This window comes from Podarcis erhardii (genome assembly GCF_964252035.2).
Source record: "Podarcis erhardii genome assembly, chromosome: 2".
Taxonomy (NCBI): Eukaryota; Metazoa; Chordata; class Lepidosauria; order Squamata; family Lacertidae; genus Podarcis; species Podarcis erhardii.
Genome location: NC_138498.1, coordinates 121,704,264 through 121,771,378, shown reverse-complemented (window position 1 = coordinate 121,771,378; position 67,115 = coordinate 121,704,264). Strand labels below are relative to the sequence as shown.

General features: G+C 43.6%; 1 protein-coding gene across 7 annotated transcripts; it reads left to right on the top strand.

The window, feature by feature from the left end:
* The first annotated feature begins 11,516 nt into the window (after positions 1-11,516).
* On the top strand, positions 11,517-66,368 carry LOC309336841 (vomeronasal type-2 receptor 26-like). Of its 7 annotated transcripts, none has more exons than XM_081853247.1 (5): positions 11,517-11,641; positions 12,725-12,851; positions 24,731-24,958; positions 62,614-62,740; positions 65,259-66,368. In XM_081853247.1, exons 2-5 carry the CDS (start codon positions 12,768-12,770, stop codon positions 66,170-66,172), a joined length of 1,353 nt encoding a protein of 450 aa, XP_081709373.1. In that variant the 5' UTR covers positions 11,517-11,641; positions 12,725-12,767; the 3' UTR covers positions 66,173-66,368. The 7 variants fall into 7 exon arrangements, with proteins under 7 accessions (XP_081709373.1, XP_081709370.1, XP_081709367.1 ...); XM_081853244.1 differs by lacking the exons at positions 11,517-11,641; positions 12,725-12,851; positions 24,731-24,958 and adding exons at positions 14,625-14,901; positions 26,040-26,166; positions 39,745-39,972; XM_081853241.1 differs by lacking the exons at positions 11,517-11,641; positions 12,725-12,851; positions 24,731-24,958 and adding exons at positions 14,625-14,901; positions 22,002-22,272; positions 45,765-45,992.
* Positions 66,369-67,115: the final 747 nt, after the last annotated feature.

Sequence of the window (67,115 nt, the reverse complement as noted above, 5' to 3'; positions counted from 1 at the left end):
ATCAGGAGGGTTGGGCTGGGTGTTCATCAGTTTGAGGAACCAGTTAAGGTTAATGTGTGAGTATCTGGAGGTGGCTGGAGGGAGGATGGTGGCTAACGGACCAAAGTTGAATCCTGACAAGACAGAGGTACTGTTTTTGGGAGATGGGGGCGGACATGGGGGACCCCTGGTCTTGAATGGTCTTGAATGGGGCAACTGTGCCCCTGAAGGACCAGGTGCGCAGGTGAGTCATTTTGGACTCACAGGTGTCCATGGAGGCACAGGTTAACTCTGTCTACCAGCTCCATATGGTATGCCAGCTGCGACCCTACCTGCCCACAAACTGTCTCACCAGAGTGGTGCATGCTCTGGTTATCTCTGCCCGGTCCAAAGAACAGTGATTCTAAAGGAACTTCACTGGCTCCCAGTACGTTTCCGAGCAAAATTCAAAGTGTTGGTGCTGACCTTGAAAGCCCTAATTAAGATCATCGCACCCAGAAGTCCAGACACGGGAAGTCACCTAAATATGTTTCATTTGGCATTTGAATAATTGGCTCCTTTTTATTATTATAATTTGGTTTGTGATGATGTGATTGTCATTGGATTACAGTGGTACCTCGGGTTAAGTACTTAATTCATTCTGGAGGTCTGTTCTTAACCTGAAACTGTTCTTAACCTGAAGCATCACTGTTAGCTAATGGGGCCTCTTCTGGGTTAACGGAGACTGTAACCTGAAGCATGTGTAACCTGAAGTGTATGTAATCTGAGGTATCACTGTATTGTAATTGAAAATTAATAAAAAATATTATATAAAATTAGTTATGCCTCCCAGAATATACACTTCTCTCTCTCTCTCTCTCTCTCTCTCTCTCTCTCTCACACACACACACACACACACACACACACACACACAGCTATTTATGCTTCTGCGTGTATGGAAAAGGACCACTGTCTCCTGTCTGCAGGGAGTGAGAGAATTTATCTCAAGAAGGTCTTTCCCCAGGAGAAATGGGCAATGCAACCTAAAAAAACTTATCATGTTAGATACAGTAAGGCAACAGAAAGGTTTTCACAACATTTTTTTAAAAAGTTTAAAGTAGAGCTTAATCATTATTGGCATTTTAATCCTGCTACACAAGTAAGCTCCCAAGATTGACTCACAAATATCAAGAAGACAGATCCTGCCCTCATGTCACCATTTAGAGACACACCACAAAAGTGGACCGGGAGGGAAAAAGGGAACAACAAGTTCCATTCCATTCCAAGTCTCTCAGGAGAGCCATGTAGTCTCATCTCTCCTTTACCCTGATGAAACAGCTGCTGAATAAGTCCACTTATTAGGAATAACAAGTGCTCATAAACGTAGGTTATTTATGTTTCGAAGACCTGCTGGACTTCGGTGCCTAACAAGTTCATCAGCTGCATATTCCTGCGTTGCAGAAGTTTATACTACATCATCCATAGGTACCCTTCCTACTCTATGATTCATCAGTTCTGTTGCAAGCAGTGACAGTCCCATCAAAAGATCCTTCAGAAATAGAACACCAGGTTCATCCAGCAGGATCATCCGGAACATCTGATGAGCCTTCAGTCTTTTTCAATTTCACATGAGTTGTTTTGTAAGCAGCAAGGACACCTAAAGGAATGTCCTCCCAACCCTTTTTGGCAGCAATCAAATAGCTGTCTACTTGGGCGGAGGCCCCATGAAAATTATAAAGTCATAGAATCATAGAATCATAGAATCATAGAGTTGGAAGAGACCACAAGGGCCATCGAGTCCAACCCCCTGCCAAGCAGGAAACACCATCAGAGCACTCCTGACATATGGTTGTCAAGCCTCTGCTTAAAGACCTCCAAAGAAGGAGACTCCACCACACTCCTTGGCAGCAAATTCCACTGTCGAACAGCTCTTACTGTCAGGAAGTTCTTCCTAATGTTTAGGTGGAATCTTCTTTCTTGTAGTTTGGATCCATTGCTGCGTGTCCGCTTCTCTGGAGCAGCAGAAAACAACCTTTCTCCCTCCTCTATGTGACATCCTTATATATATTTGAACATGGCTATCATATCACCCCTTAATCTCCTCTTCTCCAGGCTAAACATGCCCAGCTCCCTTAGCCGTTCCTCATAAGCCATCGTTTCCAGGCCTTTGACCATTTTGGTTGCCCTCGTCTGGACCCGTTCCAGTTTGTCAGTGTCCTTCTTGAACTGTGGTGCCCAGAACTGGACACAGTACTCCAGGTGTGATCCTGTCCTCTGGGGTGTTAGCCACCCCTCCCAGTTTGGTGTCATCTGCAAATTTGATCAGGATGCCCTTGAGTCCATCATCCAAGTCGTTGATAAAGATGTTGAATAAGACAGAACCCTGTGGCACCCCACTAGTCACTCTTCTCCAGGATGAAGAGGAACCATTGATGAGCACCCTTTGTGTTCGGTTAGTCAGCCAGTTACAAAGCCACTGAGTGGTAGCATAGTCAAGACCGCATTTTACCAGCTTCTTTACAAGAATATCATGGGGCACCTTGTCAAATGCCTTGCTGAAATCAAGGTAGGCTACATCCACTGCATTCCCTTCATCTACCAGGCTTGTAATTCTGTCAAAAAACGAGATCAGGTTAGTCTGACATGACTTATTTTTCAGAAATCCATGCTGACTATTGGTGATCACAGCATTCCTTTCTAGGTGCTCACAGACTGTTTGCTTAATGATCTGCTCCAGAATCCTCCCTGGTATTGATGTCAGACTGACTGGGCGGTAATTATTTGGGTCCTCTCTTTTCCCCTTTTTGAAAATAGGGACAACATTTGCCCTCCTCCAGTCTGCCGGGACTTCGCCTGTTCTCCAGGAATTCTCAAAGATGACTGCCAGTGGTTCTGACATCACATCTGCCAGTTCTTTTAATACTCTTGGATGCAGTTCATCTGGCCCTGGAGACTTGAATACATCTAAACTAGCCAAGTATTCTTGTACTATCTCCTTAGTTATTCTGGGCCGTGTTTCCTCTGCTGAATCATTTGCTCCAAATTCTTCAGGTCGGGCATTGATTTCTTTATCGGAGAAGACTGAGGCAAAGAAGGCATTGAGGAGTTCAGCCCTTTCTGTGTCCCCTGTTTGCATTTCACCAGCTTCTCCTCTGAGTGACCCCACTGTTTCTTTGTTCTTCCTTTTGCTACGAACATACCCATAAAAGCCTTTTTTGTTGCTTTTAACCTCTCTAGCAAGCCTGAGTTCATTCTGTGCTTTAGCTTTTCTGACTTTGTGTCTACACGTGCTGGCTATTTGTTTGAATTCCTCTCTGGTGGTTTCCCCCCTTTTCCATTTTTTGTACACATCCTTTTTTAAGTCAATTAAAGGTTTCTTGCAGTCTTGCTCCTGCCCCAAAGATTTCAGGATGATTTGCAGATGTCAGGAATTGAACCCAGGACCTTCAGCATGTATCTAGTCCATGTTCTGCTGTGCCCCTATATTATTGTTTCAGCCATCTAATTCATTTTTGCTCTCTAGACAACTGTAACCTTTGGTAAAAGATACCATAGCCCCCATGTTTTACCTTTTCATCATCTGCCACGAATACCCACAGCATTAAGCCTGGGTCTGACTGTTAACTGTCTCTCACTTTACTGGTGTTTGAAGCTCATTCTGTCTGTGACATCATACACTGATGTCACAATGATACATCTGCATTCATGCATGGTAACGTCACTGGCCAACGTCACTCCTGCAACTAGGTCACGAGCAGCCTGGCTCTCCAACAAGCTTAATGTTTTCTTTCATAGCCTGAGCATGAAGAAGAATATGGAGATCATCAGGGGGGTCAGGCTGAGTGTTCAGGAGTCTGCTCCACAAGTAAGCTCCCAAGATTGACTCACAAATATCAAGAAGACAGATCCTGCCCTCATGTCACAATTTAGAGACACACCACAAAAGTGGTCTGGGAGGGGAAAAGGGAACAGCAAGTTCAGGAACTCATTCCAAGTCTCTCAGGAGAGCCATGTAGTCTCATCTCTCCTTCACCCTGATAAAACAGCTGCTGAATAAGTCCACTTATTAGGAATAACGAGTGCTCATAAACGTAGGTTATTTATGTTTTGAAGACCTGCTGGACTTCGGTGCCTAACAAGTTCATGAGCTGCATATTCCTGCGTTGCAGAAGTTTATACTACATGATCCTCAGGTACCCTTCCAGCTCTACGATTCATCAGTTCTATTGCAAGCAGTGACAGTCCCATCAGAAGATCCTTCAGAAATAGAACACCAGGTTCATCCAGCAGGATCATCCGGAACATCTGATGAACCTTCAGTCTTTTTCAATTTCACATGAGTTGTTTTGTAAGCAGCAAGTACACTTGAAGGAATGTCCTCCCAACCCTTTTTGGCAGCAATCAAATAGCTGCTTACTTGGGAGGAGGCCCCACTAAACTGAATGGGAATACTGAGTAGAGATGCTAGGATTGCACTGTTGACTTCACAGGAAACTTTTACCCATACACAGATTGACAGGCCCATCAGTGAGTTCTTACAAAAAACTATTTCCCCAGTGGTTCAAAGAGCAATAGAACCTCAACAGCTGAAGGCCTCATTCGCAAGCAGTGAGAGTCACTTCAGAAGGTTCCACATCTTCAAGAATCTGCCCCAAACTCCATTAACACCTGCAATAAAACACACTGTTCTTGAATGTATAATGGATCATTACATACTGGACTCTATAGATAACATTTATGTTAATTGCCTTCCTCAGCCCAACTATGTATGATTGAAATTCTTCCAGGGAAAGGGCAGTCTTCAAGGTCTCTAACAGATTTCTCTGTCCTGATTCTTCCAAAACTCAGCGTCATTGGAAGCTGAATTGAATTAGAATTGTATCTCTAGTTGGCTGTTACTACATACCTGTATATTACTAAGCTAAGGCCAGATATTATGGCTCCTGTATAAAGCCAATGGACCAGTCAGCTGGTTGGGTTGTCTCATGAACCTGAACTTCTATTAGCTCATGTGAGTATCTCATGGCTTAACTCGGTGTTAGAGACCTCCGCTGGATGCCAATGAATCTATAGTTCTGAGGCAGTGTGGTGTAGTGATCAGGGAGTTGGACAGGAGCCTAGGACACAAGGGTTTAAATTCCCGTCTAAAGTCCAAACTTCTAGTATTATTACTGGGAGGGAGGAAAATTTTTGCTATCCATATTATTCACACCATGCAGGACTTTATAAATGTCTAACAAGTCCTGCCTTGCTGGTCTTGGTCCATCATAGCTATTCTATAGTTTCTTGGACTTTACTGAAGTTAACGTTTCCTCAAGTTTAGAGGGCCCAGATTGACAGCCCCATCTTTGAGTTCTCACAAACATGTTTTGCTTTGGCTCTGCAGATGCCCATTGAGTCACACACCAATTCCAGGGATTTGCAGAGCAGGTGGACATTCTTAACTTGATAATTATAAAAATCATGATAATTTACTTACTCCAGGGATTTCGCCAGTGGTGGCCTTGGAGTCCACAAATAACATAAACATCAGAATCACAGGCAGAATGATATGCCTTTTTGTCACAAGCCTGAAAGAAGAACTGGGTCACAAATATCAGAAGCCTGGCCTGAGAGATTTGGGGCTGGCAGGGCTCGTTTCTGTGGGAGGTTGCCTTTTTCTACCTTTGCTTCTGAAGCTACTGTAGGAGTCCAGCTGTGCTTCTAATGTAACTGCTGTCACAAGAGTGTATGACTCTTGCAGGCATAGCCAGGATGATATTAGTGCTGCTGTTATTTGTGCTGCTTATGCCCCATGGAGCCTGTGGGATGCTGAAAGCAAAATGCCCATTGAACCTAAATAAGGAAAGTGATCCGCTGAATTATTTCAGGCCAGGAGACCACCTCATTAGTGGAGTCATATTTCCAATAGCTTATAGAACTTACCCATTCAAGTTCTCCACCCCTCCCAAAAACACTGTTATGATGTAAGTGACTCATTTTGTATTTTTATGGGGAAAGGGTGTTTCTTCCTAGTCAAGTATAAAATGCCTTTAACAGCTTCCCCTATTCCTGTATTCCAAACAGAACCATCTAAATTAAAAGTCCCAGGTGGTCTTGGGTGTGTTTGGATTACATCGTATCTTAAGTAAGTATTAAATCCACTGTGCAATCTTGCATTTGCGGATCAACGAATGTAAAAATCGGAATGTAAGGTGACCACCCCCTTCCCTTCAAACTCTCTGGAACATTCAAATCAGTATAGGAATCTTACTAGGTAGTTCCACCAGACTCAGAAGTTAAGGTGGGTAGCCCAGAAGAGGGCACTTCTCTCTTTCATATCTTCTCATCCTGTAAATAGTTCCTGCCAAGTTTCTAAACTTAAGAGACTTTGAGTGATCATTTCAATCTAATTCACCCCAGTTCAAGCTCTCCTAAATGCTACTCCTTTCTTTGTTGGTGGGTCTGGGCAAGATTCTGCTCCTTCCTACCTGCAGAGTTTGGGCTGTTAGATATAAAACCAGCAGGCACTTCTTATGTTTTTGTACAGCAGGGAGTGTTGCAAGTTGCTTTCATTTAATGGAGAATGGAAGGCTAAAATGATTCTTCGTTTATTTGCTTTTTTATTTTTATTTTTTAAATAATTTTTATTAACAGGTCTATCACATCACATTATTCAAATCACATTAGTTCCAGATTATACAGCCAAATTTTAAATTTTGTTAAGGGTATCCATACATCAAGCTCGGCACGAGTCCAAAATTCCGGATAGCTCCAGGCATCACATATTTTACTGCTTTAAATTAGACAGTTCTATCCAGTTCAATCCGGATAGTACTTTATTACTTTCTTTCTCATCTTGTTGTTATCATATATTCCTTTCTTTGCGATCTCGGATGGTTCTCACAAGCAGACTGGAAACTGGCGTCCCTGTGTGGGTTTTGTACTCTTCAAAAACTATCTCTCTCAGGGACAGCCTCTGTTCGTCTCTTCCATAAACAAAGTTAACCTTTGGTCTGTCCTTTATTTTTCCTCAGGCTAGCCAGATATATCAAACAAATCAGGGGGCTTTGTCAGGTCAAACTTGCATTCCAACACTCCTTCTCTTGCGAACGATCCTGACTCTCCTCCCCCCTGTCCTTCTTTCTCCGGCAAGCCTGTCTTGGCGAGACGGCATTTTTTAACTGCGTCATAAAAATTTTCCTCTTCCTCACCGTTCACCAGTCTTCTCTTCTGTTGTAATCCATCCCCACACGGTTCTTAAAATCCTGCTTATGATTGATAAAAACGCGACGATCTTATTTCTTTCTGGGGTGAAGGGTTATTAATATCACATCGTGTAAAGAAAAAAAGGTTTTTTCCTCCACCCACCCCCTTCGTTCCAAACATACAGTCTCCTAGTGGTGATTCATCAGAAGATTTCCTTATCCGTCCGTCACTCCCGGTCACAGAGATCCATTAATCAGCAGCCTTATCTCGAGCTTTACTTGATGTATGTGCTTCAGCTTCCTTTCCAATCATATATTTCCAATAATAATTCCTTTATTCATTTATTTGCAGTTTTTCAGCAAAGGACACCTCAGCAGTCCTCTCCATCTTGTTTGCAATCCAGGAGATCACCCGACATTTTAAGCATTTAGCCAATGTCACCCTGGGCTATAGCATCTATGAAGCCGCTTTTGATGTCAGGACAACTGCCGATGCCATGCTAGACAGTATTCCAAACCACAGCTGTGGAAGACAGAATAACGTGTTGGCTGTTCTTGAAGCAACTTCTTCTGAAATCCGCAGCCAGATTTCAAGCATGTTGGGCATCTACAAAATGCCCCAGGTAGGAATTGGAAGGGAAGAGATCAATTGTGTTTAATTCCCCTCTGCTGTCTCTCCAGCAGTGGTGAGGAACCCCTTCATGCACCCAGAAGTTTCTAAACTACAAAGACAACCATTCTTTGTCGCCATGTTTGTGCAGACTGATGGGAGATGTACTTCAGCAATATCTTATGGGCGATAATTTTCCAGGGAACACAAAAGAAAAGCGCCCAAAAAGAGAGACCAAAGGGGGTGGGAATCACATTTTAAGCATGTGGAAAGCGATTTAGAAAACCCTCAGCTTCTTCCTGTCTCCCTCCCCAGTTTGTCAATTGGAAGATGTAGTTGACAGTAGCCCCTGGCTCCTAAAGGGTTATTGTTTCTCAGGCAGACCAGTGGCTGTTTGGCAGCTAAATGAACACAGAGGTTTAGGTGCTTGCACTCCTTCAGACTGTGCAGCTGCTTACCTTCTGCCTCTTATTCTGTGTGGCGGCACATTGTGGCTCTAGAAAGAGGTTGATGTGCCATGACCCCTGAGGGCCCCAGATGCCCTGCTCTGCCCCAGTGTCCATTGGAGCCACTTCCTTCTCTGTAACCTCCAGGTACTCTTCTGAACTGGATTACTCCATCAAAGGCATGGCATCTGGTTAGCATCTGGTTAGATGAGCCTTTGGCCTGATCACGTGATGGGACCCTTCGTGTGTATTTCTGAAACCCTGGCACCATTCCTTTTCTTACTAGATCAGTTTTGGCTCTGCTGCTCAGGATCTGAATGACAAAACCCAGTTCCCTTTTATCTACCGGATGATCCCCAAAGAAGAAACCCAGCACATGGGGATTGTCAAGTTGTTGTTGCATTTCGGGTGGACGTGGATCGGTCTCTTTGTTCCAGACAATGACAATGGAGAAAGGTTCCTCAGTGCTTTCACACCTCCGCTGATCCACAGTGGGATTTGTGTTGCTTTCTTGGAAAAAATTCAGGTGTTGACCCTGTCCTCCTCACATTTTAAACTATCTGTTTTGAGACAAGTCAAGGTGTTTGTTTATTATGGGGACTCTGAACACAGAATTTATCCAATCGTACTGTTACAAAGAATTCAGGAAGTGAGGAAATCTCAGGGGATTCTCTGGATCACAACAGATCTTCTGGACATTGATGAGATGTTGTTTGGTGGCAAAGATTACTTCCAGCCTGCCCAAGGTTCTTTGTCCTTTGTAATGAATACAAAAAAACGGACAGAACACGGCTACTATACTCCACTTTCATTTGAAGCTAGAGCTTCAGCTGCACAGTTTTGGAAGAAAGCATTCCATTGTTCATGTTCAAACAATGTGCTGTCCATGGAGGGTTGGACAAGATGCACAGAAAAGGACCAACGGGAGACTTTGTCCCAGAAGGAGATGGAGGCAATCTGGTCTCAAGACCGCTACAGCACTTACTATGGTGTCCAACTTGTGGCTCAGGCCCTAGATGCTGCATATTCATCCAGACCCAAATGGATGTTAATGGCGGATGGAGGAGACAGATTGGAACTTCAAAGGCTGCAGCCATGGCAGGTCTGTCCTCTCCCCTTTTTTGCAAACACGTTGTCCATCTCTGGAATGCTTTTCAGATTCTATATTCTTTGAAATGTATCCAGTTGTAATTGTTAAATATGTTTCGGATTCCTAGGCACTGTCTTTACTTTAGTAGGACATATTAGGAAGTTTTTTTAATTGTTCATCTATTTTTGTGGTTCTACAATATTAATTTGAAAATCATTTGAAAATTAATTAAAATCTTTATTAAAATAGATAATTTAGAAAAAATTAGGGGGGAAATCCTTCAAAACATAAAATAAGGTATGGAAAAAATTGTTAAGGAGCATTCTCTCACATAAAGCTTAATAAATTAATTACTATATTTACTTCATAACATTTATATACTTCTTAGAATCATAGAATCATAGAATCATAGAGTTGGAAGAGACCACAAGGGCCATCGAGTCCAACCCCCTGCCAAGCAGGAAACACCATCAGAGTACTCCTGACATATGGTTGTCAAGCCTCTGCTTAAAGACCTCCAAAGAAGGAGACTCCACCACACTCCTTGGCAGCAAATTCCACTGTCGAACAGCTCTCACTGTCAGGAAGTTCCTCCTAATGTTTAGGTGGAATCTTTTTTCTTGTAGTTTGGAACCATTTCTCCATGTCCGCTTCTCTGGATCAGCAGAAAACAACCTTTCTCCCTCCTCTATGTGACATCCTTTTATATATTTGAACATGTCTATCATATCACCCCTTCACCTCCTCTTCTCCAGGCTAAACAAGCCCAGCTCCCTTAGCCGTTCCTCATAAGGCATCGTTTCCAGGCCTTTGACCATTTTGGTTGCCCTCCTCTGGACACGTTCCAGTTTGTCAGTGTCCTTCTTGAACTGTGGTGCCCAGAACTGGACACAGTACTCCAGGTGAGGTCCGACCAGAGCAGAATACAGTGGCACTATTACTTCTCTTGATCTAGATGCTATACTCCTATTGATGCAGCCCAGAATTGCATTGGCTTTTTTAGCTGCCGCGTCACACTGTTGGCTCATGTCAAGTTTGTGGTCAACCAAGACTCCTAGATCCTTTTCACATGTACTGCTCTCAAGCCAGGTGTCACCCATCTTGTATTTGTGCCTCTCATTTTTTTTGCCCAAGTGCAATACTTTACATTTCTCCCTGTTAAAATTCATCTTGTTTGTTTTGGCCAAGATCTCTAATCTGTCAAGGTCATTTTGAAGTGTGATCCTGTCCTCTGGGGTGTTAGCCACCCCTCCCAGTTTGGTGTCATCTGCAAATTTGATCAGGATGCCCTTGAGTCCATCATCCAAGTCGCTGATAAAGATGTTGAATAAGACCGGGCCCAAGACAGAACCCTGTGGCACCCCACTAGTCACTCTTCTCCAGGATGAAGAGGAACCATTGATGAGCACCCTTTGGGTTCGGTCAGTCAGCCAGTTACAAATCCACTGAGTGGTAGCATAGTCAAGACTGCATTTTACCAGCTTCTTTACAAGAATATTACGGGGCACCTTGTCAAATGCCTTGCTGAAATCAAGGTAGACTACATCCACTGCATTCCCTTCATCTAGTCATCTTCTTGACTGTTAAAAAAACCTCAAAGCACTTTACACAAAAGGTAAAGTAAAAAATTATCACTAAAGAACTTAAAACCCTTATTTGAAATATATAGAAAGTTGAAATCACAGTAGGATAGATTAAAGCCAATTAAAATGCATGCAAGCTTTCTACAGTTCTACATTTAAAGGACATGTCCTCAATATATGTTTATTTGAGTCATATCCCCCAAGGATTTATGACTGATAAAAGGACCTGTTTTAATGACCAAAAGCTCATCACCTATAACTGACACGAGGCATCTGTCTCAATGTCCTCAATTCTCTACAAATTAGTAAGCTGTCTGGAACTTTCCTCAAATATTAAAGGAAAACAATACATCCCACAAAATATCCAACTCGAAAAGCTTTGCTCAATCATATGCCCAGGAAACACCCTGCAATTATTTTGTTTAAACTTAGTTTACTCTCATCTGTTATGTAGTTTTCACACAAGCCTGCAGTTCTCACACACAACCCTGATATCATGTTTTCTAAATACTGCCGTTTTCTAAATACTGCCATTCTAGCTTCACACTTTCTTGAAAGAAATTTGGCTTTCCAATTCATCCATAGGAGGGATGTATTCTGATCAGAAAGGGGAGCTGACTGCCAGCTTTGATATTGTGAACTGGGTCGTATTTCCCAATAAATCTCACAGCAGAAGGAAAGTTGGGTGCATCGAGGGACAGACATCCTCTGACATAAAATTCTCCATTAAACCAGAAGCCATTGTGTGGCCTGGGAACTTCAGCAAGGTCATCACATTTATTCATTTATCTGCTTCTTTATTGCACTTATATCACACTTTTTCTCTATGGAGATCAAAACACTATATATGGTTTTCTGAAGTAGGATAGACTGAGAGGAAGTGATTGGCCTCGGTAACCCAGGAAGCTTCATGGCTACCTGGGAATTTGAACCTTAGTCTCCTCTGTTCTCTTACACCCCTCTAACCACTATGGCACAACTGGCTCTGGTTCCCTTGCTGTGACATCTGTTAAGTTCTGATAATTTGCTGATAGGTGCCATTTTCAATTTAACCCTAAGTGGATCCAGACTGACTGAGACCCTCTCCTGGTTGGGTACACCACTACTGTTTTCCATCTCTGTTTTGCCCTCTCTGTTTTGAATAGCAGTTCAGACGGAGAAGGGCAAAGAGAGGAGAGGTTGCTCTTACGCTTGCATTGCCATCTATCCCTCTGAGTGGATGAACAAGGACATCAATGGGCCAAATTTGGCAGTGTGGCCCTAGCTGCCATGTGGGCTTCATCAGCTACCCAATCATGCCAACTGCTTATAAAAGCTCAACAATAGACACCAGACCTCCTGCCATACCTGCATGTTATCTCAGACACATCCGGGAATATGACTGCAGAAATTCAGGCAGATTTTTGCTGTATCGTCAAAATGTCGGGGAAAACCGGAAATAGGGCATTTTTTTAAAAAAAAAGGTTAAAAATTCAAAGAAAAACCCAAAAACATTTAGGGGGGGGAAATAAAGCTCAACAACTTTGTCTGGAATACGGCAACCCTGTCATAGTAACAAAAAAGAACAATAGACCTCAGTTTAAAAGGCCAAAATTGGTTTAATATTTTGTGTTCAACAATATTTGTGTTCAACAATTAAAAATGAAACTTCATGTCAAAAAGAAGAGGAGTTCTCCACAGTTCTAACAAATCTGGAAGTGCCACAGTCCAATTTTAAAGCTTGCTAACCTGGCCTCAGTATTTTAAAAATGATTTTTATTTGAGCGTTGTTGTTTTTTTTTTTAGTCAAGGCCTTCTGATGATGTAATTCATGCCGATCTCCTTTTGTTGCTCCTTCTCCTGGTTTTTAGGTCGTACCTCGTTCAAGATGCACCGAAAGCTGTCTCCCTGGATATGCCAGAGTGGCTAAAGAAGGGGAGGCCGTTTGCTGCTATGATTGTGTTCCTTGTGCGGAAGGGACCATCTCCATTCAGGAAGGTGGGTGACTGAGTGCTCTATGGGATACAGCTGTGGGCAGCCTGAGGATGCTGCTCATAAAAGAGTAAACCTAGAGTGAAAAAACTGATTATTGCTTAAGTTGTCAGCTGTTGCTTTAGTTTTCTGTGCACCACTTTTCATGTTAAGTAGCCTAGAATTGGAAGGATAAATGAATGAATGAATGAATGAATGAATGAATGAAAATCAAAACATGTGCAAACTTTCCTTATAGAAGGAGAACACTCTGTAATCTGTTCTGTTTCTCCAACATGGAAGCAAATCTGAGGATGCCTACATCAGACTAAAATGTTCAAAAGTGGCTTAAGAATGCCATTTTAATTCTGTGCAGGATATAGTACTATTCAAGCAAATCCTGACATAAGACAGGGAAATGTTGTCCCTCTCTGATTTCCTGACCTCTCCCACTTTGTGGTATTATCCCATTGTATTGGAACACAGACACTTAAGGATGTGTGAGATTTCTTAGTGATACTGAAGTCCTTCTTCTTCTCTTCAGATGCAAAGCATTGCACCAAATGCCCAGAAGAACAGCATGCAAATCAAGCAAGAGACAAATGTGTCCCCAAGATTATAACATTCCTCACTTATGAAGAACCCTTGGGGATCCTCCTGGAGTCCTTTGCTCTCTTCTTGTGCTTAACCGCTTGTGTTGTGCTAGGAATCTTCATTAAATACATGGAAACTCCCATAGTCAAAGCTAACAATCGAGACTTATCCTATATCCTCCTTATCTCCCTCCTGCTTTCCTTTTTGTCCTCCTTCCTCTTCATCGGCCGGCCAAGCAAAGTGACCTGCCTTCTCCGACAAACAGCCTTTAGCATCATCTTCTCAGTTGCCGTCTCTTCTGTTTTGGCAAAAACCATCACTGTGGTGCTGGCCTTCATGGCCACAAAGCCAGGGAAGAGGGCGAGGAGATGGCTGGGGAAGAGTCTGGCCAACTCCATTGTCCTTTCCTGTTCCAGTATGCAGGTTGTCATCTGCACCATCTGGCTAGGAATCTTTCCACCCTTCCCAGACTCCGACATGCAGTCCCAAGCTAGAAAGATCATCCTTCTATGCAATGAGGGATCTGTTGCCATGTTTTACACTGTCCTTGGCTACATGGGCTTCCTGGCTGCCATCTGCTTCACGGTGGCTTTCCTAGCCAGAAAGCTTCCCGGGTCCTTCAATGAAGCCAAGTTGATCAGCTTCAGCATGCTGGCCTTCTGCAGTGTTTGGGTGTCCTTTGTGCCCACCTACCTCAGCACAAAAGGGAAGTTCATGGTAGCTGTGCAGGTCTTCTCTATATTGGCCTCCAGTGCTGGGCTTCTGGGCTGCATCTTCCTCCCGAAGTGCTACATTATCATACTCAGGCCTGATCTGAACACAAAGGCACATCTAACTACAAAAAGTGGAGGCGGTAGTGTCTGATTCTTAGCTTCTTTGATGATTCTTAGCTTCACACCATATACCACGTTGTTCAAGTGGAAGCGAGTCTGGTGTCAGAATGCTGTTAGCGGTTTGGGGCTGGTTGCCTAGGAAAGTATAAAGTCAATTAAAGGTTTCTTGCAGTCTTGCTCCTGCCCCAAAGATTTCAGGATGATTTGCAGATGTCAGGAATTGAACCCAGGACCTTCAGCATGTATCTAGTCCATGTTCTGCTGTGCCCCTATATTATTGTTTCATCCATCTAATTCATTTTTGCTCTCTAGACAACTGTAATCTTTGGTAAAGCCCCCATGTTTCACCTTTTCATCATCTGCCACGAATACCCAAAGCATTAAGCCTGGGTCTGACTGTTAACTGTCTCTCACTTTACTGGTGTTTGAAGCTCATTCTGTCTATGACATCATACACTGATGTCACAATGATACATCTGCATTCATCCATGGTAACGTCACTGGCCAACGTCACTCCTGCAACTAGGTCACAAGCAGCCTGGCACTCCAGCAAGCTTAATATATAGCCTGAGCATGAAGAAGAATATGGAGATCATCAGGAGGGTTGGGCTGGGTGTTCATCAGTTTGAGGAACCAGTTAAGGTTAATGTGTGAGTATCTGGAGGTGGCTGGAGGGAGGATGGTGGCTAACGGACCAAAGTTGAATCCTGATAAGACAGAGGTACTGTTTTTGGGAGATGGGGGCGGACATGGGGGACCCCCTGGTCTTGAATGGGGCAACTGTGCCCCTGAAAGACCTGGTGTGCAGGTGAGTCATTTTGGACTCACAGGTGTCCATGGAGGCACAGGTTAACTCTGTCTACCAGCTCCATATGGTATGCCAGCTGCGACCCTACCTGCCCACAAACTGTCTCACCAGAGTGGTGCATGCTCTGATTATCTCTGCCCGGTCCATAGAACAGTGATTCTAAAGGAACTTCACTGGCTCCCAGTACGTTTCCAAGCACAATTCAAAGTGTTGGTGCTGACCTTTAAAGCCCTAATTAAGATCATCGCACCCAGAAGTCCAGACACGGGAAGTCACCTAAATATGTTTCATTTGGCATTTGAATAATTGGCTCCTTTTTATTAGTATAATTTGGTTTGTGATAATGTGATTGTCATTGGATTATAGTGGTACCTCGGGTTAAGTACTTAATTCATTCTGGAGGTCTGTTCTTAACCTGAAACTGTTCTTAACCTGAAGCATCACTTTAGCTAATGGGGCCTCCTGCTGCCGCCGCGCCGCCAGAGCATGATTTTTGTTCTCATCCTGAAGCCAACTTCTTAACCTGAGGTACTATTTCTGGGTTAACGGACTCTGTAACCTGAAGCGTATGTAATCTGAGGTGCCACTGTATTGTAATTGAAAATTAATAAAAAACATTATATACCATTAGTTACGCCTCCCAGAATATACACTTATCTCTCTCTCTCTCACACACACACACACACAGCTATTTATGCTCCTGCATGTATGGAAAAGGACCACTGTCTCCTGTCTGCACTTAGGGAGTGAGAGAATTTATCTCAAGAAAGTCTTTCCCCAGGAGAAATGGGCAATGCAACCTAAAAACACTTAACATGTTAGATACAGTAAGGCAACAGAAAGGTTTTCACAACATTTAAAAAAAAAAGTTTAAAAGAGAGGTTGAGATATATATATATGCATGCTTAATCGTTATTGGCATTTTAATCCTGCTACACAAGTAAGCTCCCAAGATTGACTCACAAATATCAAGAAGACAGATCCTGCCCTCATGTCACAATTTAGAGACACAACAGAAAAGTGGTCTGGGAGGGAAAAAGGGAACAGCAAGTTCCATTCCATTCCAAGTCTCTCAGGAGAGCCATGTAGTCTCATCTCTCCTTTACCCTGATGAAACAGCTGCTGAATAAGTCCACTTATTAGGAATAACAAGTGCTCATAAACGTAGGTTATTTATGTTTCGAAGACCTGCTGGACTTCGGCGCCTAACAAGTTCATCAGCTGCATATTCCTGCGTTGCAGAAGTTTATACTACATCATCCATAGGTACCCTTCCTACTCTATGATTCATCAGTTCTGTTGCAAGCAGTGACATTCCCATCAAAAGATCCTTCAGAAATAGAACACCAGGTTCATCCAGCAGGATCATCCGGAACATCTGATGAGCCTTCAGTCTTTTTCAATTTCACATGAGTTGTTTTGTAAGCAGCAAGGACACCTGACGGAATGTCCTCCCAACCCTTTTTGGCTGCAATCAAATAGCTGCTTACTTGGGAGGAGGCCCCACTAAACTGAATGGGAACACTGAGTAGAGATGCTAGGATTGCACTGTTGACTTCACAGGAAACTTTTACCCATACACAGATTGACAGGCCCATCAGTGAGTTCTTACAAAAAACAATTTCCCCAGTGGTTCAAAGAGCAATAGAACCTCAACAGCTGAAGGCCTGCGGAGGGAATCGGCTCAGTAGGGATCGGGTTCTGCCGCGCCGGCGACGCGGGGACCCTTAAAAACCACAGGCGCGGATGCCTGTGGACTTGGTAACTCGGTGGGCACCATTAGCGCCCCCCGACCCGCAAAGGAGCCTTTTTAAAGGCTACGGAACGGGGGCGGGGAGTGGCGCGGCGCTGAGAGTCTTCTGCTTTCCCTGCTGAGCGAAGCCACATGCCATGGACGGAGAGCGCTGACTTTTTCCTTTGAACATTCGAACTGAAAGCAACAACCCGTGAGTAATACGGAAATTGGACTTAAAAGGGAAATTTCTTCTTTTAAATTCGGCACGATCGGGGGAGGTGTAAAAAGGAAGTCCGCCCCCCCTGCCTTGTAGATAATCTAAAGCAAGGACTAGACAACTAAAGTTGAGAGAAACATCTTCGTCTTTTTTGAAGAAAAATTATTAATTTCGTGATTGGACAGTACAACTAATTTTGCTGGAGGATAAGAGTCGGTTTGGAAAGTTAAAGTGTAACCCCCCGAGACCCGGGAGTGATCCGTGAGAGAGCCTGTCAAAAAGATACAGAAGACTTTGACAGCTGTCAAATTAGCTGTCAAAGTTGGGGAATAAAAGGAAACTTTGTTTCTGGTGACTCTGCTGGTTAGATTTTCTTTAATTTGGATACAAATTGTTGGGAACAAAGGAAAATAAGTTACACTGGACTTTTGGATTGAAACTGGAAAGATTCTAAGTAAACATAATCCCCCTAGAGGGGATTTTTGAGACATTGCAAGAAATGGCTGCAAGTGGAAAATTACTCACTGAGCTGAATAGGACCTTCTATCTCCTGGGAAAGCTCCAGGAACTCCAGGGAGAGCTCCAGGACCAGAGTGATATTTTGACTACAAGGGTAATAACATTGAATGAAACAGTAAATAATCTTACTGGAACAGGAAGAGACTTGACACAAGTCTTTGTTGTTGAACCAAAAGCCCTTGAAGTTGGAACAGAAGCTGTTGCAGCTGGGAAGAAGAAATCTGATAAATCTGAGAAAGTGGTACAAGAGATATATGAGGATTTGGTGGAAAATGAAGGTGAAGCTACAATGTTGTGGAAGATCAAGCTAGACCAGAGGCCTGGTAGCACAAATTTGATTAAGATGGAAGTTGGAGCTTTTGGGACATATAGATTTAAAAGATTTAAGAAACAAAATTTGAGCTCCACTTTTAAATACAGAGGCCTGCTTGGAAGAAAAATGGACATTATTGGGACAGAGCTTCTTCGAGAGTTGGTGTTGAATATAAAGGACTGTCAAAAAAACCGGCAGAGAGAAATTGAGAGAGGTCCAAGAGCCTCGGAAGTTTGGGATCCAGGTTGAGAATAGATGGACTGATGGACATTGGTTTGGGGATCAAAACCGGGAAAGGGAGGGTGGGATTTGGGAATCCAAAGGGTGTTAAAACATAATTTGTTAAGTTCTTTTTTATATTTTTTGCAACTTTATGGAATGTGGGAAAATCGTGGAAGGGAAATTTGGGTCGACTTTAGGAAAAAGGTTTAAGATTAAGTTAAAATTGGGTTTTTTAAATTAAATAGATATAAGGTTTTTAAAAATAAATTGAGGAACGGAAGAAAGAAGAAAAGGAAAATAACAGCATGATTTAAACAAATTATTAAGTTAAGGTTCAGAAATAAGATAAGAACTTGTTGAGCGGATAATATAAATTGGAATACAAGAAGGGGAGGGGGGAGGAGGTCTGAGAAATAAGGTGAAGGAAAATAAGGTTTTTTAAATATTATGTGTTTTTTAATTGTTTTCTTTTTTGATATTTTTTTTGTTCTTTTAATTTTTGTTTTTTGTCTTTGTACTATTTGGAAAATTTCAATAAATATTAATTAAAAAACAAACAAAGAGCAATACAACCTCAACAGCTGAAGGCCTCATTCGCAAGCAGTGAGAGTCACTTCAGAAGGTTCCACATCTTCAAGAATCTGCCCCAAACTCCATTAACACCTGCAGTAAAACACACTGTTCTTGGATCATTACATACTGGACTCTATAGATAACATTTATGTTAATAGCCTTCCTCAGCCCATCTATGTATGATTGAAATTCTTCCAGGGAAAGGGCAGTCTTCAAGGTCTCTAACAGATTTCTCTGTCCTGACTCTTCCAACACTCAGCGTCATTGGAAGCTGAATTGAATTAGAATTGAATCTCTAGTTGGCTGTTACTACATACCTGTATATTACTAAGCTAAGGCCATATATTATTGCTACTGTATATAGCCAATGGACCAGTCAGCTGGTTGGGTTGTCTCATGAACCTGAACTTCTATTAGCTCGTGTGAGTATCTCATGGCTTAACTCGGTGTTAGAGACCTCCACTGGATGCCAATGAATCTATAGTTCTGAGGCAGTGTGGTGTAGTGATCAGAGAGTTGGACAGGGGCCTAGGACACAAGGGTTTAAATTCCCGTCTAAATTTACTTACTCCAGGGATTTCCCCAATGGTGGCCTTGGAGTCCACAAATAACATAAACATCAGAATCACAAGCAGAATGATATGCCTTTTTGTCACAAGTCTGAAAGAAGAACTGGGTCATAAATATCAGAAGCCTGGCCTGAGAGATTTGGGGCTGGCAGGGCGATCTTTTCTGTGGGATGTTTCCTTTTTCTACCTTTGCTTCTGAAGCTACTGTAGGAGTCCAGCTGTGCTTCTAATGTGACTGCTGTCACAAGAGTGTATGACTCTTGCAGGCATAGCCAGGATGATATTAGTGCTGCTGTTATTTGTGCTGCTTATGCCCCATGGAGCCTGTGGGATGCTGAAAGCAAAATGCCCATTGAACCTAAATGAGGAAAGTGATCCGCTGAATTATTTCAGGCCAGGAGACCACCTCATTAGTGGAGTCATATTTCCAATAGCTTATAGAACTTACCCATTCAAAACAAAATAAAAAAATTCCTTCCAGTAGCACCTTAAAGACCAACTGAGTTAGTTCTAGGTATGAGCTTTCGTGTGCATGCACACTTCTTCAGATACACTGAAACAGAAGTCACCAGACCTTTCTATATAGTGAGAAGGTGGGGAGGGGTATTACTCAGAAGGGTGGTGGGAATGGGTGATTGGCAGATAGCTGCGATGAGCCTGTTGACGACTCTTAACGACTGCAATAGGTCTAACAGGAAAAAGCAAGGGGTGAGAAGGTGAAAAATGGCTTTGTCATGTATAATGAGATAAGAATCCAATGTCTTTGTTCAGACCAGGTCTCTCCATAGTTTTAAGTTTGGTGATAAGTTTGGTGATAAGTTGCAATTTAAGTTTGGTGATAAGTTTGGTGATAAGTTGCAATTCAGCAGCTTCTCTTCACCCCTTGCTTTTTCCTGTTAGACCTATTGCAGTCGTTAAGAGTCGTCAACAGGCTCATCGCAGCTATCTGCCAATCACCCATTCCCACCACCCTTCTGAGTAATACCCCTCCCCACCTTCTCACTATATAGAAAGGTCCGGTGACTTCTGTTTCAGTGTATCTGAAGAAGTGTGCATGCACACGAAAGCTCATACCTAGAACTAACTCAGTTGGTCTTTAAGGTGCTACTGGAAGGAATTTTTTTATTTTGTTTTGACCATGGCAGACCAACACGGCTACCTATCTGTAACTTACCCATTCAAGTTCTCCACCCCTCCCAAAAACACTGTTATGATGTAAGTGACTCATTTTGTATTTTTATGGGGAAAGGGTGTTTCTTCCTAGTCAAGTATAAAATGCCTTTAACAGCTTCCCCTATTCCTGTATTCCAAACAGAACCATCTAAATTAAAAGTCCCAGGTGGTCTTGGGTGTGTTTGGATTACATCGTATCTTAAGTAACTATTAAATCCACTGTGCAATCTTGCATTTGCGGATCAAAGAATGTAAAAATCGGAATGTAAGGTGACCACCCCCTTCCCTTCAAACTCTCTGGAACATTCAAATCAGTATAGGAATCTTACTAGGTAGTTCCACCAGACTCAGAAGTTAAGGTAGGTAGCCCAGAAGAGGGCACTTCTCACTTTCATATCTTCTCATCCTGTAAATAGTTCCTGCCAAGTTTCTAAACTTAAGAGACTTTGAGTGATCATTTCAATCTAATTCACCCCAGTTCAAGCTCTCCTAAATGCTACTCCTTTCTTTGTTGGTGGGTCTGGGCAAGATTCTGCTCCTTCCTACCTGCAGAGTTTGGGCTGTTAGATATAAAACCAGCAGGCACTTCTTATGTTTTTGTAGAGCAGGGAGTGTTGCAAGTTGCTTTCATTTAATGGAGAATGGAAGGCTAAAATGATTCTTCGTTTATTCATTTATTTGCTTTTTTATTTTTATTTTTTAAATAATTTTTATTAACAGGTCTATCACATCACATTATTCAAATCACATTAGTTCCAGATTATACAGCCAAATTTTAAATTTTGTTAAGGGTATCCATACATCAAGCTCGGCACGAGTCCAAAATTCCGGATAGCTCCAGGCATCACATATTTTACTGCTTTAAATTAGACAGTTCTATCCAGTTCAATCCGGATAGTACTTTATTACTTTCTTTCTCATCTTGTTGTTATCATATATTCCTTTCTTTGCGATCTCGGATGGTTCTCACAAGCAGACTGGAAACTGGCGTCTCTGTGTGGGTTTTGTACTCTTCAAAAACTATCTCTCTCAGGGACAGCCTCTGTTCGTCTCTTCCATAAACAAAGTTAACCTTTGGTCTGTCCTTTATTTTTCCTCAGGCTAGCCAGATATATCAAACAAATCAGGGGGCTCTGTCAGGTCAAACTTGCATTCCAACACTCCTTCTCTTGCGAACGATCCTGACTCTCCTCCCCCCTGTCCTTCTTTCTCCGGCAAGCCTGTCTTGGCGAGACGGCATTTTTTAACTGCGTCATAAAAATTTTCCTCTTCCTCACCGTTCACCAGTCTTCTCTTCTATTGTAATCCATCCCCACACGGTTCTTAAAATCCTGCTTATGATTGATAAAAACGCGACGATCTTATTTCTTTCTGGGGTGAAGGGTTATTAATATCACATCGTGTAAAGAAAAAAAGGTTTTTTCCTCCACCCACCCTTCGTTCCAAACATACAGTCTCCTAGTGGTGATTCATCAGAAGATTTCCTTATCCGTCCGTCACTCCCGGTCACAGAGATCCATTAATCAGCAGCCTTATCTCGAGCTTTACTTGATGTATGTGCTTCAGCTTCCTTTCCAATCATATATTTCCAATTATAATTCCTTTATTCATTTATTTGCAGTTTTTCAGCAAAGGACACCTCAGCAGTCCTCTCCATCTTGTTTGCAATCCAGGAGATCACCCGACATTTTAAGCATTTAGCCAATGTCACCCTGGGCTATAGCATCTATGAAGCCGCTTTTGATGTCAGGACAACTGCCGATGCCATGCTAGACAGTATTCCAAACTACAGCTGTGGAAGACAGAATAACGTGTTGGCTGTTTTTGAAGCAACTTCTTCTGAAATCCCCAGCCAGATTTCAAGCATGTTGGGCATCTACAAAATGCCCCAGGTAGGAATTGGAAGGGAAGAGATCAATTGTGTTTAATTCCCCTCTGCTGTCTCTCCAGCAGTGGTGAGGAACCCCTTCATGCACCCAGAAGTTTCTAAACTACAAAGACAACCATTCTTTGTCGCCATGTTTGTGCAGACTGATGGGAGATGTACTTCAGCAATATCTTAAGGGCCAAATTTTCCAGGGAACACAAAAGAAAAGCGCCCAAAAAGAGAGACCAAAGGGGGTGGGAATCACATTTTAAGCATGTGGAAAGCGATTTAGAAAACCCTCAGCTTCTTCCTGTCTCCCTCCCCAGTTTGTCAATTGGAAGATGTAGTTGACAGTAGCCCCTGGCTCCTAAAGGGTTATTGTTTCTCAGGCAGACCAGTGGCTATTTGGCAGCTAAATGAACACAGAGGTTTAGGTGCTTGCACTCCTTCAGACTGTGCAGCTGCTTACCTTCTGCCTCTTATTCTGTGTGGCGGCACATTGTGGCTCTAGAAAGAGGTTGATGTGCCATGACCCCTGAGGGCCCCAGATGCCCTGCTCTGCCCCAGTGTCCATTGGAGCCACTTCCTTCTCTGTAACCTCCAGGTACTCTTCTGAACTGGATTACTCCATCAAAGGCATGGCATCTGGTTAGCATCTGGTTAGATGAGCCTTTGGCCTGATCATGTGATGGGACCCTTCGTGTGTATTTCTGAAACCCTGGCACCAATCTTTTTCTTACTAGATCAGTTTTGGCTCTGCTGCTCAGGATCTGAATGACAAAACCCAGTTCCCTTTTATCTACCGGATGATCCCCAAAGAAGAAACCCAGCACATGGGGATTGTCAAGTTGTTGTTGCATTTCGGGTGGACGTGGATCGGTCTCTTTGTTCCAGACAATGACAATGGAGAAAGGTTCCTGAGTGCCTTCCCCCTTCTGCTGATCCGCAGGGGGATTTGTGTTGCTTTCTTGGAAAAAATTCAGGTGTTGACCCTGTCCTCCTCACATTTTAAACTATCCGTTTTGAGACAAGTCAAGGTGTTTGTTTATTATGGGGACTCTGAACACAGAATTTATCCAATCGTACTGTTACAAAGAATTCAGGAAGTGAGGAAATCTCAGGGGATTCTCTGGATCACAACAGATCTTCTGGACATTGATGAGATGTTGTTTGGTGGCAAAGATTACTTCCAGCCTGCCCAAGGTTCTTTGTCCTTTGTAATGAATACAAAAAAACGGACAGAACATGGCTACTATACTCCACTTTCATTTGAAGCTAGAGCTTCAGCTGCACAATTTTGGAAGAAAGCATTCCATTGTTCATGTTCAAACAATGTGCTTTCCATGGAGGGTTGGACAAGATGCACAGAAAAGGACCAATGGGAGACTTTGTCCCAGAAGGAGATGGAGGCAATCTGGTCTCAAGACCGCTACAGCACTTACTATGGTGTCCAACTTGTGGCTCAGGCCCTAAATGCTGCATATTCATCCAGACCCAAATGGATGTTAATGGCGGATGGAGGAGAACGATTTGAACTTCAAAGGCTGCAGCCGTGGCAGGTCTGTCCTCTCCCCTTTTTTGCAAACACGTTGTCCATCTCTGGAATGCTTTTCAGATTCTATATTCTTTGAAATGTATCCAATTGTAATTGTTAAATATGTTTAGGTTTCCTAGGCACTGTCTTTACTTTAGTAGGACATATTAAGAAGTTTTTTTAATTGTTCATCTATTCTTGTGGTTCTACAATATTAATTTGAAAATCATTTGAAAATTAATTAAAATCTTTATTAAAATAGATAATTTAGAAAAATTAGGGGGGAAAGCCTTCAAAACATAAAATAAGGTATGGAAAAAATTGTTAAGGAGCATTCTCTCACATAAAGCTTAATAAATTAATTACTATATTTACTTCATAACATTTATATACTGCTTGACTGCTAAAAAAAACCTCAAAGCACTTTACACAAAAAGTTAAAATAAAAAATTATCACTAAAGAACTTAAAACCCTTATTTGAAACATATAGAAAGTTGAAATCACAGTAGGATAGATTAAAGCCAATTAAAATGCATGCAAGCTTTCTACAGTTCTACATATAAAGGACATGTCCTCAATATATGTTTATTTGAGTCATATCCCCCAAGGATTTATGACTGATAAAGGACCTGTTGCAATGACCAAAAGCTCATCACCTGTAACTGACACGAGGCATCTGTCTCAATGTCCTCAATTCTCTACAAATTAGTAAGCTGTCTGGAACTTTCCTCAAATATTAAAGGAAAACAATACATCCCACAAAATATCCAACTTGAAAAGCTTTGCTCAATCATATGCCCAGGAAACACCCTGCAATTATTTTGTTATTTTGTAAACTTAGTTTACTCTCATCTGTTATGTAGTTTTCACACAAGCCTGCAGTTCTCACACACAACCCTGATATCATGTTTTCTAAATACTGCCGTTTTCTAAATACTGCCATTCTAGCTTCACACTTTCTTGAAAGAAATTTGGCTTTCCAATTCATCCATAGGAGGGATGTATTCTGATCAGAATGGGGAGCTGACTGCCAGCTTTGATATCGTGAACTGGGTCGTATTTCCCAATAAATCTCACAGCAGAAGGAAAGTTGGGAGCATCGAGGGACAGACATCCTCTGACATAAAATTCTCCATTAAACCAGAAGCCATTGTGTGGCCTGGGAACTTCAGCAAGGTCATCACATTTATTCATTTATCTGTTTCTTTATTGCACTTATATCACACTTTTTCTCTGTGGAGATCAAAATGCTATATATGGTTTTCTGAAGTAGGATAGACTGAGAGGAAGTGATTAGCCCACGGTCACCCAGGAAGCTTCATGGCTACCTGGGAATTTGAATCTTAATCTCCCAGGTTCTCATCCAACCCTCTAACCACTATGGCACAACTGGCTCTGGTTCCCTTGCTGTGACATCTGTTAAGTTCTGATAATTTGCTGATAGGTGCCATTTTCAATTTAACCCTAAGTGGATCCAGCCTGAGTGAGACCTGCTCCTGGTTGTGTTCACCACTACTGTTTTCCTTCTCTGTTTTGCCCTCTCTGTTTTGAATAGCAGTTCAGACGGAGAAGGGCAAAGAGAGGAGAGGTTGCTCTTACGCTTGCATTTCCATCTATCCCTCTGAGTGGATGAACAAGGACATCAATGGGCCAAATTTGGCAGTGTGGCCCTAGCTGCCATGTGGGCTTCATCAGCTACCCAGTCATGCCAGCTGCTTATAAAAGCTCAACAATAGACACCATACCTCCTGCCATACCTGCATGTTATCTCAGACACATCCGGGAATATGACTGCAGAAATTCAGGCAGATTTTTGCTGTATCGTCAAAATGTCGGGGAAAACCCGAAAGTAGGGCATTTTTTTTTTTAAAAAAGGTTAAAAATTCAAAGAAAAACCCAAAAACTTTTAGAGGGGGGGAAATAAAGCTCAACAGCTTTGCCTGGAATATGGCAACCCTGTCATAATAACAAAAAAGAACAATGGACCTCAGTTTAAAAGGCCAAAATTGGTTTAATAGTTTGTGTTCAACAATATTTGTGTTCAACAATTAAAAATGAAACTTCATGTCAAAAAGAAGAGGAGTTCTCCACAGTTCTAACAAATCTGGAAGTGCCACAGTCCAATTTTAAAGCTTGCTAACCTGGCCTCAGTATTTTAAAAATGATTTTTATTTGAGCGTTTTTTTTTCAGTCAAGGCCTTCTGATGATGTAATTCATGCCGATCTCCTTTTGTTGCTCCTTCTCCTTTTTTTTTAGGTCGTACCTCGTTCAAGATGCACCGAAAGCTGTCTCCCTGGGTATGCCAGAGTGGCTAAAGAAGGGGAGGCCTTTTGCTGCTATGACTGTGCTCCTTGTGCGGAAGGGACCATCTCCATTCAGGAAGGTGGGTGACTGAGTGCTCTATGGGATACAGCTGTGGGCAGCCTGAGGATGCTGCTCATAAAAGAGTAAACCTAGAGTGAAAAAACTGATTATTGCTTAAGTTGTCAGCTGTGGCTTTAGTTTTCTGTGCACCACTTTTCATGTTAGGTAGCCTAGAATTGGAAGGATAAATGAATGAATGAAATAAAATCAAAACATATGCAAACTTTCCCTATAGAAGGAGAACACTCTGTAATCTGTTCTGTTTCTCCAACATGGAAGCAAATCTGAGGATGCCTACATCAGACTAAAATGTTCAAAAGTGGCTTAAGAATGCCATTTTAATTCTGTGCAGGATATAGTACTATTCAAGCAAATCCTGACATAAGACAGGGAAATGTTGTCCCTCTCTGATTTCCTGACCTCTCCCACTTTGTGGTATTATCCCATTGTATTGGAACACAGACACTTAAGGATGTGTGAGATTTCTTAGTGATACTGAAGTCCTTCTTCTTCTCTTCAGATGCAAAGCATTGCACCAAATCCCCAGAAGAACAGCATGCAAATCAAGCAAGAGACAAATGTGTCCCCAAGATTATAACATTTCTCACTTATGAAGAACCCTTGGGGATCCTCCTGGAGTCCTTTGCTCTCTTCTTGTGCTTAACCGCTTGTGTTCTCCTAGGAATCTTCATTAAATACATGGAAACTCCCATAGTCAAAGCTAACAATCGAGACTTATCCTATATCCTCCTTATCTCCCTCCTGCTTTCCTTTTTGTCCTCCTTCCTGTTCATTGGCCGGCCAAGCAAAGTGACCTGCCTTCTCCGACAAACAGCCTTTAGCATCATCTTCTCAGTTGCTGTCTCCTCTGTGTTGGCAAAAACCATCACTGTGGTGCTGGCCTTCATGGCCACAAAGCCAGGGAACAGGGTGAGGAGATGGCTGGGGAAGAGTCTGGCCAACTCCATTGTCCTTTCCTGTTCCAGTATGCAGGTTGCCATCTGCACCATCTGGCTAGGAATCTTTCCACCCTTCCCAGACTCCGACATGCAGTCCCAAGCTAGAAAGATCATCCTTCTATGCAATGAGGGATCTGTTGCCATGTTCTACACTGTCCTTGGCTACATGGGCTTCCTGGCTGCCATCTGCTTCACAGTGGCTTTCCTAGCCAGAAAGCTTCCCGGGTCCTTCAATGAAGCCAAGCTGATCGCCTTCAGCATGCTGGTCTTCTGCAGTGTTTGGGTGTCCTTTGTGCCCACCTACCTGAGCACAAAAGGGAAGTTCATGGTAGCTGTGCAGGTCTTCTCTATATTGGCCTCCAGTGCTGGGCTTCTGGGCTGCATCTTCCTACCAAAGTGCTACATTATCATACTCAGGCCTGATCTGAACACAAAGGCACATCTAACTACAAAAAGTGGAGGCGGTAGTGTCTGATTCTTAGCTTCTTTGATGATTCTTAGCTTCACACCATATACCACGTTGTTCAAGTGGAACCGAGTCTGGTGTCAAAATGCTGTTAGCGGCTTTCGGCTGGTTGCCTAGGAAAGTATAAAGGCAATTAAAGGTTTCTTGCAGTCTTGCTCCTGCCCCAAAGATTTCAGGATGATTTGCAGATGTCAGGAATTGAACCCAGGACCTTCAGCATGTATCTAGTCCATGTTCTGCTGTGCCCCTATATTATTGTTTCATCCATCTAATTCATTTTTGCTCTCTAGACAACTGTAATCTTTGGTAAAGCCCCCATGTTTCACCTTTTCATCATCTGCCACGAATACCCAAAGCATTAAGCCTGGGTCTGACTGTTAACTGTCTCTCACTTTACTGGTGTTTGAAGCTCATTCTGTCTATGACATCATACACTGATGTCACAATGATACATCTGCATTCATCCATGGTAACGTCACTGGCCAACGTCACTCCTGCAACTAGGTCACAAGCAGCCTGGCACTCCAGCAAGCTTAATATATAGCCTGAGCATGAAGAAGAATATGGAGATCATCAGGAGGGTTGGGCTGGGTGTTCATCAGTTTGAGGAACCAGTTAAGGTTAATGTGTGAGTATCTGGAGGTGGCTGGAGGGAGGATGGTGGCTAACGGACCAAAGTTGAATCCTGACAAGACAGAGGTACTGTTTTTGGGAGATGGGGGCGGACATGGGGGACCCCCTGGTCTTGAATGGTCTTGAATGGGGCAACTGTGCCCCTGAAAGACCTGGTGCGCAGGTGAGTCATTTTGGACTCACAGGTGTCCATGGAGGCACAGGTTAACTCTGTCTACCAGCTCCATATGGTATGCCAGCTGCGACCCTACCTGCCCACAAACTGTCTCACCAGAGTGGTGCATGCTCTGGTTATCTCTGCCCGGTCCATAGAACAGTGATTCTAAAGGAACTTCACTGGCTCCCAGTACATTTCCAAGCACAATTCAAAGTGTTGGTGCTGACCTTTAAAGCCCTAATTAAGATCATCGCACCCAGAAGTCCAGACACGGGAAGTCACCTAAATATGTTTCATTTGGCATTTGAATAATTGGCTCCTTTTTATTAGTATAATTTGGTTTGTGATAATGTGATTGTCATTGGATTACAGTGGTACCTCGGGTTAAGTACTTAATTCATTCTGGAGGTCTGTTCTTAACCTGAAACTGTTCTTAACCTGAAGCATCACTTTAGCTAATGGGGCCTCCTGCTGCTGCCGTGCCGCCGGAGCATGATTTCTGTTCTCACCCTGAAGCAAAGTTCTTGACCTGAGGTACTATTTCTGGGTTAGCGGAGTCTGTAACCTGAAGCATGTGTAACCTGAAGCGTATGTAATCTGAGGTACCACTGTATTGTAATTGAAAATTAATAAAAAATATTATATGCCATTAGCTATGCCTCCCAGAATATACACTTATCTCTCTCTCTCACACACACACACACAGCTATTTATGCTCCTGCATGTATGGAAAAGGACCACTGTCTCCTGTCTGCACTTAGGGGGTGAGAGAATTTATCTCAAGAAGGTCTTTCCCCAGGAGAAATGGGCAATGCAACCTAAAAACACTTAACATGTTAGATACAGTAAGGCAACAGAAAGGTTTTCACAACATTTAAAAAAAAGTTTAAAAGAGAGGTTGATATATATATATATATATATGCATGCTTAATCGTTATTGGCATTTTAATCCTGCTACACAAGTAAGCTCCCAAGATTGACTCACAAATATCAAGAAGACAGATCCTGCCCTCATGTCACAATTTAGAGACACAACAGAAAAGTGGACCGGGAGGGAAAAAGGGAACAACAAGTTCCATTCCATTCCAAGTCTCTCAGGAGAGCCATGTAGTCTCATCTCTCCTTCACCCTGATGAAACAGCTGCTGAATAAGTCCAATTATTATGAATAACGAGTGCTCATAAACGTAGGTTATTTATGTTTCGAACACCTGCTGGACTTCGGCGCCTAACAAGTTCATCAGCTGCATATTCCTGCGTTGCAGAAGTTTATACTACATGATCCTCAGGTACCCTTCCTACTCTATGATTCATCAGTTCTATTGCAAGCAGTTACAGTCCCATCAAAAGATCCTTCAGAAATAGAACACCAGGTTCATCCAGCAGGATCATCCGGAACGTCTGATGAGCCTTCAGTCTTTTTCAATTTCACATGAGTTGTTTTGTAAGCAGCAAGGACACCTGACGGAATGTCCTCCCAACCCTTTTTGGCTGCAATCAAATAGCTGCTTACTTGGGAGGAGGCCCCACTAAACTGAATGGGAACACTGAGTAGAGATGCTAGGATTGCACTGTTGACTTCACAGGAAACTTTTACCCATACACAGATTGACAGGCCCATCAGTGAGTTCTTACAAAAAACAATTTCCCCAGTGGTTCAAAGAGCAATAGAGGAATTCCGGGTTAGCGCCATCGCCTAATGGCGGATTCCCTTCGAGCTCCGGAGGGAATCGGCTCAGTAGGGATCGGGTTCTGCCACGCCGGCGACGCGGGGACCCTTAAAAACCACAGGCGCGGATGCCTGTGGACTTGGTAACTCGGTGGGCACCATTAGCGCCCCCCGACCCGCAAAGGAGCCTTTTTAAAGGCTACGGAACGGGGGCGGGGAGTGGCGCGGTGCTGAGAGTCTTCTGCTTTCCCTGCTGAGCGAAGCCGCATGCCATGGACGGAGAGCGCTGACTTTTTCCTTTGAACATTCGAACTGAAAGCAACAACCCGTGAGTAATACGGAAATTGGACTTAAAAGGGAAATTTATTCTTTTAAATTCGGCACGATCGGGGGAGGTGTAAAAAGGAAGTCCGCCCCCCCTGCCTTGTAGATAATCTAAAGCAAGGACTAGACAACTAAAGTTGAGAGAAACATCTTCGTCTTTTTTGAAGAAAAATTATTAATTTCGTGATTGGACAGTACAACTAATTTTGCTGGAGGATAAGAGTCGGTTTGGAAAGTTAAAGTGTAACCCCCCGAGACCCGGGAGTGATCCGTGAGAGAGCCTGTCAAAAAGATACAGAAGACTTTGACAGCTGTCAAATTAGCTGTCAAAGTTGGGGAATAAAAGGAAACTTTGTTTCTGGTGACTCTGCTGGTTAGATTTTCTTTAATTTGGATACAAATTGTTGGGAACAAAGGAAAATAAGTTACACTGGACTTTTGGATTGAAACTGGAAAGATTCTAAGTAAACATAATCCCCCTAGAGGGGATTTTTGAGACATTGCAAGAAATGGCTGCAAGTGGAAAATTACTCACTGAGCTGAATAGGACCTTCTATCTCCTGGGAAAGCTTCAGGAACTCCAGGGAGAGCTCCAGGACCAGAGCGATATTTTGACTATAAGGGTAATAACATTGAATGAAACAGTAAATAATCTTACTGGAACAGGAAGAGACTTGACACAAGTCTTTGTTGTTGAACCAAAAGCCCTTGAAGTTGGAACAGAAGCTGTTGCAGCTGGGAAGAAGAAATCTGATAAATCTGAGAAAGTGGTACAAGAGATATATGAGGATTTGGTGGAAAATGAAGGTGAAGCTACAATGTTGTGGAAGATCAAGCTAGATCAGAGGCCTGGTAGCACAAATTTGATTAAGATGGAAGTTGGAGCTTTTGGGACATATAGATTTAAAAGATTTAAGAAACAAAATTTGAGCTCCACTTTTAAATACAGAGGCCTGCTTGGAAGAAAAATGGACATTATTGGGACAGAGCTTCTTCGAGAGTTGGTGTTGAATATAAAGGACTGTCAAAAAAACCGGCAGAGAGAAATTGAGAGAGGTCCAAGAGCCTCGGAAGTTTGGGATCCAGGTTGAGAATAGATGGACTGATGGACATTGGTTTGGGGATCAAAACCGGGAAAGGGAGGGTGGGATTTGGGAATCCAAAGGGTGTTAAAACATAATTTGTTAAGTTCTTTTTTATATTTTTTGCAACTTTATGGAATGTGGGAAAATCGTGGAAGGGAAATTTGGGTCGACTTTAGGAAAAAGGTTTAAGATTAAGTTAAAATTGGGTTTTTTAAATTAAATAGATATAAGGTTTTTAAAAATAAATTGAGGAACGGAAGAAAGAAGAAAAGGAAAATAACAGCATGATTTAAACAAATTATTAAGTTAAGGTTCAGAAATAAGATAAGAACTTGTTGAGCGGATAATATAAATTGGAATGCAAGAAGGGGAGGGGGGAGGAGGTCTGAGAAATAAGGTGAAGGAAAATAAGGTTTTTTAAATATTATGTGTTTTTTAATTGTTTTCTTTTTTGATATTTTTTTTGTTCTTTTAATTTTTGTTTTTTGTCTTTGTACTATTTGGAAAATTTCAATAAATATTAATTAAAAAACAAACAAAGAGCAATACAACCTCAACAGCTGAAGGCCTCATTCGCAAGCAGTGAGAGTCACTTCAGAAGGTTCCACATCTTCAAGAATCTGCCCCAAACTCCATTAACACCTGCAGTAAAACACACTGTTCTTGAATGTATAATGGATCATCACCTACTGGACTCTATAGATAACATTTATGTTAATAGCCTTCCTCAGCCCATCTATGTATGATTGAAATTCTTCCAGGGAAAGGGCAGTCTTCAAGGTCTCTAACAGATTTCTCTGTCCTGACTCTTCCAACATTCAGCGTCATTGGAAGCTGAATTGAATTAGAATTGAATCTCTAGCTGGCTGTTACTACATACCTGTATATTACTAAGCTAAGGCCATATATTATTGCTACTGTATATAGCCAATGGACCAGTCAGCTGGTTGGGTTGTCTCATGAACCTGAACTTCTATTAGCTCGTGTGAGTATCTCATGGCTTAACTCGGTGTTAGAGACCTCCACTGGATGCCAATGAATCCATAGTTCTGAGGCAGTGTGGTGTAGTGATCAGAGAGTTGGATAGGGGCCTAGGACACAAGGGTTTAAATTCCCGTCTAAAGTCCAAACTTCTAGTATGGGAGGTAGGAAGGTATGGGAGGTAGGAAAAATTTTGCTATCCATATTATTCACACCATGCAGGACTTTATAAATGTCTAACAGGTCCCACCTTGCTGGTCTTGGTCCATCATAGCTATTCTATAGTTTCTTGGACTTTACTGAAGTTAACGTTTCCTCAAGTTTAGAGGGCCCAGATTGACAGCCCCATCTTTGAGTTCTCACAAACATGTTTTGCTTTGGCTCTGCAGATGCCCATTGAGTCACACACCAATTCCAGGGATTTGCAGAGCAGGTGGACATTCTTAACTTGATAATTATAAAAATGATGATAATTTACTTACTCCAGGGATTTCGCCAGTGGTGGCCTTGGAGTCCACAAATAACATAAACATCAGAATCACAGGCAGAATGATATGCCTTTTTGTCACAAGCCTGATAGAAGAACTGGGTCATACATATCAGAAGCCTGGCCTGAGAGATTTGGGGCTGGCAGGGCTTGTTTCTGTGGGAGGTTGCCTTTTTCTACCTCGGCTTCTGAAGCTACTGTAGGAGTCCAGCTGTGCTTCTAATGTGACTGCTGTCACAAGAGTGTATGACTCTTGCAGGCATAGCCAGGATGATATTAGCGCTGCTCTTATTTGTGCTGCTTATGCCCCATGGAGCCTGTGGGATGCTGAAAGCAAAATGCCCATTGAACCTAAATGAGGAAAGTGATCCGCTGAATTATTTCAGGCCAGGAGACCACCTCATTAGTGGAGTCATATTTCCAGGAGCTTATAGAACTTACCCATTCAAGTTCTCTATCCCTCCCAAAAACACTGTTATGACGTAAGTGACTTTATGTTACCCAGCCTCCATTCACATTTATGGCTGTTTGTCAGAGACACCATTTAATATCTGGCCATCCCTGATAAAAACCTTCTCTCTCCTTTGGCCCTCTATTGCCTTTGGAAGAAGATTTGGGGATTGAGAGTCAGCAACAAAGTACCTAGTGACCCCTTGGCATCCTGCTAACAGAGAGGCTAATTCTGAACCGTTTCACTATTTTGGAGTTTCATTAATACAAAGGCAGCAGCTAAAGCACAGTTGATCATCTCATGTCTCATTTTGTATTTTTATGCAAAAACTGTGTTTCTTCCTAGTCAAGTATAAAATGCCTTTGACAGCTTCCCCTATTCCTGTATTCCAAAGAGAACTGTCTAACTTAAAAGTCCCAGGTGGTCTTGGGTGTATTTGGATTACACTGTATCTTAAGTAAGTATTAAATGCACTGTGCAATCTTGCATTTGTGGATCAAAGAAAGTGTAAAAATCAGAATGTAAGGATACCACGTCCTTCCCTTTAAACTCTATGGAAGGTTCAAATCAGTATAGGAATCTTACTAGGTAGTTCCACCAGCCTCAGAAGTTAAGGTGGGTAGCCCAAGAGAGCGCCTTTCTCTCTTTCATATCTTCTCATCCTCTATATCTTCTCATCCAGCAGGCTCTTCTGATATTCTTATAGAGCAGGGAGTATTGCAAGTTGTTTTCATTTAATGGGGAATAGGAGGCTAAAATGATTTTTCGTTTATTCATTTATTTGCAGTTTTTCAGCATGGGACACCTCAGCAGTCCTCTCCATCTTGTTTGCAACCCAGGAGATCACCCGACATTTTAAGCATTTAGCCAATGTCACCCTGGGCTATAGCATCTATGAGGCCGCTTTTGATGTCAGGACAACTGTTGATGCCATGCTAGACAGAATTCCAAACTACAGATGTGGAAGACAGAATAACGTGTTGGCTGTTTTTGAAGCAACTTCTGAAATCCCCAGCCAGATTTCAAGCATGTTAGGCATCTACAAAATGCCGCAGGTAAGAATTGGAAGGGAAGAGATCAGTTATGTTTCATTCCTCTTTACTGTCTCTCCAGCAGTGGTGAGGAACCCCTTTATGCACCCAGAGGTTTCTAAACTACAGAGACAACCATTCTTTGTCGCCATGTTTGTGCAGACTGATGGGACATGTACTTCAGCAATATCCTAAGCACCTATTTTTCCAGGGAACACAAAAGAAAAGCACCCAAAAAGAGAAACCAAAGGGGGCGGGGAATCACATTTTAAGAATGTGGAAAGCGATTTAGAAAACCCTCCGCCTCTTTCTGTCTCCCTCCCCAGACTGTCATAGGAAGATGTATTAAGAAGTAGCCCCTGGCTGCTAAGGAGTTCTTGTTTCTCAGGCAGACCTGTGGCTATTTGGCAGCTAACCGAACATAGAGGTTTAAGTGCTTGCACTCCTTCAGACTGTGCAGCTACTTAGCTTCTGCCTCTCATTCTGTGTGGCGGCACATTGTGGCTCTAGAAAGAGGTTGATGTGCCATGACCCCTGAGGGCCCCAGATGCCCTGCTCTGCCCCAGTGTCCATTGGAGCCACTTCCTTCTCTGTAACCTCCAGGTACTCTTCTGAACTGGATTACTCCATCAAAGGCATGGCATCTGGTTAGCATCTGGTTAGATGAGCCTTTGGCCTGATCATGTGATGGGACCCTTCGTGTGTATTTCTGAAACCCTGGCACCATTCCTTTTCTTACTAGATCAGTTTTGGCTCTGCTGCTCAGGATCTGAATGACAAAACCCAGTTCCCTTTTATCTACCGGATGATCCCCAAAGAAGAAACCCAGCACATGGGGATTGTCAAGTTGTTGTTGCATTTCGGGTGGACGTGGATCGGTCTCTTTCTTCCAGACAATGACAATGGAGAAAGGTTCCTGAGTGCTTTCACACCTCCGCTGATCCGCAGTGGGATTTGTGTTGCTTTCTTGGAAAAAATTCAGAAGATGACCCTGTCCTCCTTACATTTTAAACTATCTGTTTTGAGACAAGTCAAGGTGTTTGTTTATTATGGGGACTCTGAACACGGAATTTATCCAATCATACTGTTACAAAGAATTCAGGAAGTGAGGAGATCTCAGGGAATTCTCTGGATCACAACAGATTTTCTGGACATTGAGGAGATGTTGTTTGGTGGCAAAGATTACTTCCAGCCTGCCCAAGGTTCTTTGTCCTTTGTAATGAATACAAAAAAACGGACAGAACATGGCTACTATACTCCACTTTCATTTGAAGCTAGAGCTTCAGCTGCACAGTTTTGGAAGAAAGCATTCCATTGTTCATGTTCAAACAATGTGCTGTCCATGGAGGGTTGGACAAGATGCACAGAAAAGGGACCACTGGAAGCATTGTCCCAGAAAGAGATGGGGGCAATCTGGTCTCAAGACCGCTACAGCACTTACTATGGTGTCCAACTTGTGGCTCAGGCCCTAAATGCTGCATATTCATCCAGACCCAAATGGATGTTAATGGCGGATGGAGGAGAACGATTTGAACTTCAAAGGCTGCAGCCATGGCAGGTCTGTCCTCTCTCCTTTTTTGCAAACACGTTGTCCATCTCTGGAATGCTTTTCAGATTCTATATTCTTTGAAATGTATCCAATTGTAATTGTTAAATATGTTTCGGATTCCTAGGCAGTGTCTTTACTTTAGTAGGACATATTAAGAAGTTTTTTTAATTGTTCATCTATTTTTGTGGTTCTACAATATTAATTTGAAAATCATTTGAAAATTAATTAAAATCTTTATTAAAATAGCTAATTTAGAAAAATTAGGGGGGAAATCCTTCAAAACATAAAATAAGGTATGGAAAAAATTGTTAAGGAGCATTCTCTCACATAAAGCTTAATAAATTAATTACTATATTTATTTCATAACATTTATATACTTCTTAGAATCATAGAATCATAGAGTTGGAAGCGACAACAAGGGCCATCGAGTCCAACCCCCTGCCAAGCAGGAAACACCATCAGAGTACTCCTGACATATGGTCGTCAAGCCTCTGCTTAAAGACCTCCAAAGAAGGAGACTCCACCACACTCCTTGGCAGCAAATTCCACTGTCAAACAGCTCTCACTGTCAGGAAATTCCTCCTAATGTTTAGGTGGAATCTTTTTACTTGCAGTTTGGAACCATTGCTCTGTGTCCGCTTCTCTGGAGCAGCAGAAAACAACCTTTCTCCCTCCTCTATGTGACATCCTTTTATATATTTGAACATGGCTATCATATCACCCCTTAACCTCCTCTTCTCCAGGCTAAACATGCCCAGCTCCCTTAGCCGTTCCTCATAAGGCATCGTTTCCAGGCCTTTGACCATTTTGGTTGCCCTCCTCTGGACACGTTCCAGTTTGTCAGTGTCCTTCTTGAACTGTGGTGCCCAGAACTGGACACAGTACTCCAGGTGAGGTCTGACCAGAGCAGAATACAGTGGCACTATTACTTCCCTTGATCTAGATGCTATACTCCTATGGATGCAGCCCAGAATTGCATTGGCTTTTTTAGCTGCCGCGTCACACTGTTGGCTCATGTCAAGTTTGTGGTCAACCAAGACTCCTAGATCCTTTTCACATGTCCTGCTCTCAAGCCAGGTGTCACTCATCTTGTATTTGTGCCTCTCATTTTTTTTGCCCAAGTGCAATACTTTACATTTCTCCCTGTTAAAATTCATCTTGTTTGTTTTGGCCCAGATCTCTAATCTGTCAAGGTCGTTTTGAAGTGTGATCCTGTCCTCTGGGGTGTTAGCCACCCCTCCCAGTTTGGTGTCATCTGCAAATTTGATCAGGATGCCCTTGAGTCCATCATCCAAGTCATTGATAAAGATGTTGAATAAGACCGAGCCCAAGACAGAACCCTGTGGCACCCCACTAGTCACTCATCTCCAGGATGAAGAGGAACCATTGATGAGCACCCTTTGGGTTTGGTCAGTCAGCCAGTTACAAATCCACTGAGTGGTAGCATAGTCAAGACCGCATTTTACCAGCTTCTTTACAAGAATATCATGGGGCACCTTGTCAAATGCCTTGCTGAAATCAAGGTAGACTACATCCACTGCGTTCCCTTCATCTAGTCATCTTCTTGACTGTTAAAAAAACCTCAAAGCACTTTACACAAAAAGTTAAAATAAAAAATTATCACTAAAGAACTTAAAACCCTTATTTGATTTTTTTTTAAATGAGTTTATTACCCAAATTACTCTTCTTATTCCAGAACATTCCAATAATTAGGGGAATTGCAATATTTAAAGAATGGCAGAGATTACTCTCCAAGTTTATCTGGCAGGGAAAAAGACCCAGAATTAAATTTAAATTGCTTACAGACCAAAGAGATAGAGGGGGTTTTTGGGTCCCAAATCTGAGGTTATATTATGAGGCCGCATGTCTTTGTTAGGTAAAAGACTGGATCGTTATTAAAAGTAAGGAGATGTTAGATCTAGAGGGGTTTAACTTAAGATTCGGTTGGCACGCTTATCTATGGCGAGACAAGGGAAGGGTTCATAAAGATTTTTCTAACCATATCTTCAGAGGGCCACTACTGGAAGTTTGGGAAAGGAATAAAAAACTGCTGGAGCAGAAGACGCCCTGGTGGCTATCACCAATTGATATTTTAACAATTAAAAAATCAAACATTGAGGGGGAACGATGGACATATGAGGATCTACTAACCAAAACAGAATCCGGGTGGAAGATTAGACCATACGAAGAAATAAAAAATAAGTTGACTGGTTGGATTCAATATCATCAAATAAATTCAATGTGGACGGAAGATAAAAAGATTGGAATAAGTGAGAAAAAATCTAGATTCCAGATTGAAATAATAGAAAGTAAAACAAAATTACTATCAAAAATGTATAACCTGTTGCTTGAGTAGGACACCAAGGACGAGGAAGTAAAGGAGGTGATGGTGAAGTGGGCGGTAGATCTAGGGTATAATGTAGAGTTTGATAAATGGAAGGCTTTATGGTGCAAAGATATGAACTTTTCAGCATGCACGACACTTAAGGAAAATATGTACAAGATGATGTACAGATGGTACATAACGCCGATAAAATTACATAAAATTTATAGAACAGGCGACAAATTGTGCTGGAAATGTAAGAACAAGGAGGGCGAATTTATTCACATGTGGTGGACGTGCGAGATTCTCAAAAAATTTTGGGAATCTATCTATAATGAATTTTAAAAAATTCTTAAATATACGTTTGTTAAAAAACCTGAAGCCTTCCTGCTGGGGATAATTGGCAAAGATATTAAAGAAGAAGATAGAACCTTTTTTCAATACGCAACAGCGGCCGCTAGAACCCTCATAGCACAGTCCTGGAAAACATCAAAAACCCCAACATTAAAGGAGTGGCAATTTAAATTATTGGATTATTTAGAATTGGCAAAATTGACACAGAAAATAAGAAATCAAAAACGTACAAAATTTAGTAATGAATGGGATAAATTTAGAACATATATGGAAATAGAGACAAAGGGAAAATCAAAATGTTAATCAGATATATATATGTATCTTAAAAAATCACAGTAGGCATGAGATAACGCTTACTACGTTATAAATTTTATTTTGGAATAGATTCAGCAGATAGATAATTAAGATAATATTATCCGAAATCGAGATAAAGGGAAGTCGATCAATGTTGTTGTAAAATCTATGTAAGCTGTGTTGTTTATGTTATATGTATTTTATGGTTTTTTTTCGGTTTGTTTTTTTTTCGGTTTGTTTTGTTTTGTTTTTTCTTTTTTTCCTTTTTCTTTTTTCTTTTTTCCCTTTTTATGTTTGTTTTATTTACTTTCGTCTTTCATATGTTCGGGAAGTATATTTATGCAAAACTTAATAAAAAAAAAACCCTTATTTGAAATATATAGAAAGTTGAAATCACAGTAGGATAGATTAAAGCCCATTAAAATGCATGCAAGCTTTCTTCAGTTCTACATATAAAGGACATGTCCTCAATATATGTTTATTTGAGTCATATCCCCCAAGGATTTATGACTGATAAAGGACCTGTTGTAATGACCAAAAGCTCATCACCTATAACTGACACGAGGCATCTGTCTCAATGTCCTCAATTCTCTACTAATTAGTAAGCTGTCTGGAACTTTCCTCAAATATTAAAGGAAAACAATACATCCCACAAAATATCCAACTTGAAAAGCTTTGCTCAATCATATGCCCAGGAAACACCCTGCAATTATTTTGTTTAAACTTAGTTTACTCTCATCTGTTATGTAGTTTTCACACAAGCCTGCAGTTCTCACACACAACCCTGATATCATGTTTTCTAAATACTGCCGTTTTCTAAATACTGCCATTCTAGCTTCACACTTTCTTGAAAGAAATTTGGCTTTCCAATTCATCCATAGGAGGGATGTATTCTGATCAGAATGGGGAGCTGACTGCCAGCTTTGATATCGTGAACTGGGTCGTATTTCCCAATAAATCTCACAGCAGAAGGAAAGTTGGGAGCATCGAGGGACAGACCTCCTCTGACATAAAATTCTCCATTAAACCAGAAGCCATTGTGTGGCCTGGGAACTTCAGCAAGGTCCTCACATTTATTCATTTATCTGCTTCTTTCTTGCACTTATATCACACTTTTTCTCTATGGAGATCAAAATGCTATATATGGTTTTCTGAAGTAGGATAGACTGAGAGGAAGTGATTAGCCCACGGTCACCCAGGAAGCTTCATGGCTACCTGGGAATTTGAACCTTAGTCTCCTGTGCTCTCTTACACCCCTCTAACCACTATGGCACAACTGGCTCTGGTTCCCTTGCTGTGACATCTGTTAAGTTCTGATAATTTGCTGATAGGTGCCATTTTCAATTTAACCCTAAGTGGATCCAGACTGACTGAGACCCTCTCCTGGTTGGGTACACCACTACTGTTTTCCATCTCTGTTTTGCCCTCTCTGTTTTGAATAGCAGTTCAGACGGAGAAGGGCAAAGAGAGGAGAGGTTGCTCTTACGCTTGCATTTCCATCTATCCCTCTGAGTGGATGAACAAGGACATCAATGGGCCAAATTTGGCAGTGTGGCCCTAGCTGCCATGTGGGCTTCATCAGCTACCCAGTCATGCCAGCTGCTTATAAAAGCTCAACAATAGACACCATACCTCCTGCCATACCTGCATGTTATCTCAGACACATCCGGGAATATGACTGCAGAAATTCAGGCAGATTTTTGCGGTATCGTCAAAATGTCGGGGAAAACCCGAAAGTAGGGCAAGTAGGCATTTTTTTTTAAAAAAAAAAAGGTTACAAATTCAAAGAAAAACCCAAAAACTTTTAGAGGGGGGGGGGAATAAAGCTCAACAACTTTGTCTGGAATATGGCAACCCTGTCATAGTAACAAAAAAGAACAATAGACCTCAGTTTAAAAGGCCAAAATTGGTTTAATATTTTGTGTTCAACAATATTTGTGTTCAACAATTAAAAATGAAACTTCATGTCAAAAAGAAGAGGAGTTCTCCACAGTTCTAACAAATCTGGAAGTGCCACAGTCCAATTTTAAAGCTTGCTAACCTGGCCTCAGTATTTTAAAAATGATTTTTATTTGAGCGTTTTTTTTAGCCAAGGCCTTCTGATGATGTAATTCATGCGGATCTCCTTTTGTTGCTCCTTCTCCTTTTTTTTTAGGTCGTACCTCGTTCAAGATGCACCGAAAGCTGTCTCCCTGGATATGCCAGAGTGGCTAAAGAAGGGGAGGCCGTTTGCTGCTATGATTGTGCTCCTTGTGCGGAAGGGACCATCTCCATTCAGGAAGGTGGGTGACTGAGTGCTCTATGGGATACAGCTGTGGGCAGCCTGAGGATGCTGCTCATAAAAGAGTAAACCTAGAGTGAAAAAACTGATTATTGCTTAAGTTGTCAGCTGTTGCTTTAGTTTTCTGTGCACCACTTTTCATGTTAGGTAGCCTAGAATTGGAAGGATGAATGAATGAATGAATGAATGAATGAATGAATGAAATAAAATCAAAACATGTGCAAACTTTCCTTATAGAAGGAGAACACTCTGTAATCTGTTCTGTTTCTCCAACATGGAAGCAAATCTGATGGTGCCTACATCAGACTAAAATGTTCAAAAGTGGCTTAAGAATGCCATTTTAATTCTGTGCAGGATATAGTACTATTCAAGCAAGGGAAATGTTGTCCCTCTCTGATTTCCTGACCTCTCCCACTTTGTGGTATTATCCCATTGTATTGGAACACAGACACTTAAGGATGTGTGAGATTTCTTAGTGATACTGAAGTCCTTCTTCTTCTCTTCAGATGCAAAGCATTGCACCAAATGCCCAGAAGAACAGCATGCAAATCAAGCAAGAGACAAATGTGTCCCCAAGATTATAACATTCCTCACTTATGAAGAACCTTTGGGGATCCTCCTGGAGTCCTTTGCTCTCTTCTTGTGCTTAACCGCTTGTGTTGTGCTAGGAATCTTCATTAAATACATGGAAACTCCCATAGTCAAAGCTAACAATCGAGACTTATCCTATATCCTCCTTATCTCCCTCCTGCTTTCCTTTTTGTCCTCCTTCCTGTTCATTGGCCGGCCAAGCAAAGTGACCTGCCTTCTCCGACAAACAGCCTTTAGCATCATCTTCTCAGTTGCCGTCTCTTCTGTTTTGGCAAAAACCATCACTGTGGTGCTGGCCTTCTTGGCCACCAAGCCAGGGAACAGGGTGAGGAGATGGCTGGGGAAGAGTCTGGCCAACTCCATTGTCCTTTCCTGTTCCAGTATGCAGGTTGTCATCTGCACCATCTGGCTAGGAATCTCCCCACCTTTCCCAGACTCCGACATGCAGTCCCAAGCTAGAAAGATCATCCTTCTATGCAATGAAGGATCTGTTGCCATGTTCTACACTGTCCTTGGCTACATGGGCTTCCTGGCGGCTATCTGCTTAACGGTGGCTTTCCTGGCCAGGAAGCTGCCTGGAGCCTTCAATGAAGCCAAGCTGATCACCTTCAGTATGCTGGTCTTCTGCAGTGTTTGGGTGTCCTTTGTGCCCACCTACCTGAGCACCAAAGGGAAGTTCATGGTAGCTGTTCAGGTCTTCTCTATTTTGGCCTCCAGTGCTGGGCTTCTGGGCTGCATCTTCCTACCGAAGTGCTATATTATCATACTCAGGCCTGATCTGAACACAAAGGCACATCTATCTACAAAAAGTGACAGTAGTGTCTGATTTTTAGCTTCTTTGAAGATTCTTAACTTCACATAAAATATGTTGTTAAGGTGGACTCTACCCTGGTTTGTGTCAGGACAATTGGAAACACAATTATATTAAAGATCAGAATCACATTTATAAACTCCTGGCAAGTGCAATTAAGAGTCCTTGGCAAATTGATTCTCTCTTTAAAAAAATATATATATTTATTTATTAAAGTTTCAAAAACGTTACAGAAGTGAAAAAGAAAAAGAAAATAATAAAAAATACAAAGTACAGAAAAATAAAAACAATTAAAAACATTTCAATCTTTCCATGTCTTGTCTTTCATTTACTTGTTTCCCTGACCTCCTCACACCTCCCTTTTTTGTATTCTAATTCAATTAGCAATTTCAGCAAATCCTTTCCATTATTTCTTCCCATCTTTTAATCAAGGTTTTCTGGGAAATGATATATAATGAAATGAAAAAGGTATTTAAATATACCTTCTTGAAGAAACCAGAGGCCTTTCTCCTGGGTATGGTTAGCCATGTGGTGTTAAAGAAGGATAGAACTTTTTTTATGTACGCCACAACAGCAGCAAGGATACTTATTGCAAAGTATTGGAAGACACCAGATCTACCCACTCTGGAAGAATGGCAGATGAAGATGACAGACTACATGGGACTGGCAGAGATGACTGGCAGAATCCGAAACCAGGAGAAAGAGACAGTGGAAGAAGATTGGAAGAAATTTAAAGACTATCTAAGTAAACACTATAAAATTAATGAAGGCTAGAATCGACATGAGTTTTAAAATTTTGTGGTTTTCAGGGGCGTTGATCAAGTAAAAAGAACAGAATTATTAAAAACAATGGGAAATAAGGGAATGGATTTGCTGATTAGATAAATGGAATTAGAATACAGAAGGGGGAGGTGTGAGGAGGTCGAGGAAATTAGGTTTAATGTTGCTACTGTTGGAACGTTTGTGGCACTGTGGTCTAATCCCTAGCTAGCAATACCAGTGGTCAGGGATAATGGGAATTATAGTTCAAAAACAGCTGTAGGCCCAAGGTTGGGAAACACTGGTCTAAACCACTGAGCCTTGGGCTTACAGATCAAAAGGTTGGCAGTTCGAATCCCCACGATGGGATAAGCTCCCGTTGCTCTGTCCCTGCTCCTGCCCACCTAGCAGTTCGAAAGCACCCCAAAAAGTGCAAGTAGATAAATAGGTACTGCTCCAGCGGGAAGGTAAACGGCGTTTCCGTGCGCTGCTCTGGTTCGCCAGAAGCAGCTTAGTCATGCTGGCCACATGAACCAGAAAAACTGTCTGCGGGCAAACGCTGGCTCCCTTGGCCTGTAAAGTGAGATGAGCACCGCAACCCCAGAGTCGTTCGCGACTGGACTTAACTGTCAGGGGTCCCTTTACCTTTACCTTTACTGTTGGAAAAGAGCAAACACATTTCCTCCTTCTCCGCTTCTAGTTAATGCATGGGCTACTTGAAACCAAACAAGGCCACGGCTTGTCTAGCAACCTAGCCAGGGGTTGTTTATAGCCACTATTCTAGATTCAGGTAGATAGCTGTGTTGGTCTGACACAGTCAAAATAAAAAAATAAAAAAATTGTCCAGTAGCACCTTATAGACCAACTAAGTTTGTTCTGGATATAAGCTTTTGTGTGCATGCACACTTCTTCAGATACCACTATGTGTATCTTATCTCGGCCCACCAATCTCAGAGATTTGGATTCCTGTCCTCTGCGGACAAAACGTCTGCTATTTCTCTCTTTTGTTCCTTCTCATCCTGTAAATAGTTCCTGTCAAGTCTCTAAGCTCCAGAAACTGTAAGTTATAAATTGTAAAGGAGCATTCTCTCACATTGATATTTAATATAATTATTTCATAAAATGTATATATCACCTGACTGCTGGAAAAAACCCTCAAAATAGTTTACAAAAAAAAGTTAAAGCAATAAAATTCTCACAAAGAAATGCAATACCCTAATTTGAAAGATATAGAAAGTTGAAATCACAATTGTTGTTGTTGTTTAGTTGTTTAGTCGTGTCCGACTCTTTGTGACCCCATGGACCAGAGCACACCAGGCACTCCTGTCTTTGTACAAAATGTTCCTTTCATATCTCCAATTTCCTTGAACAGATCTCTGCTTTTTCCCATTCTATTGTTTTCCTCTATTTCTTTGCATTGCTTGTTTAAGAAGGCCCTCTTGACTCTCCTTGCTATTTTTCGGAAATCTGCATTCAGTTTCCTGTATCTTTGACTACCTCCCTCACATTTTGCGTGCCTTCTCTCCCCCACTGTTTGTAAGGCCTCACTATTTGTAAGAAATCACAATAGGATAGATTAAAGCAGATCAAAATGCATGCAAGCTTTCTAGAGTTCCAATGTGTTTTCCTGGCCATGTCCTCAACATACAGTATGTTTATTTCAGTCTTATCCCCAAGAGGATTTAAAACCTCATAAAGGACCGGTTATAATGACCCAAATGTCATCAAATATGGCTGATAGGAGTTCAGTTCAAATTGGTACGGTGTCTGGAACATTTCTCAATTATCTAAGAAAAACAAGACCATGTCCTACAAAATATTTTACTTCGGAAAAGGATTTAATAAATCAAATGCCCAGGAAACATCCTGCAATTGTTTTGCAATTATATATTTTGCTATCATCTACAATGGAGTTTAGATGATAGTAAAATATATAATTGCAAAACAATTGCAGAATGTTTCCAGGGCATTTGGTAGGATGCGGGTGGCGCTGTGGGTAAAACCTCAGCGCCTAGGACTTGCCAATCATATGGTTGGCGGTTCGAATCCCCGCGGCAGGGTGCGCTCCCGTCGTTCAGTCCCAGCGCCTGCCCACCTAGCAGTTCGAAAGCACCTCCGGGTGCAAGTAGATAAATAGGGGCCGCTTACCAGCGGGAAGGTAAACGGCGTTTCCGTGTGCTGCGCTGGCTCGCCAGATGCAGCTTGTCACGCTGGCCACGTGACCCGGAAGTGTCTCCGGACAGCGCTGGCCCCTGGCCTCTTAAGTGAGATGGGCGCACAACCCTAGAGTCTGGCAAGACTGGCCCGTGCGGGCAGGGGTACCTTTACCTTTACAATGGAGTTTGCACACAAGCCTGCAGTTCTCACATTATATCATGTTTTCTAAATGCTGGTGTTTTCTCTGCCATTCCAGCTTCACACTTTCTTAAAAGAAATCCAGCTTTCTAATGCATCCGTAGGAGGGATGTATTTTGATAAGAATGGGGAGCTGACTGCCAACTTTGATATCATGAACTCAGTCATGTTTCGCAATGGATCTATCAGCAGAATGAAAGTTGGGAGCATCAAGGGACACTCCTCCTCTGACATAAAATTAACCATTAATGCAGAAGCCATTTTGTGGCCTGGGAAATTCAGCAAGGTTATTGCATTTATTTATTTATTATATTTATATCCTGTCAGGATTCATGCCCATGTCTGTTTCTATGGAAACCTTGGAACCTTGGAAATCTTCCAGACACACTGGAAGATTCTGGAACACTTCTGTTAGCATCTATAAGCTTCTATGGCTTCTGTAAGCTTCAGTGGCTTCTGCACTTCTGAAACGCCACATATGCCACCTTTTCTCTATGGAGCTCAACATGCTATATATGGTTTCCTGCCTCTTCATTTTATCCCCTCAACAACCCTGTGAAGTAGGACAGATTGAGAGGAAGTGAACGGCCCAAGGTCACCCAGGAAGGTTCATGGCTGCATGGGAATTTGAACCTTAGTCACCTGGGTTCTTGTCCATCCCTTTAACCACTCCACCACACTGGCTGCAGTTCCCTTGTGGTGACATCTTCTATGTTAGGATAATTTGCCAGTAGCTGCCCATTTCAGATTAACCCTAAGATAATAATAATAATAATAATAATTTATTATTTGTACCCCGCCCATCTGGCTGGGTTTCCCCAGCCACTCTGGGCGGCTTCCAACAGAGATAAAAAATACACTAAAATGTCACATATTAAAAACTTCCCTGAACAGGGCTGCCTTCAGATGTCTTCTGAATGTCAGGTAGTTGTCCATCGCCTTGACATCCGATGGGAGGGCATTCCACAGGGCGGGCGCCACCACCGAGAAGGCCCTCTGCCTGGTTCCCTGCAACTTGGCCTCTCGCAGTGAGGGAACCGCCAGAAGGCCCTCGGAGCTGGACCTCAGTGTCCGGGCAGAACGATGGGGGAGGAGACGCTCCTTCAGATATACTGGACCGAGGCCATTTAGGGCTTTAAAGGTCAGCACCAACACTTTGAATTGTGCTCGGAAACGTACTGGGAGCCAATGTAGGTCTTTCAAGACCGGTGTTATATGGTCTCGGCGGCCGCTCCCAGTCACCAGTCTAGCTGCCGCATTCTGTATTAGTTGTAGTTTCCGGGTCACCTTCAAAGGTAGCCCCACATAGAGCGCATTGCAGTAGTCCAAGCGGGAGATAACCAGAGCATGTACCACTCTGGCGAGACAGTCCGCAGGCAGATAGGGTCTCAGCCTACGTACCAGATGGAGCTGGTAAACAGCTGCCCTGGATACAGATTTGACCTGTGCCTCCATGGACAGCTGTGAGTCCAAAATGACTCCCAGGCTGCGCACCTGGTCCTTCAGGGGCACAGTTACCCCATTCAGGACCAGGGAATCCTCCACACCTGCCCGCCTCCTGTCCCCCAAAAACAGTACTTCTGTCTTGTCAGGATTCAACCTCAATCTGTTAGCCGCCATCCATCCTCCAACCGCCTCCAGACACTCACACAGGACCTTTACCGCCTTCACTGGTTCTGATTTAAAAGAGAGGTAGAGCTGGGTATCATCTGCATACTGATGAACACCCAGCCCAAACCTCCTGATGATCGCTCCCAGCGGCTGCATGTAGATGTTGAAAAGCATGGGGGAGAGGACAGAACCCTGAGGCACCCCACAAGTGAGCGGCCAGGGGTCTGAACACTCATCCCCCACCACCACTTTCTGAACACGGCCCAGGAGGAAGGAGCGGAACCACTGTATGACAGTGCCCCCAGCTCCCAGCCCCTCAAGACGGTCCAGAAGGATGTCATGGTCGATGGTATCAAACGCCGCTGAGAGATCCAGCAGAACTAGGAAACAGCTCTCACCTTTGTCCCTAGCCCGCCGGAGATCATCAACCAGTGCGACCAAGGCAGTTTCAGTCCCATGATGAGGCCTGAATCCCGACTGGAAGGGATCCAAATGGTCCGCTTCTTCCAGGCGTGCCTGGAGTTGTTCAGCAACCACTCGCTCAATCACCTTGCCCAAGAATGGGAGGTTTGAGACTGGGCGATAATTGGCCATCGTGGCCGCATCTAAAGATGGTTTTTTAAGAAGCGGTTTAATAACCGCCTCTTTCAGCGGGTCTGGGAAGGCTCCCTCACGGAGGGAAGCATTCACCACCCCACGAAGCCCATCGCCCAGTCCTTCCCGGCTAGCTTTTATAAGCCAGGATGGGCAAGGATCCAGGAGACAGGTGGATGGCTTCACTCGTCCAAGCAGCCTGTCCACATCCTCGGAGGTAACAGATTGAAATTGATCCCACACAACTTGACCAGACAGGACTCTAGCACTCTCCCGCCCTGGCCCTGCTCCCACGGTGGAGTCTACTTCTTCCCGAATCTGAGCGATTTTATCTGCAAAAAAATTTGCAAAATCATTGCAGGAGAACATGTGGCCCGTACTGGGCCCCGATGTTACAGGTGGTTCCGCTAAATTGCGAACCACCTGAAAGAGTCTCCTGCTGCTGTTTTCTGCAGATGCAATAGAGGCGGTGAAGAAAGTCTTCTTCGCCGTCGCTATCGCCACTTGGTAGGCTCGACGTTGAGCTCTAACCCGTGTCCGGTCAGATTCAGAATGAGTTATCCGCCACCGGCGCTCTAGCCGTCTCAACGATTGTTTCATTGCCCTCAGATCCGTGGAAAACCACGGGGCTCTCCGGGCTTCATGCAATCGGAGAGGGCGCTTCGGAGCCAAACAGTCAATAGCCCTGGTTAACTCCACATTCCAGCGGGCCACCAGGGAATCGGCTGAAAGGCCATCAACATGGGATAAAGCATCCCCAACCACTCTCTGGAAACCATTTGGATCCATTAAGTGGCGGGGGCGGACCATCCGAATCGGTCCCACCTCCCTGCAGAGGGGATGGGTCGCGGAGAAGTCCAGTTGCACCAGGAAGTGATCTGACCATGGCACTTCTTTCGTTTCGCTTTTACTTAGTGTCAGATCACCAACATCCGTAGAGGTAAACACCAGGTCCAAGGCATGTCCGCGGCTATGGGTTGGGCCACACTTATTCAGGGACAGCCCCATGGAGGCCATGCTTTCCACGAAGTCCCGAGCGGCCCCTTGTAAGGTCGTGTCGGCATGGATGTTAAAATCCCCTAGGACGACCAAGCTAGGTGTCTCCAGGAGAACATCCGCCACGACCTGAAGCAGCTCGGGCAGGGAATCCTTGGTGCAGCGGGGAGGTCGGTACACCAAAAGGAATCCTGTACTGCCCCTATTGCCCAACTTCCAGAACATGCACTCAGAAAACTGGGTCTTCCCAATAGGACGCCTGGTGCAAACTAATGACTTCCTAAAAATCACTGCAACCCCCCCTCCCCGCCCACATGACCTGGGTTGCTGTGCGTAAGAGAAACCTGGTGGACAAGCAGCGGCAAGGACAGGCCCATCTGCTTCATCCAACCAAGTCTCTGTTACACATGCCAGGTCAAGTCCTCCATCCATGATCAAGTCATGGATGGCAGTGGTCTTATGAGTCATTGACCTGGCATTGCACAGCAGCACTTTCAGGTCATGTGGGTATCCCTTGCTGATTCTAGTATTCATCCGGTCAGGACCAGACCCAGAGGCAGGGATAGTCCTCAGACAACGACTAAACCTGCCTCCTCTGTAATGACATGGTCTGGTCTTAGCGTAACTCCTCCTCCTACCCGTGATCACTGAGATCGGTTGTCCCAGTGCATTCCCCCCTGTGAAGCATATCCCAGCCATTTTGTGGGCTGGGGCCCATTCCCCGGCAGCCCTGACCCCTCCCCTTAAGAACAAAATAACCCCTTTAAGAAACAAACAAACAAAAAAAAAAAACCCACAAATAAGACAATATAAACAAAAAACAATAGAAATTACAAAAATTACAAAAACATAAAATCAAACAAATTCCCAGGCCCAATAAACATCCACCGCACCCCCCCCCACATACAAAAAATTCAAAATTAAAACTTTTAAAACATTTTAAAAGCACTCTGCACCCCTCCAGCAGTAACAGCAAGTGTTCCAGTGAGGCCCGTGAGGCCCCGCCCCAGGCCAGATGGTGAGTGGCAGGAAGGAGCAGGGCCCTCAGACACTCACATGCAGGAGAGTCCTCCTGGGCAGCAGAGTCCAGCAGTCCTTATGAGGCTTCAGGCCCCGCCCCAGGCCAGATGGTGAGTGGCAGGAAGGAGCAGGGCCCTCAGACACTCACATGCAGGAGAGTCCTCCCGGGCAGCAGAGTCCAGCAGTCCTTGTGAGGCCTCAGGCCCCGCCCCCGGCCAGATGGTGAGTGGCAGGAAGGAGCAGGGCCCTCAGACACTCACATGCAGGAGAGTCCTCCCGGGCAGCAGAGTCCAGCAGTCCTTGTGAGGCCTCAGGCCCCGCCCCAGGCCAGATGGTGAGTGGCAGGAAGGAGCAGGGCCCTCAGACACTCACATGCAGGAGAGTCCTCCTGGGCAGCAGAGTCCAGCAGTCCTTGTGAGGCCTCAGGCCCCGCCCCAGGCCAGATGGTGAGTGGCAGGAAGGAGCAGGGCCCTCAGACACTCACATGCAGGAGAGTCCTCCCGGGCAGCAGAGTCCAGCAGTCCTTGTGAGGCCTCAGGCCCCGCCCCAGGCCAGATGGTGAGTGGCAGGAAGGAGCAGGGCCCTCAGACACTCACACGCAGGAGAATCCTCCCGGGCAGCAGAGTCCAGCAGTCCTTGTGAGGCCTCAGGCCCCGCCCCAGGCCAGATGGTGAGTGGCAGGAAGGAGCAGGGCCCTCAGACACTCACACGCAGGAGAATCCTCCCGGGCAGCAGAGTCCAGCAGTCCTTGTGAGGCCTCAGGCCCCGCCCCAGGCCAGATGGTGAGTGGCAGGAAGGAGCAGGGCCCTCAGACACTCACATGCAGGAGAGTCCTCCCGGGCAGCAGAGTCCAGCAGTCCTTGTGAGGCCTCAGGCCCCGCCCCAGGCCAGATGGTGAGTGGCAGGAAGGAGCAGGGCCCTCAGACACTCACATGCAGGAGAATCCTCCCGGGCAGCAGAGTCCAGCAGTCCTTGTGAGGCCTCAGGCCCCGCCCCAGGCCAGATGGTGAGTGGCAGGAAGGAGCAGGGCCCTCAGACACTCACATGCAGGAGAGTCCTCCCGGGCAGCAGAGTCCAGCAGTCCTTGTGAGGCCTCAGGCCCCGCCCCAGGCCAGATGGTGAGTGGCAGGAAGGAGCAGGGCCCTCAGACACTCACATGCAGGAGAGTCCTCCCTTCCCAGGCCCTTCCCAGGGTGACCGCCACTTCCCAGATGTCTGTGTCACTGCTGTTTTCCTTGCCCTCTCTGTTTTGCATAGCAATTCAGTTGGAGAGGGGCAAAGAGAGGAGAGGTTGTCTTTACACTTTTCCTTGTTCATCCACTCAGAGGGAGAGATGAAAATGCATCAATGGACCCAAAGTTGACAGGGGTGCCGTAGCTGCCATGTAGGCTTTAACAGCTGCCCAATAACGCCAACTACTTATAAAAACACAAAAACACATATCATAATATCAAACAGAAGCAATAAAAGGAAATAGAGAGTTTAATTAGTTAACCTTTTCTAAATCCCATTATGCTTTTTAAAGATGAAAATTTATGTCAGAAACAAGACGATTTCTGCACAGATCAAGAAAATTTAGAAGGGTCTCATTCCTATTTTTAAGCTTTCTAACCTGGCCTCAGAATTCTAAAAAAGATTATTCTTCAATGTCTGCAATTTATGCCGATCTTCTTTTGTTGCTCCTTCTCCTTTTTTTTTAGGTCGTACCTCGTTCAAGATGCACCGAAAGCTGTCTCCCTGGATATGCCAGAGTGGCTAAAGAAGGGGAGGCCGTTTGCTGCTATGATTGTGTTCCTTGTGCGGAAGGGACCATCTCCATTCAGGAAGGTGGGTGACTGAGTGCTCTATGGGATACAGCTGTGGGCAGCCTGAGGATGCTGCTCATAAAAGAGTAAACCTAGAGTGAAAAAACTGATTATTGCTTAAGTTGTCAGCTGTTGCTTTAGTTTTCTGTGCACCACTTTTCATGTTAGGTAGCCTAGAATTGGAAGGATAAATGAATGAATGAATGAATGAATGAATGAATGAAATAAAATCAAAACATGTGCAAACTTTCCTTATAGAAGGAGAACACTCTGTAATCTGTTCTGTTTCTCCAACATGGAAGCAAATCTGATGATGCCTACATCAGACTAAAATGTTCAAAAGTGGCTTAAGAATGCCATTTTAATTCTGTGCTGGATATAGTACTATTCAAGCAAATCCTGACATAAGACAGGGAAATGTTGTCCCTCTCTGATTTCCTGACCTCTCCCACTTTGTGGTATTATCCCATTGTATTGGAACACAGACACTTAAGGATGTGTGAGATTTCTTAGTGATACTGAAGTCCTTCTTCTTCTCTTCAGATGCAAAGCATTGCACCAAATGCCCAGAAGAACAGCATGCAAATCAAGCAAGAGACAAATGTGTCCCCAAGATTATAACATTCCTCACTTATGAAGAACCCTTGGGGATCCTCCTGGAGTCCTTTGCTCTCTTCTTGTGCTTAACCGCTTGTGTTCTCCTAGGAATCTTCATTAAATACATGGAAACTCCCATAGTCAAAGCTAACAATCGAGACTTATCCTATATCCTCCTCATCTCCCTCCTGCTTTCCTTTTTGTCCTCCTTCCTGTTCATCGGCCGGCCAAGCAAAGTGACCTGCCTTCTCCGACAAACAGCCTTTAGCATCATCTTCTCAGTTGCCGTCTCTTCTGTTTTGGCAAAAACCATCACTGTGGTGCTGGCCTTCATGGCCACAAAGCCAGGGAAGAGGGCGAGGAGATGGCTGGGGAAGAGTCTGGCCAACTCCATTGTCCTTTCCTGTTCCAGTATGCAGGTTGTCATCTGCAGCATCTGGCTGGGAATCTCCCCACCCTTCCCAGACTCCGACATGCACTCCCAAGCTAGAGAGATCATCCTTCTATGCAATGAGGGATCTGTTGCCATGTTCTACACTGTCCTTGGCTACATGGGCTTCCTGGCTGCCATCTGCTTCACGGTGGCTTTCCTAGCCAGAAAGCTTCCCGGGTCCTTCAATGAAGCCAAGCTGATCACCTTCAGCATGCTGGCCTTCTGCAGTGTTTGGGTGTCCTTTGTGCCCACCTACCTGAGCACAAAAGGGAAGTTCATGGTAGCTGTGCAGGTCTTCTCTATATTGGCCTCCAGTGCTGGGCTTCTGGGCTGCATCTTCCTACCGAAGTGCTACATTATCATACTCAGGCCTGATCTGAACACAAAGGCACATCTAACTACAAAAAGTGGAGGCGGTAGTGTCTGATTCTTAGCTTCTTTGATGATTCTTAGCTTCACACCATATACCACGTTGTTCAAGTGGAAGCGAGTCTGGTGTCAGAATGCTGTTAGCGGTTTGGGGCTGGTTGCCTAGGAAAGTATAAAGTCAATTAAAGGTTTCTTGCAGTCTTGCTCCTGCCCCAAAGATTTCAGGATGATTTGCAGATGTCAGGAATTGAACCCAGGACCTTCAGCATGTATCTAGTCCATGTTCTGCTGTGCCCCTATATTATTGTTTCATCCATCTAATTCATTTTTGCTCTCTAGACAACTGTAATCTTTGGTAAAGCCCCCATGTTTTACCTTTTCATCATCTGCCACGAATACCCAAAGCATTAAGCCTGGGTCTGACTGTTAACTGTCTCTCACTTTACTGGTGTTTGAAGCTCATTCTGTCTATGACATCATACACTGATGTCACAATGATACATCTGCATTCATCCATGGTAACGTCACTGGCCAACGTCACTCCTGCAACTAGGTCACAAGCAGCCTGGCACTCCAGCAAGCTTAATATATAGCCTGAGCATGAAGAAGAATATGGAGATCATCAGGAGGGTTGGGCTGGGTGTTCATCAGTTTGAGGAACCAGTTAAGGTTAATGTGTGAGTATCTGGAGGTGGCTGGAGGGAGGATGGTGGCTAACGGATCAAAGTTGAATCCTGACAAGACAGAGGTACTGTTTTTGGGAGATGGGGGCGGACATGGGGGACCCCCTGGTCTTGAATGGTCTTGAATGGGGCAACTGTGCCCCTGAAAGACCTGGTGCGCAGGTGAGTCATTTTGGACTCACAGGTGTCCATGGAGGCACAGGTTAACTCTGTCTACCAGCTCCATATGGTATGCCAGCTGCGACCCTACCTGCCCACAAACTGTCTCACCAGAGTGGTGCATGCTCTGGTTATCTCTGCCCGGTCCATAGAACAGTGATTCTAAAGGAACTTCACTGGCTCCCAGTACGTTTCCAAGCACAATTCAAAGTGTTGGTGCTGACCTTTAAAGCCCTAATTAAGATCATCGCACCCAGAAGTCCAGACACGGGAAGTCACCTAAATATGTTTCATTTGGCATTTGAATAATTGGCTCCTTTTTATTAGTATAATTTGGTTTGTGATAATGTGATTGTCATTGGATTATAGTGGTACCTCGGGTTAAGTACTTAATTCATTCTGGAGGTCTGTTCTTAACCTGAAACTGTTCTTAACCTGAAGGACCACTTTAGCTAATGGGGCCTCCTGCTGCCGCCGCGCCGCCAGAGCATGATTTTTGTTCTCATCCTGAAGCCAACTTCTTAACCTGAGGTACTATTTCTGGGTTAACGGACTCTGTAACCTGAAGCGTATGTAATCTGAGGTGCCACTGTATTGTAATTGAAAATTAATAAAAAATATTATATACCATTAGTTACGCCTCCCAGAATATACACTTATCTCTCTCTCACACACACACACACAGCTATTTATGCTCCTGCATGTATGGAAAAGGACCACTGTCTCCTGTCTGCACTTAGGGAGTGAGAGAATTTATCTCAAGAAAGTCTTTCCCCAGGAGAAATGGGCAATGCAACCTAAAAACACTTAACATGTTAGATACAGTAAGGCAACAGAAAGGTTTTCACAACATTTAAAAAAAAAAGTTTAAAAGAGAGGTTGAGATATATATATTTGCATGCTTAATCGTTATTGGCATTTTAATCCTGCTACACAAGTAAGCTCCCAAGATTGACTCACAAATATCAAGAAGACAGATCCTGCCCTCATGTCACAATTTAGAGACTCAACAGCTGAAGGCCTCATTTGCAAGCAGTGAGAGTCACTGCAGAAGGTTCCCCATCTTCAAGAATCTGCCCCAAACTCCATTAACACCTGCAGTAAAACACACTGTTCTTGGATCATTACATACTGGACTCTATAGATAACATTTATGTTAATAGCCTTCCTCAGCCCATCTATGTATGATTGAAATTCTTCCAGGGAAAGGGCAGTCTTCAAGGTCTCTAACAGATTTCTCTGTCCTGACTCTTCCAACACTCAGCGTCATTGGAAGCTGAATTGAATTAGAATTGAATCTCTAGCTGGCTGTTACTACATACCTGTATATTACTAAGCTAAGGCCATATATTATTGCTACTGTATATAGCCAATGGACCAGTCAGCTGGTTGGGTTGTCTCATGAACCTGAACTTCTATTAGCTCATGTGAGTATCTCATGGCTTAACTCGGTGTTAGAGACCTCCGCTGGATGCCAATGAATCTATAGTTCTGAGGCAGTGTGGTGTAGTGATCAGAGAGTTGGACAGGGGCCTAGGACACAAGGGTTTAAATTCCCGTCTAAAGTCCAAACTTCTAGTATGGGAGGTAGGAAGGTATGGGAGGTAGGAAAATTTTTGCTATCCATATTATTCACACCATGCAGGACTTTATAAATGTCTAACAGGTCCCACCTTGCTGGTCTTGGTCCATCATAGCTATTCTATAGTTTCTTGGACTTTACTGAAGTTAACGTTTCCTCAAGTTTAGAGGGCCCAGATTGACAGCCCCATCTTTGAGTTCTCACAAACATGTTTTGCTTTGGCTCTGCAGATGCCCATTGAGTCACACACCAATTCCAGGGATTTGCAGAGCAGGTGGACATTCTTAACTTGATAATTATAAAAATCATGATAATTTACTTACTCCAGGGATTTCGCCAGTGGTGGCCTTGGAGTCCACAAATAACATAAACATCAGAATCACAGGCAGAATGATATGCCTTTTTGTCACAAGCCTGAAAGAAGAACTGGGTCACAAATATCAGAAGCCTGGCCTGAGAGATTTGGGGCTGGCAGGGCTCGTTTCTGTGGGAGGTTTCCTTTTTCTACCTTTGCTTCTGAAGCTACTGTAGGAGTCCAGCTGTGCTTCTAATGTGACTGCTGTCACAAGAGTGTATGATTCTTGCAGGCATAGCCAGGATGATATTAGTGCTGCTGTTATTTGTGCTGCTTATGCCCCATGGAGCCTGTGGGATGCTGAAAGCAAAATGCCCATTGAACCTAAATGAGGAAAGTGATCCGCTGAATTATTTCAGGCCAGGAGACCACCTCATTAGTGGAGTCATATTTCCAAGAGCTTATAGAACTTACCCATTCAAGTTCTCTATCCCTCCCAAAAACACTGTTATGACGTAAGTGACTTTATGTTACCCAGCCTCCATTCACATTTATGGCTGTTTGTCAGAGACACCATTTAATATCTGGCCATCCCTGATAAAAACCTTCTCTCTCCTTTGGCCCTCTATTGCCTTTGGAAGAAGATTTGGGGATTGAGAGTCAGCAACAAAGTACCTAGTGACCCCTTGGCATCCTGCTAACAGAGAGGCTAATTCTGAACCGTTTCACTATTTTGGAGTTTCATTAATACAAAGGCAGCAGCTAAAGCACAGTTGATCATCTCATGTCTCATTTTGTATTTTTATGCAAAAACTGTGTTTCTTCCTAGTCAAGTATAAAATGCCTTTGACAGCTTCCCCTATTCCTGTATTCCAAAGAGAACTGTCTAAATTAAAAGTCCCAGGTGGTCTTGGGTGTATTTGGATTACACTGTATCTTAAGTAAGTATTAAATGCACTATGCAATCTTGGATTTGTGGATCAAAGAAAGTGTAAAAATCAGAATGTAAGGATACCACGTCCTTCCCTTTAAACTCTATGGAAGGTTCAAATCAGTATAGGAATCTTACTAGGTAGTTCCACCACCCTCAGAAGTTAAGGTGGGTAGCCCAAGAGAGCGCATTTCTCTCTTTCATATCTTCTCATCCTCTAAAGAGTTCCTAACAAGTCTCTGCACTTAGGAAACTTTAACTGATCATTTCAGTCTAATTCACCCCAGTTCAAGCTCCACTAAATGCTACTCCTTTCTTTCTTGGTGGATCTGGGTAAGATTCTGCTCCTTCCTACCTGCAGAGTTTGGCCTGTTAGATATAAAAGCAGCAGGCTCTTCTGATATTCTTATAGAGCAAGGAGTGTTGCGAGTTCTTTTCATTTAATGGGGAATAGGAGGCTAAAATGATTTTTTGTGTATTCATTTATTTGCAGTTGGTCAGCATGGGACACCACACCAGTCCTGTCCATCTTGTTTGCAACCCAGGAGATGACCCGGTATCTTAAGCATTTAGCCAATGTCACCCTGGGCTATAGCATCTATGAAGCCGCTTACGATGTCAGGACAACTGCTGATGCCATGCTAGACAGTATTCCAAACTACAGCTGTGGAAGACAGAATAACGTGTTGGCTGTTTTTGAAGCAACTTCTTCTGAAATCCCCAGCCAGATTTCAAGCATGTTAGGCATCTACAAAATGCCGCAGGTAGGAATCGGAAGAGAAGAGATCAATTATGTTTCATTCCTCTTTGCTGTCTCTCCAGCAGTGGTGAAGAACCCCTTCATGCACCCAGAAGTTTCTAAACTACAAAGACAACCATTCTTTGTTGCCATGTTTGTGCAGACTGATGGGAGATGTACTTCAGCAATATCCTAAGGGCCAAATTTTCCAGGGAACCGAAAAGGAAAGCACCCAAAAAGAGAAACCAAAGGGGGTGGGAATCACATTTTAAGAATGTGGAAAGCGATTTAGAAAACCCTCCGCCTCTTTCTGTCTCCCTCCCCAGACTGTCATAGGAAGATGTATTAAGAAGTAGCCCCTGGCTGCTAAGGAGTTCTTGTTTCTCAGGCAGACCTGTGGCTATTTGGCAGCTAACTGAACATAGAGGTTTAAGTGCTTGCACTCCTTCAGACTGTGCAGCTGCTTAGCTTCTGCCTCTCATTCTGTGTAGTGCCCCATTGTGACTCTAGAAAGAGGTTGGGGTGCCATGACCCCTGAGGGCTCCAGATACTCTGTCTCAATGTCCATTGGAGCCACTTCCTTCTCTGTAAACTGCAGGTCCTCTTCTGAACAGGATTAATCCATCAGATTAATCTGACATCCTGTAATTATCTGGTTAGCATCTGGTTATTTGAGCCTTTGGCCTGATCATGTGATGTATTCCTGTATTCTTCTTGTGTATTCCTGAAACCCTGACACCATTCCTTTTCTTACTAGATCAGTTTTGGCTCTACTGCTCAGGATCTGAATGACAAAACTCAGTTCCCTTTTATCTACCGGATGGTCCCCAAAGAAGAAACCCAGCACATGGGGATTGTCAAGTTGTTGTTGCATTTCGGGTGGACGTGGATCGGTCTCTTTGTTCCAGACAATGACAATGGAGAAAGGTTCCTGAGTGCTTTCACACCTCCGCTGATCCGCAGTGGGATTTGTGTTGCTTTCTTGGAAAAATTTCGGATTTTGACCCTGCGACAAATGTCATCCTTACATTGTAAAGCTTCGGAATTGAGAAAAGTCAAGGTGTTTGTTTATTATGGGGACTCTCAACATGGAATTTATCCCATCATGATTTTACAAAGCATTCATCAAGTGAGGGAATCTCAGGGGATAATCTGGATCACAACAGATCTTATGGACATTGATGATATGTTGTTTCGTAACATGCATTCTTTCCCACCTGCCCAAGGTTCTTTGTCCTTTGTAATGAATACCAAAAAAAGGAGAGAACATGGCTACTATACTCGACTTTCAGATGCAACTAAATCTGCATCTGTACAGTTTTGGGAGAAAGCATTCAATTGTTCATGTTCAAAGGATGTGCTGCCCATGGAGGGTTGGACAAGATGCACAGAAAAGGAACTACAGGAAACTTTGTCCCAGGAGGAGATGGAGGCAATCTGGTCTCAAGACCGCTATAGCATTTACTACAGTGTCCAACTTGTGGCTCAGGCCCTAAATGCTGCATATTCATCCAGATCCAAATGGAGGTTAATGGCGGATGGAGAACGATTTGACCTTCAAAGGCTGCAGCCGTGGCAGGTCTGTCCTCTCCGCTTTTTTGCAAACATGTTCTCCATCTCTGGAATGCTTTTCAGATTCTATATTCTTTGAAATTTATCTCATTGTAATTATTAAATATGTATAGGTTTCCTATGCCTTATCTTTAGTAGGACATGTTAATAAGTTTTTTTTTAATTGTTCATCTATTTTTGAGGTTCTAAGATATTTTGAAAATTGATTAAAATCATTTTTTCTAATAATTAATTTGGGAAAGTTAGGGGGGAACTTTCAAAGCACAAACTACGCTATGAAAAATTGTTCTCTTACATAAAGATTAATTAATTACAATATTTATTGCATAATATTTGCATATTGTTTGACTCCTGAAAAGAAACCTCAAAGCACTTTACAAAAAAGTTAAAATAAAAAATTATCACTAAAGAAAACCCTTATTTAAAACTTAGAAAGTTGAAATGACAATAGGATAGCTTAAAGCCAATTAAAAGGCATGCTAGCTTCCTGCAATTGCCAAATGCTTGCTAGGATGTGTCCTCTATTTGTGTTTATTTGAGTCATACGTCCTGTGAATTTATAACCTGATAAAGGACCTCTTGTAATGACCAAAAGCTTGTTATCTTTAGCTAACACGAGGCCTCTGCCTCAATGTCCTTGATTTAGGACAATTCTCATGAAATTGGTAAGATGTCTGGAACCTTCCTCAAAGAAGAAAAACAAGACTACATCCCACAAAATATCCAACTTCAGGAAAGGATTTTCTCAATCATATACCCAGGAAACATCCTGCAACAACCCTGATATGTTTTCTAAATGCTGGCATTTTCTCTGCCATTCTAGCTTCACACTTTCTTGAAAGAAATTTGGATTTCCAATTCATCCATAGGAGGGATGTATTCTGATCAGAATGGGGAGCTGACTGCCAACTTTGATATCATGAACTGGGTCGTATTTCCCAATAGATCTCACAGCAGAAAGAAAGTTGGGAGCATCGAGGGACAGGCATCCTCCGGCATAAAATTCTCCATTAAACCAGAAGCCATTGTTTGGCCTGGGAGCTTCAGCAAGGTCATTGCATTCATTTATTCATTCAGTCATTCTTTCTTTCTTTATTTCATTGCATATATATCACTGGGGAACATTTATTTTTTCATTTTCTGTTGCATGAGATTTTTCGACTGTTCATATATGTTCTTTCAATGCTGATTTCAAATCTGAAATCGATTTTAATTTACATGCTATAGTTATCTTTCAATTTCCAACTTTTGCTGATATGTCATATTTACACTGGGGATAAGTGGACCGTGACACTTTGATGTACCCTAACCACATGGTAATTATTGTTATGCAAACTTAATTTTTCTTTATTTTTATAGTTTTGTAATCTAAATATTTGTATTTTTCAGATCGGACCATGGCTTCTTCAAGTAGACAAAAATGTGTAAACAAGCCTGGTGCCTTTTGTTATGTATGTGGCTGCTACACACTTCCTCATCAAAGACACAAAAACACAAGCAGTGTTTGTGAGGCGTGCCCATAAAAGCTATTTTGAAATTCCCCTGGGCAACCAACACAAGAAATGGGCTCTGCATATTGTTTGTCACGATTGTGAGGAAATGCTTGGAGACTGGACAAAAGCAAAACGGAAGAGTATGCCTTTTTGGGTTCCCATGGTTTGGCGAGAACCCAAGGATCACACAAGTGACTGCTATTTTTGTTCCCCAGTGGTATCTATAAGCTGTTGCTATTCAGGTACTTGGTAAAGCCTTTCTGTTGTCCAAGCAAGAAGTTGACCATTTTGAGATCCACACAGATGATCCAGTTATGCTCCTCACCATGTTCATTTCCTTCATTTTCAGAAGAGACAAACCCCTTAAAAACTGGAATTGGGAGTTCCTCGGAGTGCAGGATAGGTCTAATTGCTGAAGGAATACTGGGATAGGCAACAGAATGTCGGTTTTTCTTGCCGATATCCTTCGTATTGACCAGACAAAATTAGCATGCAAAAGGCATCAGGCTTGTTTACACATTTTTGTCTACTTGAACTACTTGAACTATATATGGTTTTCTGCCTCTTCATTTAATCCTCACAACAACCCTGTGAAGTAGGATAGACCGAGAGGAAGTGATTGGCCCAAGGTCACCTAGGACGCTTCATGGCTTCATGGGGATTTAAACCTTAGTCCCCCAGATTCTCGTCCAACCCTCTAACCCTATGGCACAACTGGTTCTGGTTCCCTTGCTGTGACATCTATTACGTTCTGATAATACACTGATAGGAGCCATTTTCAGGTTAACCCTAAGTGGGCCCTGTGCAGAGTGAGACCCGCTCCTGATTGTGTAGAGCACTGCTGTTTTCCCTCTGTTTTGCCCTCTCTGTTTTGCATAGCAAATCAGATGGACAGGGGCAAAGAGAGGAGAGGTTGCTCTTAAGCTTGCATTTTCATCTATCCCTCTGAGTGGATGAAACAAGGCCATCAATGGGCCCAAAGCTGGCAGTGTGGGCCTAACTGCCATGTGGGCTTTATCAGCTGCCCAATAACGGCAACTGCTTATAAAAGCACAACAATACACACCATAGTATAGGGCTGCCATACCTCCGTGTTATCTCAGACACATCCAAGAATTGGGCTGTAGAAATGGCACCCAGGCAGCTTTTTGCTGAAACAGAAAACTGTACTGGAAAAATCAAATGTATGACAAGTAGGGCAATTAAAATAATAGTAGTAATAATAATAATAATAATAATAATAATAATAATAATAATAATTCAATAATAATAATTCAAGGCAGCCCTGTTCAGGGAAGTTTTTAATCTGTGATATTATAGTGTATTTCGGGTTTTTATGGAAGCCGCCCAGAGTGGCTGGGGAAACCCAGCCAGATGGGCGGGGTACAAATAATAAATTTTTATTTTTATTATTATTATTATTATTATTCAAAGAATAGCACACAAAAATTGAGACCGGGGGGGGGAAATAAAGCTCAATACAGTGGAACCTCTACTCACGACAACAATCCCTTTCTTATAGCGGAATGGTTTGCTGGTAGAAGCGCCGTTGTGTGTTGGTGCATTTGGCGGCAGCCCCACTTCTGCGCATGTGCAAATGGCAGCAGCCGCTTCTGTGTGTGTGCAAGTCGCAGCAAACCCAGTGTTTAATTCTGGGTTTTCCACGGTAGCAACTTGGAACGGGCCTAAGTAGAGCAGGACGTAAGTAGAGGTTCTACTGTAACTTTGTCCTGAATATGGCAACCCTATCAGAGTAACAAACAAACAAAAACCAATAAACATCAAATACAGTTTGAAATGGCAAAGTTTGTTTGATCTTTTGTGTTCAACAATTTAAAATGAAACTTTATACAAGTTCTCCGCAGTCCAACAAAATTTGGAAGGGTCTCATTCCCATTTTAAGCTTTCTAATCTGGCCTCAGTATTCTAAAAATGATATTTATTAGAGCATTTTTTTCAGTCAGGGCCTTCAGATGATGTCTGTAATTTATGTTGATCTCCTTTGATGCCCCTTCTCCTTGTTTTTAGGTCGTGCCTCGTTCAAGATGCACTGAAAGCTGTCGCCCAGGATATGCCAGAGTTGCTAAAGAAGGGGATCCCGTTTGCTGCTATGATTGTGCTCCTTGTGCGGAAGGGACCATCTCCATTCTGGAAGGTGGGTAACTCCAGAGAAAAGGGAGAGGCTTGCTGGATCAGGCCAAAGGCCCAGGTGGTCCAAAGCCCTGTTCTCAATATGTTGAACCAGATGCTTATGAAAAGCCCACAAGCAGGGCCTGAGCACAACAGCCGTCAAGGGAAGGGAACAAATATTGAAGCCTACAGAAGTTGGGCACTGCCCCACTCTCTGCTGAGTGGAAGCAAAATTCCAGGGGGCTCCAGGGATCACCCAGAGTTCATGCTCCTTTGGAGAACTGAAGACTCGGGGAAACTGTTGTAGCTTTAAGAAATATGATTTATTCACATATTTACACCTTCAATCTGCATGGAGGGAGTCCAGATCTTACCACATGATCAAGAGGGACTTGTTCCCCATGGCAATGCAGAACTCGAGTGCAAGAAATCTCTCCTAACCATTTTTCAGCCACCCTAGCCAAGACGGGTCCCTCCTTGTTCTCTGCCTTATTCTCCCGAGCCTACCTTGCTAAAGACTATTTTCCTGATACCTCAAATGCACACCCCATCACCATCTGCCCAGGCCCAAGAATTCCTCTCAGATGGGCCATCAACAGCTTTCTGTTGTGTTAGAGCCTCTGCCCCATGTAATGTCCTGGCTTGGAAAGAAACCTAGCCTGTATTTTCCCACTGACTTACAACCTTCAATACTCCAGACCAGGTGTCCTAAAACTAAGGCCCTAGGGCTGTATCCGGTCCACCAGGGTCCTGGACCCGGCTCACCCGGGTCGGAAGGGGATTGTGGAGGAAGAGGAGCCCCACGTGCCCCACACTCCATGCGCCCCGTCTCCCACTCACGGCCTCCTCACCTGCCTGAGAGCGAGCACACTGCCTGGACAAGCCGGGCCCCTCCCTGCCCACCTCCCCGCCACAGAGGCCGGCAGTGCATAGGATGGGCCCAGCGCGAGAGCCTTGCTGGCACTGCAGGACGCCGCATCCTTGCTACCGCTTCACAGGGCTCCTGCCTCACCTCCCCAGAGCCCAGTACAGTGGTGCCCCGCAAGACGAATGCCTCGCAAGACGGAAAACTCGCTAGACGAAGGAGTTTTCCGTTTTGGAGGTGCTTCGCAAAACGAATTTCCTATGGGCTTGCTTCGCAAGACGAAAATGTCTTGCGAGTTCCTGCAGGTTTTTTTTCCATTTCCCCCCCTTTTTCTAAACCGCTAAGCCGCTTATCAGCTGATCCGCTAAGCCGCTAATCAGCTGATCTGCTAAGCCGCTTATCAGCTGATCCTCTAAGCCGCTAATCAGCTGATCCGCTAAGCCGCTTATCAGCTGATCTGCTAAGCCGCTTATCAGCTGATCCGCTAAGCCGCTAATAGCGCTAATCCACTAAGCTGCTAATGGGCTTGCTTGGCAAGACGAAAAAACTGCAAGACGAAGAGACTCGCGGAATGGATTCTTTTCGTCTTGCGAGGCACCACTGTACCGGCTCTGATCCCCCAATCTGGCACTTCTGTAATGCCACGAGGATGTGCCAGAGGAGCTGCCCCACAGTAAGTCAGGAGTCATGGGGACGGGCGACATGCATGCAGGCCGCATCATGGAGATTGTGTTAGGGGGCATTCAGCACAGAAACATGTGTGTATACCTTTGAGAAGTTTTTGGGATTAATTGGCTGCAGGTGGCCGTTGCTATAGAGGAAAAAAGCTGAGTTTTGCAGCCTGCCTGCAGGAATAACACCCACCAGAGTTTGTGTTTACTGTTTAGTAATAAAGTCTTCGTTTTAGTTTGGGTTTTTACACCTATGTCTCCTGGAGTCACTCTGTCCTCTGCCACCAGCTGGAAATCCCCCTCCAACAGATTGGTAGGGAGACGCATGGGCAGGCTGAAGTGTGGGGATTTGGGGCTGGAGGACAGGCATACAAGCTGGGGTGGGTGGACGAGGGTTAGGGAGACACTCGGGCAAGTTGGGTCATGAGGATGGGGCTTAAGGAGACATGGGTGATGGCTGGGTCGCGGGAATCTGGGTTAGGGAGACGTGTATAAGCTGGGTTGTGGGGATGGGTGTGTGCAGGCAGACAAGGGTATAGGCTGGGTTGTGGGGATGGGGGCATGGAAGGCCTGCATGTAGACTGGGCCATGGGGGTGAGGGAGATCCATGTGTAGACTGGGTTGTAGGGATGAGCATTAGCAGGCCCATGCTTCCCATTGAAATACTTATATGTTTATATGTTTATGTTGATTAAAATCGTTCATTTTAAATATTGTATTGTTTTTCCTCTTCTTGTGCACTACAAATAAAATATGTGCAGTGTGCATAAGAATTCGTTCATATTTTTTTTTCAAATTTTTTTTCAAATTATAGTCAGGCCCCCGACAGTGTCTGAGGGACAGTGAACAGGACCCCTGTTTAAAAAGTTTGGGGACCCCTGCTCCAGACAATCAAAATCCTATCATCTATTAATTTATGATTGATGTTTCCCAATGTATCGGAAAACAGACAGTTATGGATATAAGAATTTTGCGAGTTATGCTGAAGTCATTCTCCTTCTCCTTAGATGCAAAGCATTGCACCAAATGCCCAGAAGATCAGCATGCAAATGAGGCCCGAGACAAATGTGTCCCCAAGACTATAACATTTCTCACTTATGAAGAATCGTTGGGAATTGTCCTGTTTTCCTTTGCCATCTTCTTGTCCTTAAGCGCTGGTGTTGTCCTAGGAATTTTCGTTAAATACAAGGAAACTCCCATAGTCAAAGCTAACAATCGGGACTTATCCTATATCCTCCTTATCGCCCTCCTGCTTTCCTTTTGGTCCTCCCTCCTGTTCATCGGTCGGCCAAGGAAAGTGACCTGCCTTCTCCGACAAACAGCATTCAGCATCATATTTTCATTTGCTGTTTCCTCTGTGTTGGCAAAAACCATCACTGTGGTGCTGGCCTTCCTGGCTACAAAGCCAGGGAACAAGGTGAGGAGATGGCTGGGGAAGAGTCTGGCCAACTCCATTGTCCTTTCCTGTTGTGGTATGCAAGCTGTCATCTGCACCATCTGGCTGGGAATCTCCCCACCCTTCCCAGACTCTGACATGCACTCCCAAGCTGCAGAGATCATCCTTCTATGCAATGAAGGATCTGTTGCCATGTTATACACTGTCCTTGGCTACATGGGCTTTCTGGCTGCAATCTGCTTCACGGTTGCTTTCCTAGCCAGGAACCTTCCAGGGTCCTTCAATGAAGCCAAGCTGATCACCTTCAGCATGCTGGTCTTCTGCAGTGTTTGGGTGTCCTTTGTTCCCACCTACCTGAGCACCAAAGGAAAGTTCATGGTCGCTGTGCAGGTCTTCTCTATGTTGGCCTCCAGTGCTGGGCTCCTGGGTTGCATCTTCATTCCCAAGTGCTACATTATCATCCTCAGGCCTGATCTGAACACAAAAGCACATCTAACTACAAAATACAAAGATGGTAGTATCTGATTCTTAGGTTCTTTGAAGATTCTTAGCGTCACATAAAATACAGTATTGCTAAAGTGGACCTGACCCTGGTGTCAGGATGCTGTCATTGGCTCTTTGCTCTCCTACTTTTAAGGCCCGCTGGGTTCTGGGAGACGGGGGGGGGGGTCTGTGATGCTTTCTGTTGATACCGTGTCAGCAAGCTGCTGCTCCATTTCTGTCTCCTCCTCCTCTCCCATTATTTCCCAACTTTCCCCCTCATCTTCCTCTGAGCTGTGTCTTCCCCCATCTGCGATGAAGTCCATGGCTATGGTTTCCCATGGTCCTTGTGGGGTGGGTAGCAGTTGTAGTAAGCCTGCTGGTGCCTCCCTTGGTCTCTTTGCCAACTAACGTCTTGTATTGTGTTATACTATTTGTGGCTTGTACGAGTCCGCTGTTTTATTTGATTTGTTTTGTTGTGTTGTGTTTCATGATGGGCGTAAAGCCAAATAAACATTTTGATGATGATGCCAACTGACACATCTCACAGGCTCTCAGGTATTCCTTGTCCTCCTCCCTCATCCTTGGCCACCTGTGATGGCCTGGGAATCCGATTCAGAGGCTGAACCGGAGGAATCCCAGCCTGCACAGGAGTCCCCGCCTCCAGGGCCGGCTGAACTGGGGCAGGGCCTTGATTCTAAAGTGCCTGCACCTGTGCCGGATCCTCAGGAGCAGGAACTAGGTGAATCCACTCTGGCTCCAGAGGTGGTTGAGGACTCAGTGCCTACAGGTGAGTCTCCCCCTGGGCCCTGGGCCGGATCCTCAGGAGCAGGAACTAGGTGAATCCACTCTGGCTCCAGAGGTGGTTGAGGACTCAGTGCCTACAGGTGAGTCTCCCCCTGGGCCCAGTAACCCTTCAGCCTCTCCTGAACTGCAGAGGCTCAGGGCAGAGAGGCGAAGGGAACTGGTTTCTCCTAGGAGGAGTGCT

Coding starts and splice junctions, on each gene's coding strand:
- LOC309336841 (XM_081853241.1), top strand. CDS start 14,825: ATGAAGAAGAATATGGAGATCATCAGGAGGGTTGGGCTGGGTGTTCAT. Junction 14,902..22,001: donor GAACCAGTTAAGGTTAATGT/GTGAGTATCTGG, acceptor ATTTATTTGCAG/TTTTTCAGCAAAGGACACCT. Junction 22,273..45,764: donor GCATCTACAAAATGCCCCAG/GTAGGAATTGGA, acceptor CTGCCATTCCAG/CTTCACACTTTCTTAAAAGA.